Source organism: Erinaceus europaeus, chromosome 2, assembly GCF_950295315.1.
Source record: "Erinaceus europaeus chromosome 2, mEriEur2.1, whole genome shotgun sequence".
In the NCBI taxonomy this organism is placed as follows: Eukaryota; Metazoa; Chordata; class Mammalia; order Eulipotyphla; family Erinaceidae; genus Erinaceus; species Erinaceus europaeus.
This window is the reverse complement of record NC_080163.1, coordinates 181740964-181804398: the sequence shown is the minus strand read 5'-3', so window position 1 is coordinate 181804398 and position 63435 is coordinate 181740964. Positions and strand designations below refer to the sequence as shown.

Sequence of the window (63435 nt, the reverse complement as noted above, 5' to 3'; positions counted from 1 at the left end):
ATGCAGCTACTGTGAGCCTCAGCAATAAAGAAAAGGGTAGATAGCATAATGGTTATGCAAAAAGACTCTCATGCCTCAGGCTCCAAAGACTCAGGTTCAATCCCCCGCACTCCCATAAACCAGAGCTGAGCAGTGCTCTGGTAAAAATAAAATAAAATAAAATAAAATAAAATAAAATAAAATAAAATAAAATAAGGAGGAAAAAAAAAAAGATGAAGCTAAATGTGATAAGTCCTGAGCCCTATCCTCTCAGTCACCTGTTGGGTCTTGGGTTTTCCTGGCTCCCTCCCAGCCCCAATTCTCTCTGCTCCTCTGCCTGCTGATGGCCAGCTCATTTTAGGCCACTGTAGAGAAATGGCCAGTGTGGCACAAAACGGGCCCTGGATGAATTAATATGCAGCTGTGAGGGGCAGGGATGTACTATTCATAAATTCATTAGAGAAATAATCTGCCATAGTGCGGATAAAAGTATTGAGTTGTCACTTATAAGTGGAACTTGATAAATAGGGACGGGGAGTGAGAACACCAAATGAAACGTGGACTGGGTTAGGTGCATTGCATCAAAGCAAAGAACTTGGGGGAGGGAAGGGATGGAAGAGAACTGTGGAGTCCTGGCGCACAATGACATTGTACTTACATATCAATGATTGTGCTGGAAAGTATTAACCTCCTTAATATATAAATAAACATATATATATGTTACATATATATATAGTTGTTAGAAAAATCATGATGTGTTTTTGCATAGAAAAATACATCATGACTTTTCCGACTACCCATCAGAACATTCTGCCAGGAAGGTGGCTCAGCAGTGGAACACAGGACTTGGTCCGTGTGAGGTGTCAGGATTCATCCCCAGGACATGTGCCAGAGCGATAGTGATGCTCTGGGCTCTCATTGCTGGCTTCTATTAGATCATTTACTTACAGTTGAAGCATGCTGGGCCCATATATCACTTATTGATTGATTTTTGCTACCAGGGTTCTTATGTTTTTTCTTTCCCTTCTTTACTTCTTTCTTTTTCACAGAGAATGAGAGAAGGGGAGGTGGCGGTGGTGCACTCCTGCAAGGATCCAAGTTCAAGCCCTCCCCCCCACCTGCAGGGGAAGACACTTCATGAGTGCTGAAGCAAGTCTGCAGGTGTCTTTCTCTATCTCCCCCTCCCCTCTCAATTTCTCTGTCCTGTCAATTTTTCTAAATATCTTTATTTATTTATTTATTGGATAAAGACAGCCAGAAATCAAGAGAGAAGGGGGGATAGAGAGGAAGAGAGACAGAGAGATACCTGCAGCATTGCTTCACCACTCATAAAGCTTTCCCCCTGCAGGTGGGGATGGGGACTCAAACCTGGATCCTTGGGCATTGTAACTTATGCGCTCAACTAGGTGTGCCACCAACTGACCCCTCAAACAATGTCTTTAGAAAGAAAAAAAAAAATGGTCACCAGGAGCCAAGGATTTGTAGTGCCGGCATCGAGCCCTGGGTGACAATAAATTTAAAAAAGATAATGAGAGAAGGGGCCAGGTAATGGTGCACCTAGTTATGTGCACACATTACAGTGCACAAGGACCAAAGTTCAAGTCCCCACTCCCCATTTGTAGGGGGAAAATTCATAAGCAGTGAAGCAAGTCTGCAGGTAACTCTTTCTCCCTATCATCCCCTTCCCTCTTTTTTCTGCTTCTACCCAAAAATAAGTAATATAAAGATTAAAAAAAAAAGGGGGGGGGTCAGGCAGTAGCGCACCTAGTTGAATGCACATGTTACAATGCACAAGGGCCTGGGTTCAAGCTTCCAGTCCCCACCTGCAGGGGGAAAGCTTCACAAGTGGTGCAGCAGGGCTGCAGGTGTCTCTCTGTCTCTCTCTCCCTCTCTATGTCCTCCTTTCCTCTCAATTTTTGGCTGTCTCTACCCAATAAAGATAATTTTAAAAAATTTTTAAAAAAAAGAATGAGAGAAAAGGCAGGAGACAGAGAGAGGAGAGACACAACAGCACAGCACTGCTCTACTGCTCATGAAGCTTCCCCGTTGCATGGTGCTCCTGTGTGATGGACAGAGAACACAAACCCAGATCTTCGGGTGGGGTAAAATATGAGCGCTCAGCCCCTTTCATTACGTAAGTCTTTAAAATATATCATGGGTTAGTGTGTTGCACCAAAGTAAGGGACTCTGTGGTGGGGGGGTTAGAGTGTTATGTGGAAAACTGAGAAATGTTAGACATGCACAAACTACTCCGTTTTTTATTTTTAAAAAATGTGCCATGACTTTTCTAACAACCCAATATTTTTTTATATTTATTTTATTTATTTATTCCCTTTTGTTGCCCTTGATGCTTCGTCGTTGTAGTTATTGTTGTTGTTCATGTCGTCGTTGCTGGATAGGACAGAGAGAAATGGAGAGAGGGGGGGAAGACAGAGAGAGGGGGGAGAGAAAGATAGACACCTGCAGACCTGCTTCACTGCTTGTGAAGCGACTCCCCTGCAGGTGGGGAGCTGGGGGCTCGAATTGGATCCTTACGCTGGTCCTTGAGCTTTGTGCCACGTGTGCTTAACCCACTGCGCTACCGCCCAACTCCCAAACTACTCTGTTTTACAGTTGACTATAAATCATTAATCCCCCAAATAAAGGGAAAAAATGTATAATATATAATGGGCAGAGAGATAGCTCACAGGTAGTCTGTGTTCATTGCCATGTATGTATAAACTACCTTCGAACCCTGGGACCATGTGGAGTGTGGAGGGATGGGGGCAATTCCACTGCTGTGCTGTTTCTCCTTTCTCTGTCTCTCCCTATTTTTCTGAATAAAAAGTAGGCCTGTGAGCTTAAAAAAAAAAAAAAAAACACTCATGTAAGAGCCCTCATTTCTGCACAGATACACAAACATGTATTTATATCTCAGACAAGAAGTGGCATCTCGAGCTGGGGAGCAGTCCTAACCACTAGAGAAAGACTATAGGAAATTACTCTAAAATATTGGCTTTCTTTTTTTTTTTTTTTTTTTGAGATCATTCTCCATGGTTAAAATATTGGCTTTCTTTCCCTTTCTTTCTCTCCCTCTCCCTCTCCCTCTCCCTCTCCCCCCCCCCTCTCTCTTTCTTTTTCCCCACTGGCTGGTAGAGCTAGAAGTGATTTTTCTTCCTTTTCCCCTAATCCTGATACTTTTCTGATGTCGTGTTGGGAATGCAGACGCTTCTGCACTTTACTTTTTTCCAAAGGTCTTAGCAGTGCTGATGAGGAGGCGATCATCTCAAAGCACGGACCAGGAATCTGGGCCAAAGAGGGTGTGGGTGTGCATTCCCCGGCTCCTGGTTGAGGACATGTCTCACCTGAGTGACAACATCCTGAGGTGCCGAAGTTGCCTGCCAGGGTCCTGGCTGTCCACTGGGCTCCCCATTACCACTGCCACTCATGGGAAGGGGAAAGCAACCCTTTCTGACACCCCCTTAATACAACTGTCCACATCTGGACTCAACCATCTTACTAACAGACCCAGGAAAGCTTCACTTTTAATTTCTTTCTCCAAGTTTCAGGAAATGGAAAAAAAAAAATCAAGAAGCAAATAGAAAAATCCCATTTTAATTGAATTGTACAATCTGAATTTTTTTCCCCTCTGTGGCGCTAACTGAAGTTAAAAATAGAAATCAATTTCTGGAAGCTTCCAAGGCGGTCTTTGAAATGTCAAGACTTTACAAATTATTTTACAGCATGAATTTACATATAAATACAATCTGTACACTGCAGTGATGGAGCAATCAATGAGCTTCTATCACAGAAGAGATCTGGATATTGGGCTCAGCCAGGGCAGAATTCAATTACTGCCTCCTTAGTGGGAACCGTTTCAACCTGGGAAAAGAAACAGAGAGAAGGAAAAAAAAAAAAGTTAGATACACTGAGAACCCAGGCAACTCGGTGGGGGCTGAGAACAAGTCTTCTTACTGTGGAAAAGAATTCCCTCCCACTCCATGGCTCCTTTAAAAATAAGTTCACACACCAGCAAGAGAACTAGTGATAGGGACAGGTGGTGGGGCACCTGGTTGAGCGCACGTGTTACGATGTGCAAGGACCTGGGTTCAAGTCCCTGGTGCACACCTACAGGGGGAAAGCTTTCTGAGTGGTGAAGTAGTGTTGCAGGTCTCTCTCTCTCTCTCTATATATATATATATATATATATCTTTATCTCACCTTTCTCTCTCAATTTCAGGCTGTCTCTATACAATAAGTATAAATAATTATAAATAAGGGGGGAGTCGGGCGGTAGCGCAGCAGGTTAAATGCATGTGATACGAAGTGCAAGGGCCGGCTTAAGGATCCTGGCTTGAGCCCCCAGCTCCCCACCTGCAGGGGAGTCACTTCACAGGCAGTGAAGCAGATCTGCAGGTGTCTGTCTTTCTCCCTCTCTGTCTTCCTCTCCTCTCTCCATTTCTCTCTGTCCTATCCAACAACAACAACATCAACAATAACAATAATAACTACAATAAAACAAGGGCAGCAAAAAGGAATAGAATAAAATAAAATAAAATAAGAAAGGGAGGGTGGGTGGTGGTACACCTGGTTGAGTGCACATGTTACAATGCCCAAGGGTTCAGTTCAAGCCCCCGGTCCCCACCTGCAGAGGGAAAGCTTCACAAGTGGTAAAACAGGGCTGCCTGCAGGAGTCTCTCTGCCTCTCTCCCTCTCTATCACCCCCTTCCCTCTCAATTTCTGGCTGTCTATCCAATAAATAAACATAATAAGAAATTAAAAGAGACAACGAACCAATGGTGACAGAAGTGAGAAGAGTGGTCTCACCTGTGAGGGCATGGGGATGGGTGGGAGATGCAAGGAGAAAGCTTCACAAGTGAAGCAGGCCTCTTTCCCTCTCTATCTCCACCTCCATTCTCAATTCTAGCTGTCTCTATCCAATAAATAAAGATTAAAAAATTCATGGAAAGTAAAAGAAAATACATCACTTTTTTAAAGTATGTCAGTAGGGGTTGGGCAATGATACATCATGTTAAGCACACATGGTAAAGTATGTCAGTAGATACTGTAAATATTGATTGGAGGTTTGATTTTGCATAATTTAAAACAAAAGACATTTTAGGTGTAAAAAAAATCAATGACATAGAATAATATAAAGAACACAAGCAAGTCACTCACAAAAAAAGCACAAGGAAAGGGCTGAGACATGTAAGCAGATACTCAAGTCAGTAATACCCAGAAAAATGGAAATTAAAAATGAGATATCATCCTTCACCCATCACACTGACAAATATTTCTGTACTGTTTATACCAAAAAGTACTTTCATAATTCAAATGGGTACAGTTGGAGACAATGTGGCAATGTTTATTCACTCTAATTAATTGATTAATTAATTGATGTTTTTATAAACTATAGCCACCTCCTCTTTTTAAAAAATATTTACTTATTTATATTCCCTTTCGCTGCCCTTGTTGTTTATTGATATAGTTATTATTGTTGTTGTTGATGTCATCATTGTTAGATAGGACAGAGAGAAATGGAGACAGGAGGGGAAGACAGAGAGGGGGAGAGAAAGACAGACACCTGCAGACCTGCTTCACACTTGTGAAGCAACTCTCCTGTAGGTAGGGAGCCAGGGGCTGGAACCGGGATCCTTACACTGGTCCTTGCACTTTGTGCCACCTGCGCTTAACCCACTGTGCTAACTCCCAACTCCCTGTGGTTTTTTTTTTTTTTTTTTTTTTTTTGTTCGTTTGTTTTTTAACTAGAGCACTGCTCAGCTCTGGCTTATGGTGGTACCACAAAACCTGACACCTCTGAGTTTCAGATATTAAAGTCTTTTGCAGGGGCCAGGTGGTACCATACCTGGTAGAATGCACACATTGCATAGTGTGAGGACCCAGGTTCAAACCCCCAGCCTCTACCAGCAGTGGGGAAGCTTCACAAGTGGTGAAGCAGTACTGCATGTCTCTCTCTCTCTTTCTCTCTCTCTCTCTCTCTTTAAAGAAGCTTTTTTAAAAAATATTTTATTTATTTATTTAAATTTTATTTATTTTCCATTTTGTTGCCCTTGTTGTCTTTTTTTAATTGTTGTTGTTATTGATGTCATCGTTGTTAGACAAGACAGAGAGAAATGGAGAGAGGAGGGGAAGACAGAGAGGGGGAGAGAAAGATAGACACCTGCAGACCTGCTTCATCGCCTGTGAAGCGATTCCCCTGCAGGTTCCCCAGGGCTGGAATCCGGATGCTTACGCCGGTCCTTGCGCTTTGCATCATGTGAACTTCACCCGCTGCGCTACCGTCCAACTCCCTTTATTTATTTATTTATTTATTAATGAGAAAGATAGGAGGAGAGAGAAAGAACCAGCTATCACTCTGGTACACATGCTGCCGGGGGGATTGCTTTATTCACTGCACCACCTCCCAACTGGCTTGTGATGGTGCCGGAGATTAAACCTGGAACTTCTGGAGTCTCAGGCATGAGATTCTCTTTGCATAACCATACCTCCCTCCTCCTTTCTGTCTCCCCTTTCCCTCTCAATTTCTCTCTTCCTATGAAATAAAATAAATATGTATAAAACCTCTCTCTATCCTAAAGTAAATTTTAAAATATTTTTTTAAAAAAATAAAGTCTTTTACATAACCATTGTGCTATTATCTCTCAGCCCTACTTATTTATTCTAATTATTTGTACCCTATAGATTTACCCCACATACAATTATTTTTATTATAAATACATAATGAAGTGAACGTATGTATGCTGTACCATAAGAGAGTATGTGTGTATATGTGTGTGTGCGCGCACGCACATGCTTGAGTAAGAAAATTTTGAAAGTTACACATGAAACTGATGACAGACATTACTGCGGTGAGAGGAGAGGCTCTAGGAATTGGTGAAAGATCATTTTAAGTTATACCTATAAGGTGTCAAATGTCACAATATATTCATACATTGCTTTTGTAACTAAAATTTAACTTTAAAGGGGGTCTGGCGGTGGCGTGGCGGGTTAAGCACACGTGGCGCAAAACGCAAGGACCCGCATAAGGATCCCAGTTCAAGCCCCCAGCTCCCCACCTGCAGGGGAGTCGCTTCACAAGTGGTGAAGCAGGTCTGCAGGTGTCTATCTTTCTCTCCCCCTCTCTGTCTTCCCCTCCTCCCTCCATTTCTCTCTGTCCTATCCAACAATGGTGACAACAATAATAACTACAACGATGAAAATAATAAGGACAACAAAAGGGAATAAATAAATATATATATATAAAAAAAAGATTCTTATGCCTGAGGCTCTGAGATCCCAGGTTCAATCCCCAGCACCACCATAAGCCAGAGCTGAAGCAGGGTTTTGGTCTCTCTCTTTCTCTTTCTCCCTCTTTCTTATCACTTTCATTAAATAAATGAAATGAAATGAAAATGAAAAAGGCTAGTTTATATACAAATAAATGTATGGGGGGAGTCTGGAAATGGACTCCTGTGACAATAATAATTCTATAAATCTCCATTTCTTCAATAAAGTGAAAAGGATGTTGACAAAGAAAACATGAATGCATTACGTCTGAAATCTGCCTCTAACCAAGTGTCAGCACTTGACTTGCCCTTTGGACCTTTCCTGAAAGTCACTGTCCACCGTTACTCACCGTCTCAGCAGTTCCTCGGGTGACAGGGCTGTGGCCCCTTCTTCACCGCTCGGGCTCTCACTGCTGTCCGTACTTTCAGAGCTACTGCTTTTCTCAGACTTTTTATTCTTCTGCTTGCCTTTGTGTTTGTGCTTCCGGTGTTTCTTTTTCTGAAAATAAATGAGTGAGTAGAGCTGGGGAAAAGCAGCGGTGCTTCCTTGCTAAAATCTGTACAGGAACAGGCGAGTGAGGAATCTGATTGCTGAAGTCACTCAAGAACAAGATCAACCCCTTTGGGAGACTGGCTGGTAGCAGACCTGGTTAAGTGCAGGTGTTGACCCAAGTTCAAGTCCCCAGCTGGCCACCAGCAGGGGAAAAGCTTCATGAGTGGTGAAGCAGTGCTACCAATTTGTCTCTTTCTCTCTCTATTTCTCTTTCTCTTTCCCTCTCTGTCTCCCTTTTCCCTCTTAATTTCACTCTGTCCTCTGAAATAAAATATATATCAACTTTAGTCAAACAGCAAATAGGACACCCAGCTGGGCACACACTCTCCAGCGGGCACACATCACAGAATGAATCCTCCAGAGATAGACACAGCAGAAGAGCAGATGGGGTAGCACTCTAGATTGACATTTAGTTTCTCATCTTAGCCAAGGGACCCCTGATGCCCCATGAATCTGACAGGCTCATTTTATTAGGTTCCTGATAAACCACACATCAGGATGACAAGCACTCTGGAGAAGCACAAAGAAGCTAGCAGAAGGTCACAGCACGGCAGATACACTGATAGATAACAAATCACACCATGATGACTATGCAAAGAATAAGAGAAGAGAAAGAGAACCAGACATCACTCTGGTATGTGTGCTGCTGAGGCTCAAATAAGGAACATCATGCTTGACAGGCCTAATACTTTATTCACTGCATCACCTCCCAGACCGCTCTTTCATACTTTTCAATGTTCACAAACAGACAAGAAAAAAAAAAAAGTTAGATGACACTGAAAAAATTATCTTCTCTGAAAGAAAGTTCGGGGGGGTGGGGGGGGGCAGGGGCAGATGGTGGCACTCCAGAGTGAACACACACACCTGTGTTCAAGCCCGCGGGCCCCATCTGCACTGGGGAAGCTACACAAATGGGGAGGCAGGTCTACAAGTGTTTCTCTTTCTCTCTTCTCTTATCCCCTACTCCCTCTTAATTTCTCACTGTCCTATCAAATTAAAAAAATAATTTGTAAATAAATTAAAAAAAAATTTTTTTTGTTTATTTATTCGATAGAGACAGTCAGAAATCAAGGAGGAAGGGGTGGGAGAGGAAGAGAGAGAGAGACACCTGCAGCCCTGCTTCATCACTTGTAAAAGCTTTCCCCCTGCAGGTGGGGACCGGGGGCTCGAACCTGGGTCCTTGAACACTGTAGTGTGTGCGCTCAACCAGGTGTGCCACATATTTTTTTAAAAAAGAAAAAGCAGATGTTTCTGAAAACCAGTTTCCCACTGAATGTCAACACTTCAATCATGGGGCAGGGAGCCCTGTGCACTCCATCTTAACCCCAACACAGTCTCTTTAGCTGGTTTTGTATGTCATTCCTGGGAGCTTCTCCAGACCACTAAATACAGGCCCCTCTCCCCCTACTCCCCCTAAATTACCTTCTCTTTCTTTCGCCTATGTTCTTTCTTGGTCTTGTGTTTTTCTTTGTTCTTTTTATGTTTCTCTTTCTGAGGTGTCTCTAGTGTCTGACGAGCATCTGAAACACACAAGTAATAAACTCATGAGCTATAGGGGGAGAGACATAGCAAATTACTGACTCTGGAATCTAATTAAGATGGAATGCTTATGGTGTATGGCACCAAAGTAAAAGACTCTGGGGGGGGGGGGGAGTACAGGTCCTGGAAAAGGATGACAGAGGACCTAGTGGGGGTTTGTATTGTTGTGTGGAAAACTGAGAAATGTTATGCATGTACAAACTATTGTATTCACTGTCAAATGCAAAACATTAATCCCCCAATAAAGGGGAAAAAAGATGGAATGTTTAACATTAAGGCAGAACTCCTGCCCAGCCTTGCTGATAAGTAGAGGATTAGTACATGGAGCTCTATATTTAAACTGCCAGAATCCTTAAGGTGAGTCCTGTGTGAGCCAACCAGTTTCTGGCTACAGTCATATCCGCCAGATGACATCAGAGGAAGATAAAGTTAGACTAGCATGCCACAAGTTTCTTGTAATTTAACATCCTCAGGCAAGCTTGAGACAGATCAGAACCTCAGCTGATACCAGCTCTGAAATCTCTGGCATGTGACTTCACTTCTTTCTCCAAGCGTCAATTTCCCCATCTAGAAATAGGGGTAAAAACATCTCAATGCCCAGCCCCCACTGCACTGGAGGAAGCCTTGGTGCTGTGGTCTCTTTCCCTCCCTCCTATCCTCCCCCAAGTAAATAAATAGACTAAATAATTATTTTTTAAAGGAATCCCTGATGTTTAAGGGACACCTGGAATTAGATAGGGCCATTCATAGGAATCCCATTGTCCCAAAACCTATACATAGGGCTGGGGAGACAGCATAATGGCTACACAAAAAAGACTCTTCATGAGTCCCAAGTTCAATCCCCAGCACTATCATAAGCCAGGGCTGAACAGTGCTCTGGTGTTTCTCTCTGTGTATCTCTCTCTCTCTATCTCATTAAAATAAATTTAAAATATTAATTTAAAAAAAACCTGTATATAAATGTCAGCTTCTCTCATCAACTCCCATAGATTTTTCTTATAGGTAGAAACACTAAAAACTACGATCAAAATAACATAATGCATTTGATAATTATTCCAAATTGTGACCAAAGTAATTTGATAGGTTGCTAATTTCCAATAACCCAAACCACCATGAAATAGAGTACAACAACAAATTAATTTCTCCCACCTAAAGAGAAGTTCCAAGTGTTGGGGTCCAAGAGGTGGAGTAGTGGATGAAGCATTGGACTCTCAAGAATGAGGTCCAGTGTTAAACCCCTAGATATTGCATATGCCAGAAAGATGTGCTAGAGTCCTTTCTCTCTCTCTCTCTCTCTCTCTCTCTCTCTTTCTCTCCCTCTCTCTCTCTCAACAAATACATAAATGTAAAATTTAAAAAACATTCCAAGGTGTTTCCCTAGTGTGAATATTTTCCAAATCCGGTCAATAGGTCCCAATAATTTTCTAGTTATATGCTTTAGTCAGATATTCAATAATTTGACCAGCCTGAAATTTTTTTTTTTTTTAATTCTAGTGTTTGGGCTAGGGAGATAGCATAATGGTAACACAAAAAGCTTTTCATGCCTGAGATACCAAAGGCCCCAAGTTCAATCCCCAGTACTACCATAAGCTAAAGCTGAACAGTGCTCTGGTAAATAATAATAATAAATTCTAGTTTTTGGAAAGCCATTCCCCCCCCCCCCAGTAACCCATAGACCAACTTAAGGTATTAACTATTAAAGGGATATCAAGAACATCTGAGAAATTGCTATCAACACATTTGTTTTAAGCTAAAGATCTGAATTAAAAGCAAATTCACTACACTTTTGCAAAAGTCACACTCCTTTCTTTTAATAATCTACATGCCAGAAACTTAGGCTTTTACTATATAAGTACCTAGAAACTAAAGCCAAAAAGCAGTTTAAAGTTCCCTCAGACTGCAAGTTATTCTTATTCAGGTACTTGGTACAAGTAGCAGCAAAAAGTGACTAAGGACAAAGAAACCAAAACTAAGTATGTGTATCTGGTCGAACGTATGTCGGATAAGATGAGTGGAAGTTAGCACACGGTTAGCGCTGTCATGTCTCAGGGAGAAGCAGGTGCCAGTGCAAACAAGTGAAGCAAAGAGCTCTGGACTCACTGGGACAGAAGACTGGAGGCAGCCTCGGGCCGAACTCTTCTCTTTCATCGATCTGCATCTTTTGAATCAGGAAAGGAGGTGGAGGCTCCTGGAGGGCTGGCTCAATAGCTGAAAATCACAGGTGTGTTAGTTGCATGCAGTTGACAAATAACTGATGTGTTTGAGACCCGAATTCATAACTGTTGCTGCCAGACACAGCATGAAATTATCTTCACCGTCTTGCAGAACTAGCTGACGTACCTTGCACCACAGGTGCTGTTTCCACCAAGCCAGTTTCCTGGGAACTTTTCAAGTCAGCCTCCCTGGAGGTTTCCTGATCATCCTCACTGTCACCTTGCTCCTCCTCAGAGGAGGAGGACTTTTCATCAGAGGAGCTGGCAAAGATGGCCTTGAATAAGTCCATGGATGGGCGGGCACTGCTCTCCTCAGCCGGAGAATTCACATCTTGGTTTCTTTCCTATATTATCAGTTAAAATCAGAGTCAGGGATGAAGCGGTGAGGGAGTGTGTGTATTAGAGGGATCAAAGACTCTAATACATACACACACGCACACGCGCCTGCAAGCATATCTATGCCTACACTCGTACGTGGGTCTCCACACCCACTCACTGCCTCACTAGGAGACGGTCACCTACATGCACTTATTTTTGTGTTTCTGATCCAACACCTTCTGAATATGCTAACAGGAAAGCAGCTAAAGCCTCTGAACTGAAACTGAAAATGGTCCAGGCTGGGGAGATAGCATAATGGTTACGCAAAAAGTCTCTTATGCCTGAGACACCAAAGGCCCCAATTGAACCCCAAAGGTTCAATCCTCAGCAGTAAGTAAGCCAGAGGTAAGAAATATACTGGTTTAAAAAAAAAAAAAAAGGGAGTCAGGCGGTAGCGCAGCAGGTTAAGTGCAGATGGCGCAAAGCACAAGGACCAGTGTAAGGATCTGGGCTTAAGCCCCGGGTCCCCACCTGCAGGGGAGTCGCTTCACAGGTAGTGAAGCAGGTCTGCAGGTGTCTATCTTTCTCTCCCCCTCTCTGTCTTCCCTTCCTCTCTCCATTTCTCTCTGTCCTATCCAACAACGACGACATCAGTAACAACAACAATAACTACAACAACAATAAAAAAACAAGGGCAATAAAAAGGAAAGTAAATAAATAAATATAAAAAAATTGAGAAAAAAAAAAAAGGAAAGAAAGAAAGAAAAGACCCAAACCAGTCAAAAATGCAAATGCAGTAGAATGCAAGTTTTTCAAGACTCAGCCTGGCAAGAAAACTCACCTGGATAGTGTGCCTGATTCCTCATGCACCTGAGCCAAGTTCAAGTCCAGCTCCTACCACACCAGATGAATCTTTAGTGCTGTAGTATCTTTCCTTAATGTCTCCCTATTTCTGTCTCTATGTGAGGGGCTAAAGAAAAAGTTTATTGGGTGGGATATATGCCTTGCCATGTGTGTAGGCTGTGTTTGAACTCCGACACTGTATGGAAGGTGCTATTGTATCACTGAAGCATGGTGCTATGGGGTGTGTGTGTGTGTGTGTGTCTACCTTTCATGCCTGAGACTCTAAAGTCCCAGGTTCAATACCTAGCTAGCGCCACCATAAACCAAAGCTGAAGCAATGCTCTGGTCTCTCTCTCTCTCTCATAAAAATAAATAATTTTTAAAAAATATTTATTTTACTTATTTATTCCCTTTTGTTGCCCTTATTGTTTTATTGTTGTAGTTATTATTGTTGTTGTCGTTGTTGGACAGGACAGAGAGAAATGGAGAGAGGAGGGGAAGACAGAGAGGAGGAGAAAGACAGACACCTGCAGACCTGCTTCACCACCTGTGAAGCGACTCCCCTGCAGGTGGGGAGCCGGGGTTCGAACCGGGATCCTTATGCCGGTCCTTGCGCTTTGCGCCACCTGCGCTTAACCCGCTGCGCTATAGCCCGACTCCCAAAAATGAATAATTTTTAATATATATATATATATATATATATTTGGCATATTTCTTAAAAAGACAAAGCACACATACATACATAAAGTTCTGGACATACACACACACACACACACACACACACATATGCCGCATGTGGTGCCAGGGACTGAATTGAGGGTCTCATGCTTACAAGTTCTGTGTTCTTTTGCTATGTGTGCCACCCCCTAGGATAGAGTTTAATGAGAACACAGATAGAGCTGATCATTTTCATATTGCCGGTGATTTCTTCCATATTCAAGAGCAGAAATGGCTAGTTGCAACCTCATCGGCTGTAAGGGCCCCAAAGTCCATAATACTGACTACCTGGCCCTTCACAGAAAGCTTGTTGATGGCTGCTACTGAGTGATGAGAAAACACCGCCGTAGAGAAAGGCAAAGCACACAGCAAGAATGACCAAGAGAGCCTATTAAGTCCCAAATACCTTATCTGGGAGTGATTCTGTCACGGGTTTTTCTTCTTTCTTTACTAATGGACTGGACTCTTGTTTAGATGGACCAACTTTTGATCTAGCCAAACTTAAAAATTCGCTAATGGAATTCTCTTTCTTTTCTTGTTTTGATGTATCCCATCTGGATGATTTTCTTGATTCTGAAAAGGCAAAAAAATTTAAAAAAAAAATCTAACATCAGACTTGGCAAGCTGAAGGCAAATTCTTCAGTATGTCTCTTTATTTCTCTTAAGAGCACCATCAAACCTACCAGGGGCCAGGTACTGTGCAAGGAGCTGGGACATGGTAAATGCTAAGGCAAAGCCTCAGACCTACTACACGTCTGGACCAATAATACAGGAGCTAATGTTCAAGTGTTTGGACCAGCAATTCTTTTAGTGAAGGGAAAGAGCTTGCACTGTGTGGATCCTTAGGAAGAGAAGGTCTTCACTTTTGTTTCTTTACCAGTTAGGGGATGAGACCATGGTCACTACATGAACCTGAGGAAGCAAGCGTTACTCACTGTCAGAACTTCGATGCTGGGCAACTTTCTCACTTGATGCTTGAGTTGTAGGTGAGGAAGTTGTCTCGGGCAATGTCAGAAAGTTGAAGACAGAATATTTGTCACGTTTCACTCTTGGTAAGCCAACTAATGTGGAGCTGGGAGTTACAAAGAAAAAAGAATATCAATTTTAATAACACATCAAAGGATAAGATGCATCCCTATAAAGTTTTCTACCTGGTATTTTTTCCAGGAGTTCTTCTATTGACTACAATGTCTTGTGCTGAGGGCCGGGGCACATAGCTCACTTGGATAGCGTGCTGGTTTGCTGTGTGCATATTGATAGCACGGCCCCCACCTCACTGAAGGAAGGTTAGGAGCTATGTCTTCTTTCCCTTTCTCTGCCTTTCTGTCTCTACCTTAGGGGGAAAAAAAAGTCTTTTGCTAACCATTGAACAATTTCCCAAAACCCAAACCCTGAACAAAGCAGTTCAAGAGTTCCTAACAGGGCCCAAGGCCCAGAGCTGAGGAGATAGGCAAAACAACTTTCATGCCTGAAGTTCCAAAGTCCCAGGTTCAACTTCCAGAACCACCATAAGCCAGGACTTAGGAAAAAAATTTTTTTTAATTCCTAACATCAAACGTTAGTATCCATGAGTTTTTCCTTATAATAGGAGATAGAATTAACTTTGATTTCTTCTGCTTCTTCTTCTTTGTTTTTTTTTTTTTTTTTGTGGACTCAAGGTCTCACATATGACATCACCACTCTTGGGCTGACTTTTTTTTTTTATTTAGATAGAAATGGAATCAGAAAAAAAAAAAAAAAAGAAAGAAAGAAAAGAAAACAGAGGGAGTCAGAGAGAGAGAGAAGAGGGAGAGATGCCACGTTACCAGAGCTTCCCCCAATGCTAGAGTACCTCCTGTATGGTACTAGGACTTGAACCTGGGTCATGTGCAAGGTACACACCCTATCTGGTAGATGACCACTCTAGCCCCTAAAATTTAACTTTGAAAATGGGTTTCACTAAGAAGTTCCACAACAGGGAGTCGGGCAGTAGTGCAGTGGGTTAAGCGCACATGGTGCAAAGTGCAACGACTGGCGTAAGGATACAGGTCCAAGCCCCTGGCTCCCTACCTATATGGGAGTTGCTTCACAAGTGGTGAAGTAGGTCTGCAGGTGTCTCTCTGTCTCTCTCCCTCTCGATCTTCCCCTCCCCTCCCAACTTCTCTCTATCCTATCCAATAAAAATGGCTGTTTTAAAAAATATATTTATTCATATATTTATTTTATTTATGATTGAATAGAGACAGAAATTTAGAGAGGGGGGAAGATAGGGAGAGAGAGAGATACCTGAAACCCTGCTTCACCACTGGTGAAGCTTCCCCCCTACAGGTGGGGATCAGAAGCTTGAAACTAAGCCCTTGCTCACTGTAATGTGAACACTTAACCAGGTGTGCTACCTCCTGACTGCTCCTATCCAATTAAAATGAAAATAAAAACAATAAAAAAAAAGAAGAGAGAAATTAACAGATGTTAAAGAAAAGTCTACAAAATTTGGAGACCTAAGTATTTACAAATGTGCATCTAGAAAAAAAATTTGCAGAAGACTTTCCTGCATGAGGCTCTGAGGCCCCAGGTTTAATCCGCTGCACCACCATAAACTAGAGCTGAGCAATGCTCAGGTTTTGTTTTTTTTTTTTTTTTTTTTTTGCCTCCTAGGGCATAGCACAGTGGATAAAGCACTGGACCTCAGGCACTTTGTACCAAGTTTGATCCCCAGACAGAGAAGGTATCCCCACAATACCAAAGCTCCCCCCAGTGAGGCAGAAGTCCCATGGAGTATACCAGGAACCCAAATCTGGGGTGCACTTCCAGCAAGGCAGGCACTCTACCAGGTGAGCTATCTTGCCAGCGGTGAAAGTTGGCTGTAGTATGGGGGCATGAGGAGGACTGTAAGAGCTTATTTCCTCCAACTTACTCTGGATATGGGTCAGGAACATTAAACCTCTTACAGAGAAGCTTGTCAGGGTGCCATTCAAAAGTGTCTCGAGTGAGCTTCCCGAACATCTTCATCTTCACCGCGGACTGCTTGTCGTTGACATCATTCTGAGAAGATATTCGTTATTTTTTCACCAAGTGTTCCCACAGTCAGCCTGCCTGCCATTACACTTCAAAGTTTTCAAGGAGCAATCTGGGAGGTGGAGCTGTACTAATAAAGCGCTGGACTCTAAAGCATGAGGTCCCAGGTTTGATCCCTGGGAGAGCCTGGTTCTCTCTCTTTCTCTCTCTCCTTAATAAATAAATAAAATCTTTTATTTTTACTATTTTTCATATTTATTTATTTATTTATTTAACCTTTTATTGCCCTTGTTGTTTAATGGCTGTTGTAGTTATTATTGCTGTTATTATTGATGTCGTCGTTGTTAGCACAGAGAGAAATGGAGAGAGGAAGGGAAGACAGAGATGGGAAGAGAAAGACAGACACCCGCAGACCTGCTTCACCACCTGTGAAGCGACTCCCCTGCAGGTGGGGAGCCGGGGGCTCGAACCGTGATCATTACGCCGGTCCTTGCGCTTTGTATAAATAAATAAAATCTTTTAATAAATGTTTCAAATCCATTTTTTTTTCCAAAAGCTTTGAGGGGTGGGTGGTAGCACATCTGACTGAGCACACACATTACAAAAGTTTTCGAGTCATCTTCCAAGCAGTTTCTGCTATGGCATCTCTGCTAATACCCACTGAGAGGGGAGCTGGGGAGGGGCACACACATCACCGTGCACAAGTACCCTGGTTCAAGCCCTAAGTCCCTGTCTGCAAGAGGAAGCTTCACAAGTGCTAAAGCCGGCTCTATTTTAATTGTGGCTGGCCAATTTAAAAAAAAATTTTGTGTATTATCAAACAGAAACAGAGAGAAATCGAGAGGGGGAAGGGAAGAGAGACACCTGCAGACCTGCTTCACTTCTTGTGAAGCTTTCCCCCTGCAAATAGGGACCAGGGACTTGAGCCTGGGTCCCTGTGCACTATAGTGTGTGTGCTTAACCAGGTGTGCCTGCATCTGCCCCGTCCCTCTCTACCTCCTCTCCCCTCTCAATTTCTCTCTGTCCTATCAAGTAAAAAGGAAAATAAAGGAATAAAGGAATAAATACATCTTTAGAAGATAATAATAATAATAGTAAGGGCCTGGCCGTGGCATGCCTGGTTGACAGCACATTAGAATGCTCAAGGATTCAGGTTTAGTCCCCAGGCCCCACTTGCAGGGAGGAAGCTTCATGAGTGGTGGAGCAGTGCTGCAGATGTCTCTCCCTCTCTGTTTCCTTGGTCACTCAGCTTCTCTCTGTCTCCATCCAATAAGTAAAAAATTTTTTAATTTTTTAAATTTATTTTCCCTTTTGTTGCCCTTGTTGTTTAACGTTGTGGTTATTGATGTCATTGTCGTTGGATAAGACAGAGAGAAATGGAGAGAAGAGGGGAAGACAGAGGGGGAGAGAAAGACAGACACCTGTAGACCTGCTTCACTGCTTGTGAAGCGACTCCGCTGCAGGTGGGGAGCTGGGGGCTCAAACCGGGATCCTTACTTTGGTCCTTGCACTTTGCACCACCTGCGCTTAACCCACTGCACCACCGCCCGACTCCCAAGTAACATATTCTTTAAATATACAAATAAAATAAAATACAGAGAGAGCCAAGAGTATGCAATCACTTCTTATTTTACAAAGCCCTAGACATTTTTGCCTTTTCCCTAAGAGATTTGAAACATTTAGGGATACGGTGTTTTAATTTTCAAATTCGCCAGGCAGGAATTTGAGGGTGGCGTACCTCTTGGTCTCGAGGGACTTCAACTTGATCTGAGTCGTCTTCCTCCTTGGCATGAGTGAAGCGGGAGGACAAGGTTGAGTGGGAAGACGAGTACAGCCGCGCCGCCCTAGAGAACTCATCACGCTCGCGGCCTCGCTCCCACTCTGTCATACTGGGGTCTAGACACCTTTCGAGAGCATCTGTGGTATAGAGAACAAGAAAAACTCCTTCACACACAAGGAAAACCTGGAGCTTAAAGCAGCCTCTCTGTGTGGTACCTCTGGCTATCTGTACAAATCTTTATCTTGGCTTTTAGAATGTTTCCTTATTGGTAGTATTGCTCTCTTCCTCCAAAGGCTACTTTTAGTAACTCTATTTACTGAGTGTAACAGAGAAAAACACGTCTGGGGGATTTTTTTTTTTTTTAATGCTTAGTTAAATCTTTGAAGTAAAAAAATATATTTTTCTGTTTCATTTGATTTGATTTGACTTGACAAAGAGAAATTGAGAGGGGAAGGGGAGGTAGAGAGGGAGAGAAAGAGAGAGATACCTGCAGCACAGCTTCACAGCTCATGAAGCTTCTCCCCCTACAGGTGGAGACTGGGGGCTTAAACCTGGGTCCTCATACATGACAATATGTGCGCTCAACCAGGTATGCCATCACACCTAGCTCATCCCGGTGACATTCCTCAGTTTGAACAGAAAAACACTCCCTTCTCTTTCCCTGTTTTACTTAATGAACAAGCATTCGGGGTATAGAATTAAAGCATAGTAGGCAAAAAATCTGCTTTGCACCAAAGTAAAGAACTTGGGAGGGTGTCGGGGATGGGGGGAGGCCTTCAGGTCCTGGTGCAGGATGGTGGAAGAGGGCCCAGGCTGAAGGTGGGAGTATTCTGCAGAAAGTTGAGAAATTTTATACATGTATCAACAACTGTACTTAGTATAAACCATTAATCCTCCAAATAAAAATATTTTAAAAATTCAGTTGCTGGTTTGCCAACAGTTACCCTCTCACAAAAACTACATACCCATGCTATTTTTAAAAAATATTTATTTATCGGCATAAGGATCCCGGTTTGAACCCCGGCTCCCCACCTGCAGGGGAGTCGCTTCACAGGCGGTGAAGCAGGTCTGCAGGTGTCTATCTTTCTCTCCCCCTCTGTCTTCCCCTCCTCTCTCCGTTTCTCTCTGTCCTATCCAACAACAACGACAACAACAATAACTACAACAATAAAACAACAAGGGCAACAAAAGGGAATAAATAAATAAAATAAAATATTTTAAAAAATTTATTTATTCCCTTTTGTTGCCCTTGTTGTTTTATTGTGGTAGTTATTATTGTTGTTGTTGGATAGGACAGAGAGAAATGGAGAGAGGAGGGGAAGACAGAGAGGGGGAGAGAAAGACAGATACCTGCAGACCTGCTTCACTGCCTGTGAAGCGACTCCCCTGCAGGTGAGGAGTCGGGGGCTTCAACAGGGATCCTTACGCCAGTCCTTGTGCTTTGTGCCACCTGCACTTAACCCGCTGTGCTTCCGCCCGACTCCCACCCATGCTATTTTTAACATCCCAAACTTACATAGCTGGCATATATAACAGTAGCCCTCAGCCTGGCCATGTTTACTTCATCAATGCAGAGTTATTTTTTTTTCCCCCATGTAAGGTTCCACAACCATCTCTCACTCCAAGACTCCAAGCTGACTGTTTCAGACAGATAGAGACAGATAGAGATACTACAGCTTCGTGTTTCCTTCAGTATGGTGGGGGTGGGGGTGGAATCGAACCTGGGTTGGGCCCATGGCCAGGCAAGTGCACTATCCAAGTGAGCTATCTCACCAGCCCGGCCAACTATCCTGAAGAGTCAAATTTGAGACTATAATTCAGGACCGAAGAGTTAGGATCTTGAAATGCAGAGGGAGATGACCTTGTCCTCGGGATTTGAAATGCAACACCGAGTGAAGTTAAACATTGGCAAACAGTAAATACTCTGACACTGAACATTAGCCACTGCCAAATATGCTCTCCACTCAGTTATCTTTAGGAACTGAGATAGAGAGAAAAACACAAGCTAATTGTTCTTGATTCCTACAGCCGAGGGCCAGGGCCTGATATCTCTATACTGCTTGCAGCAAGACAGAGCAAGATACTGGCAGAGTAGGATACTTGAACTCCAGATCTGAGACTCAGGCCAGAACAGCAAGAATGGTACCCCTAGCTAAGTCATAGGAGACCCAGGCCTAGCACCCACCTTTCTGGCCCTGTTTCGCATTTACTAAAAACTCTTCATATCGTTTTTGCTTTTCCGGATCTTTTGCAAAAGGCTTGAAGTTGCTGGCTCTTGGGGTAGCTGCCTGACCAGCCAGTGCTGTGAGCCATGAGGAGTGTGCAACATCTGGAGAGGAGGGCTGGAGCCTGCTGTGAGAGGCACTCTGGGCCAGACTCCTGGCCTTAAGCTGTGCGGCTTTCAGATCAGTTGCGTGCTTCACTTCTCTGATTCTCTCTTTGTCTTTCTGGGAGAGGAATTCTAACACGGAAGTAGCTGAACCTAAACAGCAACAACAAGGGAAAATGAAAACTATCATTAGACATATATATATATATATATATATATATATATATATATATATATATATATATATATATATTCCTCCTTGATCATTTCTTTTCCCCCTGCCCCCTTTTTTTCCCTGAAGGTTTATTACATGTGAGAGAGGTGGGTTTTGCATGAGGTAGATTGTGTGTGCGTGTGCCTGTGCCTGTGCGTGTGCGTGTGCCTGTGCGTGTGCGTGTGCATGTGTGTGTGTGTGTGTTGGGGGGGATTAGAACACCGCTTTGGCACATACAAAATTGGGGATCACATATGCAAGGCCAATTCTCTACCAGTTAAGCAATTTCCTCTGCAGCCTCTATGCTATTTTCTTTCTCGCCTTGTCTTCTTTAAAAGATTGATTTATTTATTGCCACCAGGGTTATCACTGGGGCTTGGTGCTGGCACTACGAATTCACTGGTCCTGGTGGCCACGTTATCCTTTTCGTTCTATTTGTTATTATCTGGTAGGACAGAGAGAAAATGAAGAGGGTAGAGGAGACAGGAAGAAAGAGAGCTATCTACCCCTGTGCAGACCTACATCATTAAATTGGGACTTAATACCTAACCTAATTACAATTGCAGTTCCTCCCAGGAATGGAATCTTAAACCAGTCAATCCGGAATCACCTCATCAGCACAAGTGCCTCCCCATGCCCTAAAGAAGGTGACTTTGACACAAATTATCTGCTCTTTCTTGTCCTGTCTGCCCCTTTTCCTGTCTATAACAGCCTTTCAGCTTCTGCAGCTCTTCAGACCTTCCTACTTATTAGATGGAGTGAAGTCCATCTCACAAATCCCTGAAGAAGAAAAAAAAAAAAAGTCAGGAAGCTCTTACACATGTCCTCTGTTAAATTTTGGGTTTTTTGACATATTTGAGATACCTAATAGGCTCCCAGATGCTAAGTTCAAGTCTTTTTGCTCTAATTTACAGGAAATTCTTAATATTTGCCCAGACTTTCTGATGTGCTCGTGCCTTGCAGGCTGTCAGAGAAAGAGCTACCATAAACTTGCCCCTAAGAAAAAACTCTTACATGCCCAGGCCGTACACAGAAAGTGAAGATACACATGTTCCTGGTTTTCACCACATTCTGGGCAATTATTAAAAGTCTGGGACTGGGAGTCGGGCGGTAGCGCAGCGGGTTAAGCGCAGGTGGCGCTAAGCACAAGGACCAGCGGAAGGATCCCGGTTCGAGCCCCCGGCTCCCCACCTGCAGGGGAGTCACTTCACAGGCGGTGAAGCAGGTTTGCAGGTGTCTGTCTTTCTCTCCCCCTCTCTGTCTTCCCCTCCTCTCTCCATTTCTCTCTGTCCTATCCAACAACAATGACATCAATAATAACTACAACAATAAAAAAAAAAAGGGGCAACAAAAAGAATAAATAAAAATAATTTTAAAAAAATTTAAAAAAATAAAAGTCTGGGACCAAAGGGCCAGGTAGATAGCATAGTGGTTATGCAAAAGACTTTCATGCCTGAAACTCAGAGGCCCAAGTTTCAATCCCCAGCAATACAATAAGCCAGAGCTGAGCAGTGCTCTGGCAGAAAAACAAAAGTCTGGGACCAGGCAGTGATGCATCTGGTTAAGCGCACATGTAACAGTGTGCAAGGACCCAGGTTCAAGCCCCTGGTCCCCACCTGCAGGGAGAAAGCCTCATGAATGATGAAGCAGGGCTGCAGGTGTCTCTCTGCCTCTCTCCCTCTCTGTCTTCTCCTCTCCTCTAAATTTCTCTCTGTCTCTATACAATAATAAATTAAAATATATTTAAAAATAAAAAAGAGAGAAAAGCAGAAGTCTGACAAGGAACCTATCCCATCCTCTTTATTTTTTCTACTCTTGGAACTTCTAGGATGTTGCTTGTATTTCTTGATGTTTCTTCTCTCTGACCCCTTACCCTGCTATACTGCCTCTGTTGACCTCAACTAAATCAACACTACCAGTGCCACCATGCCACACTATGCTGCTACTGACCTGTTACCACAGACTGTCTCCAGAGATGCCAAGCCTAAAATGTCAACCTCCCAACACCTCTAATCTGGTGAGATCTTTCCAAACACATGGGACTACCTTGTTCCATTTCAGAGGGCAAGATACAGGGTAGGGTCTAGGGTACTGGGTAAATGTATACATGTATCCATGTGTAAGGGGCAATCATATGCCTCAAAATAGAAGTACTTAATAGCCCTCCATGATTAGACTTAGACCTAATAAGCCTGGCATTCTAGTAGAATAGCCTAAAGAAGGCATCCTAAATTTTCTTATCATAAATTTATTACTTAAGCCTAGACACCCTCCTCTCCTACCCTTTACTTCACTTCCCTCAATCGTTCTGTCTACTCAATGAACTATAGGAAAGAAGGTAAAATACATTCTTCTATCTTTTTTAATCTCTTCTGACAGAGCACCAGCATTACTGCTACCCCTTTGATAAGCTTTAGAAGAAAAACTACACAACTGACCAAGAGATATGCTGGCAAAGACTATATGTCAAGTAAAGAACAATTATTCTCGTGGTCTGGGAGGTGGCACAGTGGATAAAGCATTGGCTTCTCTACCATGAGGTCCTGAGTTCGATCCCCGGCAGCACATGTACCAGAGTGATGTCTGGTTCTTTCTCTCCTCCTATCTTTCTCATGAATAAATAAATTCTTTAAAAAAAAAATTATTGTCCCTATGACAACCCGTATTGGAATCATCAGACAAGTAAATGCAGAAAAAACTTGAGGTTTAATAAGGCACTGCTGAAATCCTACATCTATTTTCTCCCTAACTTGAGGCCAAATTCCATAACCCTAATAACAGTTTGGATATAACAATGACACTCAATGCTTTAACAAATGGGAGAAAGTCTAAGATCCTCAGATATAAAAGTGACTACAGGGCAAGGGAGATAGCATAACGGCTATGCAAACAGACTCTCATGCCTGAGGCTCCAAAGTTCCAGGTTCAATCCCCCACAACACCATAAGCCAGAGCTGAGCAATGAGTGCTCTGGTAAGAAAAAAAAGAACTGACTACAAAAGCTGAATAAGATCAAAAGACTGTCTCACTTAATGATGGCCTTTTTAGCCACTATCTGGCCACCCCATCACCCAGGGCCCTAGAAAGGGAATCCTTGGATTCCTCCATAGATAACATGGACCTAGACCTTCTGGTAGACCCATCTCTCTACCATCCATCACTGATCACATCTATTATTGTGGGCTTCTTCAGGACTACACCCTCACTATGAACTAGCAGTGGTAAGACTGCCCCCATGTCCAAAGGGAGGCTGGTCAACCTACTCTGCCACTTCAAGAAGGCTGGTTCTGAAGTGAGTGAAGCCTAGAATGTTCCCAGTTGTGACCATGGACTGTGAGCACAGTCTGACAGGGACTCACAGGTTGTACAGACTGCTTTGTTAAGTATGAATAGGTATAGGCCCCATGTTAGATGCATTTATTTATTTTCTTCAAATGTGCAAGCATCTCTGTGCCCTAATCCATTCTTTGGTTCTGCTCTCAACTCTGATACCATCTTCCCAGACAAAATTTCTAGCCCATTCCCATGTTAGCTATTAAGCTCAAGCAAAGATTAGTAAGACATAGGCTGCTAGGGACATTCCTAAAATAGACTTTCTAGATTCCTTCCACCCAAAGGTCTCCGTACTTTCATGTGCTCTGTTCCTACTTTATAGTGCCTGTTTATTAAACATTTTGTCCTGCTTTCCATCTTACTGCATTTCAGCCACCAAGTTCCAGATGCTACTATGATTCCATCCTGACTCCCGTGAGCAGATGACCTGGCCAATATGTCCTGGAACCCCACCTCTCCAGAGCCCTCGCCAACTAGGGGAAGACAGAAATAGGCTGGGAGTATGGATCGACCTGCCAACACTCACGTCCAATGGAGAAGCAATTACAGAAGCCAGACCTTCCGCCTCCTACACCCTCCCAAAAATTTTGACCCATATGCCTAGAGGGATTAACAACCAGAGAAGTAAACCAGAGAATTCTGTACTCCCATTCCACCAAGACCCAAAGCATTTGCCAAGAATCCTACTTGAGACCACCAATGAAAGGGAAGTGAATCTAGAAAACACCAGAGAAAACCAGGCATGGTTTCACTTATCTGAGAGAGAAGGGGAAAAGAGGAAAGACATTTGGAAGTAGTAATAGGTATAGGGGTGAACTAGAAACAGGTTAATGGCAAGACTATTGAAAAATATGGGGGAAATATATATACATAGATATAGATAGAAACAGCCCATATCAATGACCTTGGGAGAACTACTACAGTTTCCAGTGGGTGGGGATGGAAGAAAGAAAAAAAGGAAGGGAGGAAGGAAGGAAAGGAGATGTATACTGTCGTGTATGCCATTCACATTAAATAGTTTTGTTTGAACAACGAGATACCACTTCACTCCTGTGAGAATGTCAGACATCAGTAAAGGTAACAGCAGCAAATGCTGGAGAGGGTGTGGGGTCAAAGGAACCCTCCTACACTATTGGTGGGAATGTCAATCGGTTCAACCTCTGTAGAGAACAGTCTGGAGAACTCTCAGAAGGCTACCCTATGACCCTGCAATTCCCCTCCTGGGGATATATCCTAAGGAACCCAACACATCCATCCAAAAAGATCTGTGTACACATATGTTCTTGGCAGCACAATTTGTAATAGCCAAAACCTGGAAGCAACCCAGGTGTCCAACAACAGATGAGTGGCTGAGCAAGTTGTGGTCTATATACACAATGGAATACTACTCAGCTGTAAAAAATGGTGACTTCACCGTTTTCAGCCGATCTTGGATGAACCTTGAAAAATTCATGTTAAGTGAAATAAGTCAGAAACAGAAGGATGAATATGGGATGATCTCACTCTCAGGCAGAAGTTGAAAAACAACATCAGAAAAGAAAACACAAGTAGAACCTGAACTGGAATTGGCATATTGCACCAAAGTAAAAGACTCTGGGGTAGGTGCGTGGGTGGGGAGAATACAGATCCAAGAAGGATTCAGAGGACCTAGTGGGGTTTGTATTGTTATATGGGAAACTGGGGAATATTATGCATGTACGAACTATAGTACTTACTGTTGAATGTAAAACATTAATTCCCCAATAAAAAAAAAATCCGAAAAAAAAAAGTTTTGTTTGTTTGTTTGTCTTGTTTTGTTTTTTTAAGGTAGAGGCAGAAAGTATGAAAGAAACCACAGCACTGAATGGGATCCCTCAGTATGGTGGGGATCTGGCCTCTAGCCTGGATCACGCACCTGGCAGAGCAGCACACTATTCGAGTGAGCTATTTTGCCAGCCCCTCAATCAACAGTTTCATTCCCATGGTTTGGGAGTACAAAATTTATGGAAAAAGAATTTCCTTGGGAAGATCGTAATCTTTTCTTTTTGATTTCGATTAACTCAGGGTCTTACAGATGCTCTGACAGGAATCTTTACTGTGGCACATACCTGGTATAGGCGTTTCTCCCAGCAATTCCCCTCTCTTGGAGGCATTCAGTTGGTGCCTACTCTGTGTCCCTGAGTCCTGCGTTGACTTTCCAGTTGACTCTGACAACACTTGAAGTAAATGGGAATTCTCTGAAGTGGCAGCTACCACGGGTCTAAAATAATGCACTGGCCGGTAATCTTTTGGCAGTTGAGGTGGTGGATAATTCTTCAAAAAAAAAGGTGGGATAAATAAATATAACCAGTATTCAGAAAGCAAAGATGATGGTCATGTCTCATTTAACCATGAAAATACAGTGACTCTGCACAGTGCCAACCCTATCCTTTAAAAGGAAAGTTAAGTGGAAATATCATTGTCAGGGCTTTTTGTTTTTTTTTTAAATCCTGTTAACCTGCCAAGCTTCTCTAAAAACATGGACTCCCAAACCAACCAGCAAACATGGTCATGTCATCACGAGATGAAAACTCCAGCCAATCAAGACAGGAAGAAGGTTGTATATACACAACTCCTTTTCTTATTCTTTTTCAACTTTAAATGTAATTCATCAAACATTTACTGAGCACTTAAAATTTGGGATTGTCTTTTTTTTTTTTTGTCCAGGTGCAGTGACCAGGACAGTTTCTTTGGTATCTTCTGTCCAGTGGACAACACAGGTAAGTCTGCAGACATCCAAGTGCAAGGTTCCTTAGGCATACAAAGGAAGAGCATGTAACTCAGACATGACTGCCCACAAGGCTTCTAGGAGAGTCAAGAGGTAACTAGATCAGGGGAGTGAAGCTGGTAGAAGTGTAGCCTGGGAGGTGGTACAGTGGAGGAGACCCCCTTTTCTTTCTTTTCTTTCTTTTATTTTTCTTTTTAAAGATTTTATTTATTTATGAGAAAGATAGGAGGAGAGAGAAAGAACCAGACATCACTCTGGCACATGTGCTGCCGGGGATCAAACTCGGGATCTCGTGCTTGAGAGTCCAAAACTTTACCACTGCGCCACCTCCCAGACCACGAGACCCTCTTTTCATACAAGTAAAAAAACTCATGTTTGGGAGGCATGAGAAGTAAGGCAGTGAATAAAAGCATGGGGTCCAAAGATTGATTCTCTGCATTGCATGTAGCAGGGTGATGTACTGGTGTGCTCTTTTTATTCCTCTCCTCTCCTCTCCTCTCCTCTCCTCTCCTCTCCTCTCCTCTCCTCTCCTCTCTATTATTAGTAACTGAATCTTAAAATAAAACAACAAAGTCATATTCAGGCTAGGGAGATAGCACCAGCAGTAGTGCAACAACTTTCATGACAGAAGTCCCTGATTCAATGCCCAACACTACCAGAAGCCAGAGCTAAGAGGTGCTGATTATTAAAAAAAAAAAAAAAAAACCCTGCAGAGGAGTCGCTTCACAGGCAGTGAAGCAGGTCTGCAGGTGTCTACCTTTCTTTCCTCCTCTGTCTTCCCATCCTCTCTCGATTTCTCTCTGTCCTACCCAACAATGACAGCAATAACAACAACAAGAACGATAAACAACAAGGGCAACAAAAGGGAGGGAAATTACATAATAAATAAAAAAAAAATTTTTTAAACTCTTATTCTCCTCTGACATTAAGTAGCATTTCTGATAACAATCTGATAATAACAGCCTATTAAGTGTCCCACACGGTGCTAAATATATTATGTTATAATACAATGTCTATCATGATTAAACAAATCAAGCTACTATAATGCCAAATGCAAAATTCCACAGAAGCACAAAGGTACTCACCAAGTGTTTGCTAAGTAAAAAACCAAAAAGCAGATTAGAGTGTGGAAAAGCCTAGAAAAGGATGCCAACAAGGCAAAAGGGCAGATGCCCCTCCTGAGCTACCAGTACCAATTGCCATGTGCCGCCCGCCTGAACTAACATGTCACACGTGGCTCTGACAGGGCTGAGGAAGCACAGCTTGGCCTGCCCTGTAATGAAAATTCACAAGCTCAAGACCATCTGGAAAGGCCCATGGGGGGTTTTCATGGGTCTGAACCTGCATGCAGACAGTTTTTACCCTTCTATCCACCTGCAACAGCTAGTCAGTTGACCACATCAGCCTATATACTTTACAATGTCAGGAAGAATCAAGACTAGGGGGGTTTTGTGGCTTTCTGGAAGCTTTCTACTTTTCCTTTAAGTTAACTTGACTCTAGAATTATATCCAGAGCAGGAGGTAGATAGCATAATGGTTATGCAAAGAGACAACAAAATTCCATGTTCAATCCCCTGCAGCACCATAAACCAGAGCTGAGTAGTGCTCTGGTAAAAAAACAAAGAAGGAAATAAAATTAATTTGAAAAATAAAATTATATCTATTTTATAATTCCACCAACCTCCAATATAGTTTCACTTTTTTTTTTTTTTTTTTTTTTTGTCGAGAACACTGCTCAGTTCTGGCTTATGGTGGTGGTGTAGGTGACTGAACCTGAGATCTTTGTGCCTCAGGCATGAAAGTTATCTTGCAGAGTGGTGGTGGCACATCTGGTTAAGCACACTGGTTATAATACTCAAGGACCCAGATTCAAGCCCCCAGTCCCTGCCTACAGGGGCAAAACTTCAAAAGAGGTGAAGCAGGGCTGCAAGTGTCTCTCTGTCTCTCTCCCTCTCTATATCCCTCTTCCTCTTGATTTCTGACTGCCTCTATAAAATAAAGATATTTAAGACGAAACAAAACAAAAAAACTTATCTTGCATGACTCAAGCATGATAGTTCAGAGTTCAATCCCCAGCATTCCATGTGCCAGAGTGATTGGTTCTCTCTCTCTTCTTGTCCTCTCATTCATAAATAAGTCTTAGAAAGAAAGAAAAAATAAAAGAAAGAAAAAGAAAAGAAGGGAGGGAGGGAGAGAGGGAAGGAAGAAGGAAAAAGGGAAGGAATGATGAGTGAATGAATGGAAGGAAGGAAAAATGGATTAGCAGTTAGATGTTTTGGATAAACAAAGTGGCTACAAACTGACTTTTTTTTTGTAATTTTACCAGAGCACTGCTCAGCTCTGGTTTATGGTGGTGCAAGGGGGGACTAAACCTGGGACTCTGGAGCCTCAGACTGAAAGTCACGTTGCAAAACCATTATGCTTATCTACCCTGGCCCACAATCTTTTCTCCCCTTTTTTGCCTCCAGGGTTATCACTGGGGCTCGGTGCCTGCACTAAGAATCCACTGCTCCTGGAGGCTGTTTTTTTTTTTTTTTTCCATTTGTTGCCCTTGTTGTTTATCATTGTTGTTGTTGCTGTTATTGCTGTCCTTGCTGCTGGATAGGACAGAGAGAAATTGAGAGAGGAGAGGAAGACAGAGAAGGGGAAAGACAACCTCAGACCTGCTTCACCACTTGGGAGGCAACCCTCCTGCAGGTGGGGAGACAGGGGCTTGAACCGAGATCCTGACATGGCTCCATGGACTTTGTGCCATGTGCACTTAACCCACTGCACTACCGCCCAGCCCCTGACTGACAGTTCTAATAAAGAACAGGTTCCACTGAATAATTACTAGGAGGTCATTACCTTTAGAAAACAGAATGATTTATTTTTTAATTACAAATATAACTCAGATCTTATAGCAACAAGTATTTTGAGTAGTAGAACAATTAAAAAGAAGGAGGAGGAGGAGGAGAAAGAGGAGAAGGAGAAGGAGAAGGAGAAGGAGAAGGAGAAGGAGAAGGAGAAGGAGAAGGAGAAGGAGAAGGAGAAGGAGAAGGAGAAGGAGAAGGAGAAGGAGAAGGAGAAGGAGAAGAAACTTACTTTCTTAGAAGATAAAGGTTTAGAAGCCAAGGAAAATCCATCCAAAATTTTGCCGACATATCGAAGATTTTTCTCTGATTCTACAAAATAAGGCTATTGATTAGTTCCAGAAGTAAAACCAAATGGCATCAGTGTTGTATCTTTAAGAACATAAACACTTATTGGGAGTTGGGTGGTAGCGCAGCGGGTTAAGCGCAGGTGGTGTAAAGCACAAGGCCTGGCGTGAGGATCCCGGTTCAAGCCCCCAGCTCCCCACCTGCAGGGGCGTTGCTTCAGAGGCGACTGACTCTCTTTCTCTCCCCCTCTCTGTCTTCCCCTCCTCTCTCCATTTCTCTCTGTCCTATCCAACAACAACATCAATAAAAATAATAACTACAACAATAAAACAAGGGCAACAAAAAAGAATAAACAAAAAAATTTTTAAAGATATTAAAAAAAAAAAAAAGAGCATAAACACTGCATGTGATGTGTGACAGCACACCAAGATAGCAGCAAAGGGAATGAAAGAAAGGAATTTAGAGCCCTCACACCTCTGTTGACTCAATGACTGTGGCTGCCTTGCACCACCCTTGGCGGACTCGGCTCTAGCCCAAGAAAAGCACCGCAATGCTATTTTGAGAACTAGTACCTAAAGGAGACCAAAGAACACAAAGATCTCAAGTCATCAAGAGGATGAATATGTGTAAAGAGGAAGATGTGTAACTCTGAGGCATTTCTATTGATAAAACCGGCTGAAGAGCTATGGGAGGAGGCTTGGAAGGTGGTGCAGTGAATAGGGTACTGAGCTTGGAAGTATGAGTCCCTGAGTTTGAGTCCCGGCATCCCATGTGCCAATGTTATGCTCTGGTTCTCTCTCTCTAGACCTTGATTTTTTTTTCCTCTTTTTTAAAATTATTTTATTGGGAAAATAATGCTCCACTGGACAGTTGTTGATACATGGGTAAGTTTTCCTTTTAGCTTTTTAAATTAGTGGTTTAACAGTGATTTACAGAATTATAAGATAATGGGGGTATAATTCCACACCATTCCCACCACCAGAGTTCTGTGCCCTCACCTCCCTCCATTAGAAGCTGTAAGTAATAGATATGGGTTGACTATATTTATTTTCCTTTTTTGTCCTTTTTTCTGCTTTCTTTTTTTTAATATCTTATTTATTTAAGGGGCCAGGTGGTGACACACTTGGTTAAGCGTGCACATTACAGTGTGCAAGGATCCAGGTTCAAGCCCCTGGCACCGACCTGCGGGGGAAGCTTCACGAGTGGTGAAGCAGGGCTGCAGGTGTCTGTCTGTCTCTCTCCCTATCTTCCCCTCTCAACTTCTCTCTGTCTCTCTACAATAATAAATAAATAAATAAATAAAACATTAAAAAAACTTTAAAAAATATTTTTTTATTTTCCTTTTTGTTGCCTTTGTTGTTTTTATTGCTGTTGTGGTTATTATTGTTGTTATTGATGTCGCTGTTGCCGGATAGGACAGAAAGAAACAGAGAGAGGATGGGAAGACAGAGAGGGGAAGAGACAGACACCTGCAGACCGGGGGTTCGAACCAGGATCCTTGTGCTTTGCACCATGTAAGTTTAACCCGCTAAGCTACTGCCCAACTCCCTTTTGTCCATTTTTATGTATGTCTATGGCCCTGCCTTCACTTCCTAAATCACACCTACAACTACTACTACTTCTAAGTGTCTAAACCTAGATCTTGTGTTAATAAATGAATCAAATCTTAAAATGAAAAACCACTATGGGGAGACTACCCCCTCAATTTTCTTAGCAACTGGCCAAAGAAGGCACTAAAAGGAATACAATCAGGACAATCTATAATCTAAACTCAGTACAAGACAGCAGACCACACATATATCATGCCCAAGGACCCGGGTTCAAGCCACCGGTTCTCACCTGCAAGGGGGAAGCTTCGTGACTAGTGGTGCAGTGCTGTAGGTGTCTCTCTTCCTCTCTCCCTCTACACTTCCCCCTTCCCTCTCAATTTCTCTCTGTCCTACCAAATAAAAGGAAAAAAACAAATGGAAAAATGGATTCATTGTGCAGATATCAAGCCCTGGCAAAAAGCCTGGGGACAATACAAATTTATTTAAAAATTAATAATAATGTAGCGTGAACTAAGAAATACTTTTGGGGACAATACAAATTCATTTAAAAATTAATAATAATGTTAGCATGAACTAAGAAATACTTTTGGGGACTGATAAGATAGATCACCCAGGAGGGTACTTTGCCATGGCTGTGACCCAGGTGCGAGCTCCCTTGTACACTGAGGGAAGTTTTCTCTGCCTCACTGCCTCTTACTATTTGTTTCTATTTTTTTCTTTACCTACTTACCAGAGCACTGCTTAGCTCCTCTGCCTTACAGTGATGCTGGGGATTGATTCTCTGAAAAAGTCACCCGGAGCAATGAAGCCCCCGCAGCAAAAACATCCTGGGTTGGGGTGGGGTGGGGGGGAGGACAGGTGGTGGCACATCTGGTTGAGCGCGCACTTTACAATGCACAAAGACCCTGGTTCAAGCCCCCTTACCCCCACTGCAGGGGGAAAGCTTTGTAAGCAGTGAAGCATTGCTGCAACTATCTCTCTCCCTCTCTATTCCCCCCTTCCCTCTTGATTTCTGTCTCTATCCAATAAATAAATAAACACTTGGGTTCTTTTTGTGAGGAGGATAGACTGCTTACTGTGAGTCAAGCACACTTTAAATCCTGTACTCCACAGCTCTGTACGTGCAAGCCTGAGGTCCCAAGTTTGACTGTCAGCACCACATAAGCCAGAGTGCTGCTTTGGTCTCCCTTTCCCTCTTACCCTCTCTGTCACTTGTGAACTAAAAGAAACCTTTTTTTTTTTTTTATGTTTTACTGATTTACTTATGAGAGGATTGGAGGAGAGAAAAAGAACCAGATATCACTCTGGTATATATGCTCTCAGGAACTGAGTTTGAGACCTCATGCTTGAGAGTCTAACACCTTACCCACTGTGCCACCTCCTGGACCACCTAAAATAAATCCTTAAAAAAAAGGGGCCAGCCGGTGGTGCACCTGGTTGAGCACACATTACAAAGCACAAGGACCCAGGTTCAAGTCCCTGGTCCCTACCTGTAGGGAGAAAGCTTTACAAGTATTTAAGCAGGGCTGCAAGTGTCTGTCTCTCTCCCTATCTATCTTCCTCCAACCCTCTCAATTTATGGCTGTCTCTATTTAGTAAATAAAGATAATAATAAAAAAAAGAATTTATAAAAATAAATAAATAAATAATACCTAAAAAATAAATAAATCTCCATCGAGCAGGGTTGCCATTGCCAATGCTCCTTGTCGTGACAAGGTCACTAACGTACAGACAGGTTAAGCAACCAGCTAGCCCAAGGTGACAACAGATAAACGGGGACAACCAGACTGACTCCCAGACAACCTGTCTCCAGAATCTGTGTGCACGACCATCAAGCAAACTTCCTCTAGAAATTGCTGTGTGCCTGCTCTACCTCTCCCAGAAAGTGGGCAACATTTTAGGAAACACTGCTTAGACTGGTTTTTGTTTCTTTTGTTTTTGCATCCAGGGTTATCACTGCACTAAGAATCCACTGCTCCTGGAAGCCATTTTTCCCATTTTGTTGCCCTGTTGTTATTGTTATTGTTGCCACTGCTGCTGTTGTTATTGGACAGGACAGAAAGAAATCGAGAGAGGAGGGGAAGACAGAGATGGGGAGAGAAAGAGAGACAGACACTTGCAGACCTGCTTCATCACTTGGGAGGCAACTCCCTTACAGATGGGGAGCCGGGGGCTTGAGCCAGGATCCTTATACTGGTCCTTGCGCTTCACACCATCTGCACTCAACCCGCTGCACTACCACCCAGCTCCCTATTTAGATTGATTTTGATTAACATGTACGTTTTGATGTATTTGAAAAGTATTAGATCAAACATTATCTGATGGTAGCTATAAAAATATCTGAACAAGCCCTGGGAGGTAGCAGAGTAGACAAAGTGTCGGACTCTCAAGCATGAGGCCCCAGTTTGATCCTCAATATCCTATGTCCCAGAGTGATGCTGTTTCTGTTTCTCTCTCTCTCTCTCTCTCTCTCTGTCTCATGAATAAATAAATAAAATCAGGATTCGGGTGGTAGAGCAGCATAAGCGCACATGGCACAAAGCACAAGGACCAGCATAAGGATCCCGGTTTCAGTCCCCGGCTCCCCACCTGCAGGGGAGTCGCTTCACAAGCGGTGAAGCAGGTCTGCAGGTGTCTGTCTTTCTCTCCCCCTCTGTATTGCTCTCTCCCTCTCTATCTCTCCTTCCCTCTTGATTTCCCTTTCTCATTTTATTTTATTTTATTTTTATTGTATACCTCCAGGGTTATCACTGGGGCTCAGTGCTGGCACTATGAATCCACTACTCATGTGGCCACCTCCCCCTACCCCGCTTTTTTTTTTTTTTTTCGGGTAGGACAGAGAGAAATTGAGAGGAGAGGGGAAGACAGAGAGGGAGAGAGAAAGATAAACACCTGCAGACCTGCTTGTGAAGCGGCTCCCTCTACCCCGCCGCCGCCCCGGGTGAGGATCTGGCAGATAGAATCAGGATCCTTGTGTGGGTCCTTGCGCTTCACACTATGTGTGTATCACTCAGTGCACCATAGCCCAGTCCTCCCTCTTAACTTCTATCTAAACACATGTAACTAAAGAAAATATTACAAATGAGAAAAAGGTTATGATTTATATGCAAGCAAATAAATAAACGGAGGTGCCATGTGATAGCTCACCCCAGTAGACTCACCCACTGGCCACTCCTTGGGAGCACTAAACACTAGGGAACCTTGGGGCCGGGAGGTGACGTACCTGGCTGAGCACATGAGTTACACTAGGAAACCTTCACAAGTGGTGTGGTGGTGCTTTGGTCTCATGCCCTCTTTAGCTCTCTCTTTCTTTCTCTCTCACTATCTAGGGGGGAAAAAAAGAAAAAAGAAAAAAAAAAAAGGCCTGCCAGGAACAATGTAATTTTGCAGATAAAGCGACTCCCATGCAGGTGGGGAGCCGAGGCTCAAACCGGGATCTTTATGCTGGTCCTTGTGCTTTGCGCCATGTGAGCTTAACCTGCTGCGCTATCACCCGACTCCCTATTTTTTAATTTTTTTAAATATTTATTTATTTATTCCCTTTCGTTGCCCTTGTTGTTTTATTGTTGTAGTTATTATTGCTGTTATTGATGTTGCCGTTGTTGGATAGGAAAGAGAAATGGAGAGAGGAGGGGAAGACAGAGAGGGAGAGAGAAAGATAGACACCTGCAGACCTGCTTCACCGCCTATGAAGCGACTCCCCTGCACGTGGAGAGCGAGGGGCCTGAACCAGGATCCTTACGCCGGTCCTTGCGCTTTGCGCCACCTGCGCTTAACCCTCCACACTACCGCCCAACTCCCCTCTGAGCCTCTCTTCTGCCCATTTTGTTCCTCACCCTGAGTCTCTGAGCAACAATTCCCTATTCCACAGACACTGACTTCAGTATCAGTCCTGTAAGCGAGTCCTTCCTCCTGATGTCCCAGTAGTTGGTCTTACATCAGCTAAGGGTATGCAGTTACCTGTCTGATGTTTATATTGTTTGGGTGCTGTCCAGCCATAAAGTCCGTCTCCAGGCTCCTCATCCTTCAAAACAGTGTCATACTTTGAGAGTGTTTCCGTAGCATAGATGTCATCATCTTCTTCTTCCAAGGCACCTACTCCAAAAGCCTTCAAAAACAAGGGTGTTTTGTCATGAAGCAGTATCGGGCCCCAGGGTATGTCTGCCTTGAAGAATGCAGCCGACCACAAAAGCACCTCAAGATCACTAAGAGAACAGCCCGGGAGGTGGCACATCGGGCAGAGCATTGGCCCCATAATTGATCGCTGGCATTGCACGTGCTAGAGAGATGTTTCGGTTCTCTCTGTCTCTCGGATTAATAAATATATCATTTGTTTTTAATCAGTAAGAGAAGCAATAGGAGTTCCACGTTAACACACAGATTGAGGTCTTTTGGAAAATAATAACCATAAGTAAATGCCACAGTCCCAGTGCTGGGGCAGGTGGGGAGCAGGGGAGTGTCCTCCATAGGTCAGGGTCAAACCACAGGAAGAGAAATGGGGCCTCCAAAGAGAGAAAAACTAATCTTATCTGTAGATCATGTGACTTGGAGCCTGTGCAACTGACCAAGGTCTACAGACTGCCAGTCTTCTGGCCCAGGTGCCTTAATAATGCCTAGGCTGGGCTGGAGAGACAGCATAATGGTTATGCAAAAAGACACTCAGGCCTCAGGCTCTGAGTTCTCAGGTCCAGCACCACCGTAAGCCAGAGCTGATCAGTGCTCTGGTCTTGATCTCTTGTTTCTTTCTCTTAGAATCTCTGTCGTTAAAATAAATAAATAAAATATTAAATAGAGAGTGAGAGGAAAAGAAAAAGAAAAAAAAAAAAAAAAGAATGCCTAATCTATGTGGGAAATAGCTTCCAAGAAGTATTACTCATGGTGACTGGATTGGGAAGAAAAACATAGAGAGAGAGAGAGAAAAGGTAGAACTGAAATTTTCTAAATGGACTTGAAGAACTAAATTGACCTTGGAGTCCATTTGAGAGGACAGGCAAATCAGTCAGTCAGTAAGAGCTGGCTCTCGGGCAGGGTGGTGGCACATAATGGTGGAGCACACCTCTTACCATGTGCAAAGATCCACATTCAGGCCCCTGGTCCCCATCCACAGGGGAGAAGCTTCACACGCGGTAAAACAGTGTTGCGGGTGTCTCTCTGTCTCTCTCCCTCTCTTAACTCCCTCCCCCATTTCAATTTCTCTTGTTCCTGTCAAATAAAATGGGAAGAAAAGAGGAAAACGATAGCCACCGGGAGTGGTGGATTCATTGTGCAGACACCAAGCCTCAGTGATAACCCTGGTAGAAATAAGAAAGAAAGAAAGAGGGGGTCGAGTGGTAGCGCAGTGGATTAAGTGCATGTGGCGCAAAGCTCAAGGACCGGCGTAAGGATCCTGGTTTGAGCCCCCAGCTCCCCACCTGCAGGGGAGTCGCTTCACAGACGGTGAAGCAGGTCTGCAGGTGTCTATCTTTCTCTCCCCCTCTCTGCCTTCCCCTCCTCTCTCCATTTCTCTCTGTCCTATCCAACAACGAACGACATCAACAATGGCAATAATGGCCACAACAACGGCAACAAAAGGGGGGAAAAAAATGGCCTCCAGGAGCAGTGAATTCATGGTGCAGGCACTGAGCCCCAGCAATAACCCTGGAGGCAAAAAAAAAAAAAAAAAGAAAGAAAGAAAGAAAGAAAGAAAGGAAGAGAGAGGAAAGAAAGAAAGAAAGAAAGAGGAGAGGAAGGAAGGAAGGAAGGTAGGAAGAAAGGGGAAAGAAGAAAAGAAAAGAAAAGAAAAGAAAAGAAAAGAAAAGAAAAGAAAAGAAAAGAAAAGAAAAGAAAAGAAAAATCTTACTCTCTCCTCAAAGATAAATAAGCAAGCCTCCCAAGTAAAACTCTTATCTCTGCTACTGACTTAGGGCTTGCAGCACTAGAAGACAAAGAGCCAGTAACTTGGAACATTTGGAGAAGCTGATTGCAATCCCAGTAGCATCTGAATCGAATGTGTGTGGGGACAGGGGGCTGGGGGGAAGGGGAGTCTAGTTTTCTGTTCCAACCCAACAAGGGACAGAAAGTTGTTCTCAGTCTTGGAGATACACAAATTCCACCTAGAACATGAGGTTACAGGTTCTTAGGAGCACATATTCAAATCAGGAAAGCACATTTCCATGTCTTCAGAAAAATGAAAAAAAAAAAAAAATGCATGGCCAGGTAGTAGCAGTAGCACAGCCAGTTGAGTGCACACATTACCATACGCAAGGTTCAAGCCCCCAGTCCCCACCTGCAGGGGGGCTGGAGAGGGTGGGGACTGGGGTAAGCTTTATGAGTACTGAAGCACTGCTGCAGGTGTCTCTCTTTCTCCCTCTTTATCTTCCCTTCCCCTTTCAATTTCATTCTGTCCTATCAAATAAAAGGAAAGAAAAAAAAACCTTTAATATACAAATAAATAAATCTAAAAAAAAAAAAGAGGAATAATATAGCCATATAAAAGTCTTCCTAGTATCAATAAAACAATGAGAATAATAAGCCCCTACTATGTGGCAAAGATTTAAAAAAAAAAAAAAAGTAGTCCCCATGTGTCATTGATTCCAGTTCATTAAATAGAAAAACTTTTACCTGGCCTGAAATTCCCAATTTTCTTCCTTTATTGACTCCAACATCACCAAGAAGATTGCTGGTTCCCTCTGATCCATCACTGAAGAGATTAAAATGTCCCCTTGAAGTTCCAAACAGGGCTTGGTGGGGATCCAGGCCCTTGTAAGCCAGTCCGTGTACATTATCTTTAGGTGTGAAATCCACGGGCGTGACATCTTTGGGTGCGAAGGTCACATTCTCTGGAAGGTAGTCATCATCTTCATCCTAGCTCCAAGTTTCAAAAAAGAAGGATCAAAGTAAGTCACTGTCCAAGTCCCAAAGGAAGCCAGTAAAATACTACTTTCAAAGACAGTGATTAATTCCAAACAGAACAATTACAAAACTTTCATCTACAAATGACTAAGTAAGTGAATACACATCAATGGTGCTGACACCTGGCTTCAGACAGGACTGGAATCATTTTAGGCTGTGGGTATTTCACTCTAATGGAGGCAGGTGCTGGTGCACCCGGTGGAGTGTTCATGTTACCAAGCGCAGGGACCCAGGAGCAAGCCTCCAATCCCACCTACAGGGAGGAAGCTTCACAAGCAGTGAAGCAGAGCTGCAGGTGTCTCTCTCTGTCTCCCCCCACACACTTCTCAATTTATCTCTATCTTATCAAATATAAATACTATTTAAGAAAAAAGAAAGAAAGAAAGAAAGAAAGAAAGAAAGAAAGAAAGAAAGAAAGAAAGGAAAGGAAAGGAAAGGAAAGGAAAGGAAAGGAAAGGAAAGGAAAGGAAAGGAAAGGAAAGGAAAGGAAAGGAAAGGAAAGGAAAGGAAAGGAAAGGAAAGGAAAGGAAAGGAAAGGGAAGGAAAGGAAAGGAAAGGAAAGGGAAGGAAAGGAAACTTCTCAGGGCCGGGTGATGGCGCACCTGGTTGAGCACACATGCTACAATGTGCAGGGATCTAGGTTCGAGCCCCCAGTTCCCACCTACAAGGGGAAAGCTTTGTAAGTGGTGAAGCAGGGCTGCAGGTATCTGTGTCTCTCTCCCTCTCTATCATCCTCTTCTCCATTTCTGTCTCTATCCAATAAATAAATAAAGGTAATTAAAAAAATTTTTAAAAAAGAAAGAAAACTCCTCAACTGAAAGTGTCACATTCATAAGGTATTGGAAGTGACTGTCCCGAACAGAAGGTTGGCCACTCCATACACTACCTCAGATCCTTCCGATCCTCCGGGTGGTAATGCACAGCCATAGATTTTCACTCCAGGATCTGAGTGAAAAAAGACAACCCAGCTGTATTAGGAATGAATGACTAGAGATACAGAAACCTGACTCATTGACGCTCGTCAGTGGTACATGGCTAAGCTTATGACAAGTTACATAGATTATGAGCGTGAGCTCTTTGCCACTGACAACTGCCCCACTCACACTTTGGGAACCATGTGTTCAGTTAAGTAGCCCAGAACTATTAAGAACTGAAAGAAACAACTGCTGAAGTCCCAGGTTCAATCCCTAGTGCCACCATAAACCAGAGCTGAGTAGTGCAGTAGTAGTAAGGCGGGGAAAAAAAAAAAATTACAGTCTGGTGGGAGAGACCAAAGGCAAGGAATTTATTTTTACTTTATTTTTATTTTATTTTTTTAAATGTATTTATTCCCTTTTGTTGCCCTTGTTGTTTTATTGCTGTAGTTATTATTGTTGTTATTATTGATGTCATTGTTGTTGGATAGGACAGAGAGAAATGAAGAGAAGAGGGGAAGACAGATGGAGAAAGAAAGACAGACATCTGCAGACCTGCTTCACTGCTTGTGAAGCGACTCCCCTGCAGGTGGGGACCCGGAGGTCTCAAACTGGGATCCTTATGCTGGTCCTTGAGCTTTGCACCACCTGCTCTTATCCCACTGCGCTACCACCCGACTCCCATTATTTTACTTTTTACCAGAGCACTACTCAGCTCTGGCTTATACTGGTGCTAGAGTTTGAATCTAGCACCTCTGGTACCTCTGGCATGAAAGTGATATTTTCCCCAGTCCCAAAAGCAAGAAAATAACAGAAAATAATTGTGTTAGGGTTGAGAGACAGCCAACCAGTAAAGTGTGCAGTGACCTGGGTTCAAGGCCCTGGCACCATATGGGAGCACCATGCGCACGTAGTACCAGGGAAAGCTTCGTGAATAATGGAGTAGTGTGTGTGGTGTCTCTCCTTCCCTCTGCCTTTTTCTTTTTCCTTCTACTTCTCCCTCTCTGTCTCTATCTGAAATTAAAAGGGGGGAGGAGGAGAAGTGCAGTGGAGTCATGCAGGTGTGAAACCTTGGCACCATAAAAAGAAAAAAAAAAAGTGTCATGTTAAGCTGTAAAATAGTCCTCTTAAACTATGACACAATTTCTTCAAGGAAAGAAAACAAGAATTTTCACCATCAGCACCAGGAAAGTAAGTAGGTACAATCCTTGTGGAGAGCCACTGCACACTGTATATAAAAAGTCTGAGAGTACATGGTTATCACTTGGCCCTGCAATTTTATTTTTAGACTCATATAGCCACTAAAAAGGGTTATGCAAAAAAAGACTTTCATATCCAAGACTCCAAAGTTTCAGGTTCAGGTTTAGTCCCCAATACCACCATAAACCAGAGTTGAGCAGCACTCTGGGGGAAAAAAAGAAGGGAAGGGAAGGGAAGGGAAGGGAAGGGAAGGGAAGGGAAGGGAAGGGAAGGGAAGGGAAGGGAAGGGAAGGGAAGGGAAGGGAAGGGAAGGGAAGGGAAGGGAAGGGAAGGGAAGGGAAGGGAAGGGAAGGGAAGGGAAGGGAAGGGAAAAGAGAAAATGAAAGAGGTACAGAATTAATGACAACCAATCTACACACCAGGTTTCTGTCGGCGGGGTCTTCTCTTTACTCGAGGACCAATTCCTTGTCCTTCCTTCCAACCCATTTTTCTCAGCAATTCAAAACCAATAGATAACCTAGGATATCAAGGCATGGGAAATGAACTTCTTAAAACATTAAAGAACAATAGAAACAAGCAGCCTTTGAGTCCCTGCCAGCTCCTACACTTGCCGGACCTAACCCTTTCTCCTATCCATGTTAGATAGCTATGTGGCCCCGGTATCTCCAGCCTCAGCCGACTGAAGTTGGGGTGCGTGCCTGAACTGAGCAAGCTGCTAAGATGCCCTCTCCTCTGGGCCTTTGGAATGGGCAGGGTGGAACTCAGGATGGTCCCTGGGCAAGCAAGTGGCCAGGAAAACCACAACAATCTGAGGCGACCACAGCAGCCCATGTGCCCAGTAGTAGAACAAGGACAAGTGCAGAAAGAGAAGGCAGAACCAAGAGCCAAGCGGTAGCGCAGCAGGTTAAGCGCACATGGCGCCAAGCGCAAGGCCCGGCGTTAAGGATCCCGGTCTGAGCCCCTGGCTCCCCACCTGCAGGGGAGTCGCTTCACAGGTGGTGAAGCAGGTCTGCAGGTGTCTGTTTTTCTCTCCCCCTCTCTGTCTTCCCCTCCTCTCTCCATTTCTCTCTGTCTATCCAACAACAGCAGCAATGACAACAATAATAACCACAACAACAATGAAAAACAACAAGGGCAACAAAAGGGAAAATAAATAAATAAATAAATAAATAAATGTTAAAAGTATTTTAAAGAGAGAGAGAAGGCAGAACCAAGGCAGATAAAAGAGAGCACTTCCGGGTTGGTGAGAGAGGGGAGGGAGGGAAACCAGCTTGGCTCCTAACAGCTCTCCTGCCTCCAGGACCACAGTGTCTAGAGTTCTGAGCACTACATGGAATAACAGACCCTTTGATTCAGCTTCTTATTGCTCTCAAGCTAGTCTAGAGAAGCTTCTCCTACTTGCAAACACATTGTCCCTAAGTACAAAACAGTGATGGCGAGATCAGAAAGGTCAGAATGAAAAATCTCCTTACTTAGCTGGTGTGATGAAGTCATCAAGCAGAGTGGCTCCGGGAATAGGGGCGGTAGCGGCTGCTAACTGCCTGGCTTTTTCCCGTATCCTGTCTTTGGTTTTGGATGCAAAGTCATCTGTGGTAACAATTGCTTTAGGCGCTATTCCAAATTCACTAAGATCCTAAAAATAAAGAAAAAGAAAAAAAAAAAAGAAAGAAAGAAAAAGAAAAAACAAACAAAATTAGTTGCATTATTTGGAAAATGATTAACCATATATAACAAAGTGTATAGTTTTAATTCTTTTACAAAAATAACAGCAGTGGCTAAAGTGTTGGGTACAAGAGCATAAACTCAATCCCTGGCATTACATGCACCAGAGTGATGCTCTGGTTCTCCCTCCCTTGCTCTCACTAATAAATAAATAAATAAATCTGGATTAGGGAGACAGCAAAATGGTTATATAAGACTTTCATGCCTGAGGCTCTAAAGGCCCAGATTCAATACCCAGTACCACCATATGCCAGAGCTGAGCAGTGCTCTGATCTCTTTTTTCTCTGCATCTCTCTGTATCATTAAAATAATTTACATATAATAAATAAATACATCTTTTTTTAAAAAAATAATGACAGTGAGGAATCATTGCAGTAGCTGACTTTAGAACATAACACAAGCTAAGATCAGTGGCCAAGGTCAGGGGATGATTGTGGCTCCTCACTGAGATCACAACTAGGAAGACAGGGAGTTTTCATTGTGACATTCACTGTCCATGTTGAGGGAGGGAGGGAGCAGGGAGTAAGGGTCTGCATCTCATAGTTCCAATGCCATCCCAATCCCTTTTTTATTTATTTATTTATTTATTTTCCCTTTTATTGGCCTTGTTGTCTTTTTGTTGTTGTTGTTGTTGTAGTTATTGTTGTTGTTATTGATGTCATTGTTGTTAGATAGGACACAGAGAAATGGAGCGAGAGGAGGGGAAGACAGAGAGGGGGAGAGAAAGATAGACACCTGCAGACCTGCTTCCCCACTTGTGAAGCAACTCCCCTGCAGTTGGAGAGCCGGGGCTTGAACCGGGGTCCTTGCACTTTGTGCCACGTGTGCTTAACCCGCTGCACCACCGCCCGACTCCCCCGATCCCTTTGCAGGCATAGCTTTAGGAGCGGGCATGTGAAAACGATTCACAAACCCAGCAGCTGTGAGGGGAAACTCACTGTAGGCTTCTTTGCTCTCAAGAAAGGACACCAAGAGAAGGCCTTCCTGCCACTGGATATGCCACCTAGAATGACTGTAGTCACTTTATACTAGCACCAGGAAGAGAGCTAAAGCAAAGACGAGCTGACATGCAGGTGGTTAAGAGTGCCTGGGGCCTGGCCAGTATCTACACTTCTTCTTGCATGAGCTGTGCTTGCTTATGTATTATGCACGTCATACAGGAAGGGCCCTCCCATTGCCACATACCTGTAGCCTAAAACAAACTGATAGGAATAGTCTATCTAACCTTTTGATACGAATGAATCCATGACTGGGTTTTTTAAGGTAATACAGGTCTAAAAAAATTTTTTCTCCTGGCACCAGAATCACATATGCTTGAGTCCATCCAGGTCAACTTTTTTATTCTTTGTATTAGAATATGGAGAGGGAGAGAATGAGAGAGAGAGAGAGAGAGAGAGATTCCACACAGTACCACTCCGCCATCCATGGAGCTTCATCAGTACCAAGGTGGTCTCCGCTGGTGCCAGGGGCTCAAACCCAGGCCTTGCACAAAGTAAAGTGTGTGCTCTACTTGGTAAGCTATTTACTAGCTCCGGTACAGGCTCAGTTGTTTTTTGTTTTGTTTTGTTTTAATTTTATTTTATTTATTTATTCCCTTTTGTTGCCCTTGTTTTACTGTTGTAATTATTATTGTTGTTGCTATTGATGTTGTCATTGTTGGATAGGACAGAGAAAAATGGAGAGAGGAGGGGAAGACAGAGAGGGGGAGAGAAAGACAGACACCTGCAGACCTGCTTCACCACCTGTGAAGTGACTCCCCTGCAGGTGGAAAGCCGGGGGCTTGAACCGGGACCCTTATGCTGGTCCTTGCGCTTTGCGCCACGTGCACTTAACCCGCTATGCTACCGCCTGACTCCCCAGGCTCAGTTTTTAAATTAAGTAAAGAATATCCTACAGGCTGGTAAGATGCCTTTATAACTGCCACCCTTCTCAACTTGTACCTAAGATGTTAGTCACCATCATCACTTGACAATATACCTGATGCATGCACGTGGATTTCTTTCACTTCTTTCTCTGTTTATGAGTGTGTGCTTGCGTGTGTGTGTGTGTGTGTGTGTGTGTGTGTGTGTGTGTGTCTGTGTGTGTGTCTGTGTGTGAATGAGTGCGTGAGTGATTTGCACAAGAAAGAACCAGAGTGGTCCAGGAGGTGGCACAGTGGATAAAGCATTGGATTCTCAACCATGAGGTCCTGAGTTCAATCCCCAGCAGCACATGTGCCAGAGTGATGTCTGGTTCTTTCTCTCTCTCTCTCTCTCTCTCTCTTTCTCATGACTAAATAAATAAATTCATTTAAAAAAAAAAAAGAAGAAGAAGAAGAAGAAGAAGAATGTCACCATGGCACATGAGAAGCTGGGGGTCAAACTCAGAACCTATAAACCAGAGCTGAGCAGTGTTCTAGTTAAAAAAAAAAAAAAAAAAAAAAAATCCACCATTTTCTGCCAATCTTGGATGGACCTTGAAAAATTCATGTTAAGTGAAATAAGTCAGAAACAGAAGGATGAATATGGGATGATCTCACTCTCAGGCAGAAGTTGAAAAGCAACATCAGAAAAGAAAACACAAGTAGAACCTGAACTGGAATTGGCATATTGCACCAAAGTAAAAGACTCTGGGGTGGGTGCGTGGGTGGGGAGAATACAGATCCAAGAAGGATGACAGAGGACCTAGTGGGGGTTGTATTGTTATATGGAAAACTGGGAAATGTTATGCATGTACAAACTATTGTATTTACTGTTGAGTATAAAACATTAATTCCCAATAAAGAAATTTTTTAAAAATTAACTGTATCAGTGCAACCAGTGCCATTATGCCATGTTACGCTGCCACTGCCTTATTGCTTTGGATGGTATCCAGAGATGCCAAGCCAGAGGTATCAACCTTCCAACTCCAATAACCTGGTGAGACCCCTCCTAACACACTAGCACTTGGGACTACCTCATTCCACCTCAGATGGCACTTTCTCTAGCAGACTTACAGATCCTAAATATAGGCTAGGACCTAGGGGACTGAGTATATGTAAGCACATACCCATAAGTTAGGGGCCACTATATGCCTCAAAGTAAAAGCAGTAAAACTCAAGGTTATGTTAGACCCCCACTAATATCCTAGGTGTATTTCCTCCCTAACTTGAGGTCAGACCCCATAAACCTAATACTGGTTTGGATACAACAAATGACAGTCAACATTTTAACAACTGGGAGAAAGCCAAAGCTTGTCAGGTAAAGAAGGGATTACCAGAGCTGAAAAAGGGCAAGAGACTGGCTTACTTAATAATGGCCTTTTTGGTCACTACCAGGACACCCCATCACCTGGGGCCCTGGTCAGGAATCCTTGGAAGAGAAAGACAGGACCAGGTGGGGGTATAGCATAATGGTTATGCAAAAAGACTTTCATGCCTGAGGCTCTCAAGTCCCAGGTTCAATCCCCCACACCGCCATAAGACAGAGCTGAGCAGTGCTCTGGTAAAAAAAAAAAAAAAAAGACAGGGCCATAGGGAGACCATGGGCCTAGACCTCTAATAGGTCCCTTTCTCCACCATCATTGGTCACTTCCATCAGGAACATCATTACAAACCCTCTTGTGGGCTTCTTAAGGACTATACCCTTACTATGGGTCATTCTACTCTGCCACTCAAGGAAAACCAGTCCTGAAATAAGTACAGTCTATTTGTTCCCGTCTGTGACCATGGACTGTGAACACAGACTGATGGGAACTCAGAAGTTACACAGGCTAGGGCGGTAGCGCAGCGGGTAAGCACACCTTACACAGGCTCCTGTGCTAACATTGGGTCCTATATCAGACTGAGGTGGTAAACAGTTAATTATATTTATATATTTTCTTCAAGTTTGGAAGCTACTTTCTGCACTGATTTGGCTTTCTAGTCCTATTCTTAACTTTGGCACCATCTTCGCAGACAATATTTCTAGACCACCTCCATGTCAGTTATCAAGCTCCACGAGAAATTATCAAAATCATGGGCCCCTCGGAACATACCTAAAATAGACTTCCTAGCTTCTTTTCACCCTAAACTCCCTATCCCTATCTGCTCTACTCTTACTTTCTGGTTCCTGTTTATTAAACAAGTGGTAAGCCTTTTAGTCACCAAATTGCAGATGTTACTATGATTTCATCCTAAACTCTGTAGACGGACAACCTCACTGGAATTTCTCCTGGAATCTCACCTCTCCAGAGCCCTACCCCACTAAGGAAAAACAGAAACAGGCTGGGGGGATAGATTAACCTGCCAATGCCCATGTCCAGCAGAGAACCAATTACAGAAGCCAGACCTTCCACCTTCTGCACCCCAAAGGGATTTTTGATCCATACTCCTAGAGGGATAAATGTTAGAAGATGACCATCAAGATCCAGAAACAAAGGGAAGGGGGGAGTAAGGACAACTTGAAAGTATTAATGGGTGTAGGTGTGACTTAGAAAGGAAGAGGAGGAGGCCAGGTGGTGGCGCACTTGGTTAAAAACATACATTATAGTGCACAAGAACACAGGTTCAAGCCCCTGGTCACCGCCTGCAAGGGAAAAGCTTCACAAGTGGTAAAGCAGGGCTACAGGAGATTCTCTGTCTCTCTCCCTCTCTATCTCCCCTCCCCTCTCAATTTCTCTCTGCCTCTATCCAATAATAAATAAATAAATAAATTTTATAAAAGAAAGGAAGAGAAGACAGGACCATAGGAAAAAATGGATATAGATAGATATCCAATAGATATAGATAGATATATATAGATAGATAGATATATCTATATATCCAATATATATATATAGATAGATAGTGGGGGTAGATAGAATAATGGTTATGCAGAGACTCTTGTGCCTGAGGCTCCAAAGTCCCAGGTTCAAACCCCCTTACCACCATAAGCCAGAGCTGAGCAGTGCTCTGGAAGAAAAAAAAAAAAAGAGAGAGAGAAAGAAAAATCAGATAGAAATAATAGTTATAGAAATAATACAGTTATAGAATAGTTATAGAAATAATAGTCAACCCTCCACCTGCAGGGGGGTCACTTACAGGTGGTGAAGCAGGTCTGCCAGTGTCTTTCTCTCTCCCTCTCTGTCTTCAACTCCTCTCTCCATTCCTCTCTGCCCTATCTAACAATGACAACATCAATAACAACAATAATAATAACTGCAACAATAAAACAACAAGGACAACAAAAGGTTAAAATAAATAAATATAAAAAAGAAAAAATATTTAAAAAAAAAGAAAGCAGTAACAGTCAACCCATATCTGTAATGCTGGGAGATCTAATGCAGATTCCAATGAAGGGAACAGAGACACAGAACTCTGATAATGGGAAAGGTATGGGATTATATCCCTATTATCTTATAATTTTGTAAATCGATATTAAATCACTAGGGGAAAAAAAAGGACTTATAAAGTTTTGCATACCTACCTCTTCATCCATAAAATCCTCAGGACCAAGAACAGATCTGTCTGCTCTATTCTGTCGTGAAGACACAAAGGCAGATGGTGTCCATCCTTGAAAGCAGAGAGTTTAGAATGTTAGACTCCTATACAGGACTTGGTTAAATAATATGTATGAACTAGAAGCTCCCACTGCTTCCCACATCACCACATATATAGATGTAATTATTCCATGGCAACGGCTTGCCATGCTCCGTGTCCTCTGCTGTCAGAGCTTAGTGGATACAGAGAGGTTGCCCCTGTAAGACTTTGGAACCAAGAGAAATTGAACTCCTTACTGCAAGTTAAACTTTGACAGGAGCACAAGAACTAGATCTAAACAAAGGTACATGGTCACCTGGGACAAGCAGAACGGAACCTGTACTAACACAGTAATGTATTTAAAAAAAAAAAAAAACAGTATGGGTGCAAAAGATAACACAGTGGATAAAACATCAGACTTAGGGGTCAGGTAGTAGCACAGCAGGTTAAGCTCATATGGCATGAAGCACCAAGGATCAGCGTAAGGATCCTGATTCGAGCCCCTGGTTCCCTGCCTGCAGAGGGGTCACTTCACTGGAGGTGACGTAGGTCTGCAGGTGTCTATCTTTCTCTCCCCCATCTCTGTCTTCCCCTCCTCTCCATTTTTCTCTGTCCTACGCAACAACTACAACAGCAATAATAGTAAGCACAACAATGATAAAACAACAAGGGCAACAAAAGAGAAAAAAATAGCCTCCAGGAGCAGTGGATTCATGGTGCGGGAACCGAGCCCTAGCAATAACCCTGGAGGCAAAAAAAACAAACAAAAAAAAAACACATCAGACTCACTTGCAGACTGGGGAGATAGCACAGTAGTTATGATCTCTGGGGGCCAGGTGGTGGCGCACCTGGTTGAGAGCACATGCTACAATGCGCAAGGACCCGGGGTTTGAGTGCCTGGTTCTCACCTGCAAGGGGAAAGCTCTAAAAGTGATGAAGCAGGGCTGCAAGTGTGTCTCTGTCTCTCTCCTTGTCTATTACTCCCTTCCCCTCGACTTCTACCTGTCTCTAGCCAATAAATAAATAAAGATAATACAAAAAAACAACTCAAAAAAAAAAAGAGTGGTCCAGGATGTGGCACAGTGGATAAAGCATTGGATTCTCAGGCATGAGGTTCTGAGTTCAATTTCCAGCAGCACATGTACCAGAGTAATGTCTGGTTCTTTCTCTCTCTCCTCGTATCTTTCTCATAAACAAATAAATAATATATTTAAAAAGAGAGAGAGAAGTCAACAATTTGTTTGGCTTTATATATTAACTCTCTTTTCAGCCACCAGGTTCCAGATGCTAGCATGATGCCGACCAGACTTTCCTAGACAGACAACACCACCAATGAGTCCTGGAGCTCTGCTTCTCCAGAATCCTGCCCCACTAGGGAAAGAAAAAGACAGGCTGGGAGTATGGATCAACCTGCCAACACCCATGTCTAGCAGGGAAGCAATTACAGAAGCCAGACCTTCCACCTTCTGCACTCCATAATGTCCCTTGGTCCATGCTCCCAGAGTGATAAAGAATAAGAAAACTATCAAGGGAGGGGATGGGATATGGAGTTCTGGTGGTGGGAATTGTGTGGAGTTGTACCCCTCTTATCCTATGGTTTTTGTCAGTGTCTCCTTTTTAAAAAAAAAAAAAAAAAAAAAAAAAGATTTTATTCATTTATGAGAAAGATAGGAGGAGAGAGAAAGAACCAGACATCACTCTGGCACATGTGCTGCCGGGGATCAAACTCAGGACCTCATGTTTGAGAGTCCAAAGCTTTATCACTGCGCCACCTCCCAGACCACCAGTCTCTTTTTTTGTAAATAAAAATATAAAAAAAAGGGGGGGGGCGGAGAGTAGATATCATAATGGTTATGCAAAGAAATTCTTGTGCCTGAAGCTCCAAAGTCCCAGGTTCAACCCCCCACACCACCATAAGTAGTGCTCTGTTTTAAAAAAAGAGAGACAGAGAGAGAAAAGGAAAAACCTTTGTGCCAGAGGCACCAAAGGCTCCATGTTCAATTCCCAATATCACCAGAAGCCAGAGTTTAGCTATGCTTTGGTAAAAAAAAAAAAAAAAAAAAACACAAGGAGGGGGGGGCCAGGTGGTGGTACATAAACCAAGTTGAGTGCACATTACAATGTGCAAGGACCCAGGTTCAAGCCCCCAGGCCCTACCTATAGGGATAAAGCTTTGTGAGTGTTAAGCAGCGTAGCAGGGACATTCGGAGCTTCAGGTATGAGCATCTCTTTGTATAACCATTATGCTATCTACCCCCCCCTCCTCCATCACATCCTTCCTTCTGGACTTCTGGCTGTTTCTATCCAGTAAAAAATAAATTAAAACTCACACATACACACAAGGAGAGCTGGGAAACAGCATAATAGTTATGCAAGACTTTCATGAGCCTGAGGATCCAAAGTCCCAGCACCACCATAAGCCAGAGCTGAGCACTACTCTAGTCCTTCTCTCCATATTTCTCCCTCGTGAAAATAAAAAATAAAATAAAGTAAGAACAATATAGGACTTTCAAGCACGAGGTCCTGAGTTCAATTCCCGGCAGCACATGTACCAGAGTGATGTCTGATTCTTTCTCTCTCTCCTCCTATCTTTCTCATTAGTAAATAAAATAAACAAATAATAAATACCAAAGCTAATAATTAAAATATTTCTACAAATACTAAAAAAAAAAAAAAGAAGAGAAAGAAAGGAAGAAAGTTCTTACCTTTAGGTTGTTATCAATGTAAATAACATACAAATTGACACTGGAAACATTCCAAGCATTCACAGAGCACAAAAGACTGCATTGTATGTACTACAAAATTGAAAGAGGACTTTTCTATTCACATGGGTAAAATTTTATGATATTTGATCATTTGCTCAGGCAACGTTAATAGCTATAAATAGGAAGAAAAAACATACCTTCTTTTGAGCCAACAGTATTGAAGTATCCTGCAGAGAAACCCCCACTAAAGGCTCCATGAAATCGCTTATATCTTCCTTTTTCATCTCTGACAGTCTGATCCTGAAGAGGAACTGGTTTCTTTGGTCTTTCACCTGGAGGGGGGGAAAAAAAAAACTTTCTGTTTTGAATGAGAAAGAGCAAAGAAGATGGTGGATTAGAGAAGTTTTAAGAAAATTGCCTTTTTAAAAATGTTTTATTTATTTTATTTGACAGAGACAGAAATCAAGAAGAAAAGGGGAGATGAATAGGGAAACAGAGAGAGAGAGAGAGAGAGAGAAACCTGCAACACTATTTCACTCTTTGCAAAGCTTTTCCCTTGCAGGTAGAGAGTGGGGGCTTGAATCCAGCTCCTTGCGCTTTGTAATATGTGTGCTCAACCAGATGCGCCATCACCCGGCCCCAAAGTGTCTTTTATTATTTTTTTTTATTGGCTTTATTGGAGAATTAATAGTTTACAGTCTACAGTAAAATACAATAGTTTGTACATATATAACATTTGCACATAGCAATAAAGCCCCATACAGGTCCTCCTCTGCCATCATGTTTCAGGACCTGAACCCTCCCCTCTGTTCCAATCTTTTACTGTGATGCAATACATCTTTTTTTCTTTTTTAACAGAATGCACTATTTATATCTTCTGTGTTCAAGAATGATTTTTTTATTTACCAGAGCACTGCTCAGCTCTGACTTATGATGGTGCAGGGGACTGAACCTGGGACTTTGGAGCAAGAATGATTTTTTTAATGAAAATGCCATTCCCAAGACTTACTAGCTTTTTTGGTTTGTGAATTAAATAAACAAGATGTTTTTTACCATGTCTAATATAACTACAGGTAATGTCTTTATGTCTTTAGCAAAAATGGCCTGATTTTCCCACTAAATTCCATTCTGAATACTTTCATTTATTTATTTATTTATTTATTCATTTTAGTCACCACTGTTGTTTTTTATTATTGTAGTCAACCCGGCTTTGACCTAGCACGTTATGATTGGGCCCTCCTCAATCGCTATCGAACAGGCCATGGCCGGTGCGCCGCTAAGTTCCATCGCTGGGGAGCCAGAGACGACCCGAACTGCCCCTGCGGCTCCAGACAGACTATGACCCACATAGTCAACGACTGCCACCTCTCCAGATTCAAAGGAGGTCTCGAAACTTTACATCAGGCTCAACCTGATGCTGTTGACTGGCTACGGAAGAAGGGCAAATGCTAGAAGAAGAATTATTGTAGTTATTACTAATGTCATTGTTGTTGAATACGACAGAGAGAAATAGAGAGGAGAGGAAGACAGAGAGGGGGAGAGAAAGATAGACACCTGCAGACGTGCTTCACCGCTTGTGAAGCGACTCCCCTGCAGGTGGGAAGCCGGGGGCTCAAACTGGGATCCTTAACATCCTTGCGCTTTGCGCCACCTGCACTTAACCCTCCACCTGCACTTAACCCACTGCGCTATCGCCCGACTCCCTCCATTCTGAATACTGATTGGGCCAGGAAGTGGTGCAGTGGGTAGAACACCAGCCTTGGAAGCATGTGGTCTTAAGTATCCCCTGTGTCAGAGCACCACTCTGGTTCTCTCCTCTCTCACTCTCTGTCTCTCATTAATAAGTAAATAAATCTGGTTCAAGCCCCCCGCTCCCCACCTGCAAGGGGGATCGCTTCACAAGCCGTGAAGCAGGTCTGCAGGTGTCTTTCTCTCCCCTCTCTGTCTTCCCCTCTTCTCTCCATTTCTCTGTGTCCTATCCAACAACAACAACATCAGTAACAACAATAACTACAATAAAAAAGAACAACAGCAACAAAAGGGAATAAATAAATAAAAACTTAAAAAATAATAAGTAAACAGGCAGTCGGGCGGTAGTGCAGCTGGTTAAGCGCAAGTGGTGCAAAGTGCAAGGACCACCTACAGGGGTCACTTCACAGGCGGTGAAGCAGGTCTGCAGGTGTCTATCTTTCTCTCCCCCTCTCTGTCTTCCCCTCCTCTCTCCATTTCTCTCTGTCCTATCTGACAACGACGGCATCAATAACAACAACAATAACTACAACAATAAAAAGACAACAAGGGCAACAAAAGGGAAAATAAATAAATAAAATTTTAAAAATAAATAAATAAAAACAATAAGTAAACAAATCTTTTAAAAACAACTTAGAGGGGACCAAGTCGTGGTGCACCTGGTTGAGTGCGCATGTTACAGTGTACAAGGACCCAGGTTCAAGCCCCTAGTCCCCACCTGCAAGGGGAAAGCTTCACAAGTGGTGAAGCAGTGCTGCAGTTGTCTCTCTCTCTTCCTATCACCCCCTTCCCTCTCAATTTCTGACTGTCTCTATCCATCAAATAAAGATTTAAAAAAAAATTTTTTTAATCAAAAAAAAAAACTTAGAGGTCCAGAGGTGGCTCAGTAGAGAGAAGGAATGCCTTCTATGCATGAGGCCTGGGTTCAATTCCTTTTTTTTTTTTCTGGGTTCAATTACTAACACCACACAAGAGCACCTAAAGGAAAAAGCAGGTAGTTGGGGGGTGGGGAGGAATACAGGTCCAAGAAGGATGACAGAGGACCTAGTGGGGGCTGTATTGTTATATGGAAAACTGAGAAATGTTATGCATGTACAAACTATTGTACTTACTGTCGAATGTAAAACATTCCCCAATAAAGAAATTTAAGGAAAAAAGCAGATAGAAATCCATGTCTAGGGGAGTGGTACTTCTATGTCTGCCTCTCTCTCTCTCTCTCTCTCTCTCCTTCACTTTTCTCTTTCTAAAATTAAATTAAGTTAAATCAAATTAAATTAAAATGGGGCCAAACCATACCATATGTGCACTTTATCTAGGTTCCATCCCTGGCACCACTTTAAGAAAAAAAAAAAAAAAAGAATGGTGGTCCAAGAGGTGGTGCAGTAGATGAAGGGTGGAAACTCTCAGACACAGGGTATGAAATTCAGTGTCCAGCATCACAAATGCCATGCTCTGGTTTCATTCTCATTCTCTCTCTCTCTTTCCTAAAATAACAGGGCAGGAAGATGACATAATGGTAAAAATGACTCTCATGCCTAAGGCTGTGAAGTCCCAACCCAACCACCAGCACTACCATAAACCAGAGCAGAGCAATGCTTTGGGGGGAGACAAAAAGGCTTACAGCTGGGTAGTGGCACATCTGGTAGTGTGACAGATTAGAGTGCACAAGGACCTGGGTTCAAGTCCCCAGTCCCCACCTGCAGGGAGTAAGCTTCACAAGTAGTGAAACAGTACCACATGTCCCTCCCCTCCCTTCCCTTCCCCTCCCCTCCTCTCTCCTTTTTTTTTTTTTTTTAATTTCTTTATTGGGGAATTAATGTTTTACATTCAACAATAAATACAACAGTTTGTACATGCATAACATTTCCCAGTTTTCCATATAGCAATGCAACCCCCACTAGGTCCTCTGTCATCCTTTTTTGGACCTGTACTCTCTCCTCTCTCCTTTCTATCTCTCCCTCTCAGTATCTGTCCCCAAGCAAAATAATAAAATAATTATGGGGGAGGAGAGCAGTGGCTCACTGGGTAAAGTGCACACAGTACTAAATACAAGCACCAGCAGGGTGGCCACCTCACAAGCGGTGAAGCAGGTCTGCAGGTGTCTAACCTTCTCTTTCCCTCTCCATCTCCCCCCTTCTCTCTCAATTTCTGTCCTATCCAATAACATGGAAAAAAAAAAAAACAGGATCAGTGGATTCATAGTGGCAGCACTGAACCCCAGGGATAGCCATGGAGGAGAAAGAAGAGAGACAGAGAGAGAGATGGAAATTAGTAGAGGGCTTAAGGCTGGCACCTGAAGTGGAGGGTGGCCTTTGAAGACTGAGCCCTTAACCTCATGAATCTGATGCTGTCACTCTGATGGTAGTGATAGAACTCTGTTGATTCTCAAGTGTCTCCAGATATCACCAAATGTTGGGAGAGGAAGAACAGTCCTATTCGAGAACCTTTGGGCTAAGTTAAGCGAGGGCAGGTTCTTGCTCCATTCTCAAAGTACGACTGATCAGGAAGAAGATAGATCTGCAGACAGCTAAGTGGAATCCTTGGCGACAGATAATAAGGGCCAACAAGTATGACTGACTAGGCGGCACGTAGCCTCTAAGACAGAGGCGCCAGCTTCAACTACAACAGAGGAAAACTTCTGGGAGTGGGGAGCATTTTAGCCAGGCCCTGTTATAATTACTGTTACTAATAACACTAATCCCTTCCTTCCCTAAGCTTATACCATTTATCATTCCCTGATAAGGATGTTCTGATTAAGTAATTGCCCTAAGGATCACAGCTGAGGCACAAAGCTGAAATGAGATCTCAACTTGCCTCAAAGCTAGTAAAGAATACTGTCTTGAATTCACTGCCCCAAATAAAAGTTGACTGATAGTTTACCAAAGAAGCATTGTGGTCTAGATCAAGAGTGTGGAAAACAAGACACAAGGCCATCCCTGTTCCTAGGGGGCTCAGAGACCAGTAGAGGACATCTCTTCAGAAACTGTGCAAAGACCACAGCAGCACAGTCACCCTCAGAATAAGCAGGATTTGAGAGCTGTGGATAGGAACACAATTCCCAGCAGAGGGATTAGTTCCATTCAGCAAAATGGAGGTCTAACAGGGTAATATGAGATGTTCTGAGAATGTAGCCTCGTCTGACAGGAAGAGAGGGAAGTGGTGGAGGATTGAGCCATAAGGGCAGCTAGTGCGTAAGGGCTTGAACCTGGTACTTCAGGGCCTGTGTTATGCCCTGCAGGGGAGGAAAGCCACAGATAGTGATTTTAAAGGAGGAGAATCACCTTCAAGGAAGGCGTAGTTCTAAAATTAATCTGAGTAAAGATGAGAATTCTAGAGCTAAATGAAAATGACTGAAAGAGAAATAGAAAGATAGCCTCTCTGGTGGTGCTCTCTGGTTGAGCAGACGTGTTACAGTGCGCAAGGACCCAGGATCAACCCCCACCCCACCCCTTCCCCACCTGCAGGGGGAAAGCTTTGCAAGTGGTGAAGCAGCATTACAGGTGTCTCTCTCTCTTACTCTCTATCGCCCCTACCCTCTCAATTTCTTCTGACTGTCTCTAGCCAATAAATAATTTTTTAAGAAAAATTTTTAAAGGAAGGAGGGAGTCGGGCTGTAGCACAGCAGATTAAGCGCATGTGGCAAAGTGCAAGGACCGGCGGAAGGATCCCGGTTCAAGCCCCAGCTCCCCATCTGCAAGGGAGTCGCTTCAAAGGAGGTGAAGCAGGTCTGCAGCTGTCTTATCTTTCTCTCCTCCTCTCTGTCTTCCCCTCCTCTCTCCATTTCTCTCTGTCCTATCCAACAACTACAGCATCAACAACAATAAAAAAAAAAGGGCAACAAAAAGGAAATAATTTTTTTTTTAAAAAAGGAAGGAATAAATAAAGAGGCCCCCTTTCCTTAGAGATCAGAAAACTTATATGCCACTGAGTCTTTGTGTGACATTTCAGATGCTAGTACCTCTCTATCTCTATCTTCCTTGCTCACTTATTTAAGTGAGGGAAAGGACCAGAGCATCACTCTGGTATATGCAATGCAGAGATGCACCTCATGCTGAAGAATCCAATGCCAGAACCAGGTGGTGGTGCACCTGGCTGAGCACACATGTTACAGTACACAAGGACTCAGGTTCCAGCCCCCAGTCCCCACCTGCAGAGAGAAAGCTGCAAGTGTCTCTCTCTCTCCCTATCTCCCCCTTCCCTCTTGATTTCTGGCTGTCTCTAGGCAATAAATAAAGATAATTAAAAAAAAATTTTTTTAAAGAATCCAATGCCTTATTTACTGCACCACTTTCCAGGCCACTGTCACCATCTCTTAACCAATACACCTTTCTGTCAGGACCAACAACTTTAATTATGGTGTGTAATCTCTCCTCTACCAATGTTAGTCTATCTAACCTGTCATTAAAACTTCAAAATTAGGAGTCGGGCTGTAGCACAGCGGGTTAAGCGCAGGTGGCGCTAAGCACAAGGACCCGCATAAGGATCCTGGTTCAAGCCCTGGCTCCCCACCTGCAGGGGTGTCACTTCAGGTGTCTATCTTTCTCTCCCTCTCTCTGTCTTCCCCCTCCCCTCTCCATTTCTCTCTGTCCTATCCAACAACAATGACAACAATGATAACTACAACAATAAAACAACAAGGGCAACAAAAGGGAATAAATAAATAAAAATAAATATAAAAAAATATTAAAAAAAAAAAACTTCAAAATTAAAACTAACTGATTGCTGGCCTAGTGTGTTATATTGTCACTTTGAGACTACCTTTTTTTTTTTTTTTTAATTCATTTGACCAGAGCACTGCTCAGCTTTGGCTTATGATGTCAGGGGCCGTAAATGAAGGGGAGATGAATATACAACAGTTTCAGGAAGGAAAGTCTGTTGCACAAACTGCTGTACTAGTCCTGGACCCTAGTATGTTATATTGTAAAATGTATGATATTTACATATCATTTACATGTGGATTTAAACTTCAAAGTGTTCAGGAAGCAATGAATCAATCCTGAAAAAAAAAAAAAAAAACCTTCCAGTGCTGAGAAGTCAAAGGATGACTTTAGATGAGAGTAAAAAGGATGTCTACAAATCAAATGTCCTTTCTTTCCACTTCAGAATCATGGTTAGACCATTAGGCTTAATTTCAGAATTTGTACACCAACGTAACAGGAAGAAACAGTAAGTATATAGGTCAAAGAGTTGGTGACTTACAATATATCACTTCACAAGAAAACTGGGACCAGAAATGTAAATAATATTAAAAGCTAACTAGTGGGCTAGGGAGATAGCATAATGGTTATGCAACCAACTTTCATACTTGATGGTTTGAGATCCCAAGTTCAATTCCCCAGACCACCATAAGCAGTGCTCTGGTCTCTCTGTGTCTTTTTCTCTGTGTGTGTCTCTCTCTCTCTGAAAAATAAAATAAATTATTTTTTTAAGTTAACTTGCATAGTTGCAATAATCTCTAGCTTTTTCCTCTTCCTGCCTGTCTAAATTCTAACCAGACCAACCTGGAAAGTGATACAATGCATCAATGCAGAAAGCACTGGACACTCAAATATGAGGTCCCAAGTTTGATCCCTGGGATCACTTATACTAGAATGATGCTCTGGTTCTCTCTCCCATAATTAAATAAATATTAAAATGGGGGCCGGGGTGTGGCACACACAGATAAACACATATTATAATAATAATTATTATAATAGGATGCTCCCTACCTGCAAGGGGGATGCTTTACAATGGCAAAGCAAGTCTGCAAGTGTCTTTCTGTCTCACCCCACCCTCTCAATTTCTCTCTGTCCTATCCAATAAAATGGAAAAGAGGGGGGAAAATGGCTGCTGGCAGTGGTGGATCTGTAGTGTCAGCACTAAGCCCCAATAATAACCCTGGAGGCAAAAGTAATAATAATAATTAATAAATTCTAAGCAAGTTTTCAAGGAAATCTATCCTATCTGTTCATCATGTCTTGTTACACCTGTAGATTATTTCCCACACTCTTTAGCACGTGTAAACCTTATAGTCTGATAGATTTGAAACTCCCTCAAACAAAGGATCCTAGTCAATAAATTATTTGAGATCATGGGGTGATGCATTTGCAAATAATAATAATAAATAGTGTGATATTAGGTTAAACTAAGAAACTCAATCCTAGTGATAGCCTATATTACCTACCCTGGTCCCACACTTGAGCAAAGTAGGTTACTTAAAGCTGACTGTATTGAAGAACAGATGATGTTAAGTATGGTACAGAGATGTCTCAGAGGAAATTCAAGGGCTGTCTTCAGACAAACATATAAAATACTTTCAGGGACTGGGGAGATAGTTCAATGTTAAATCACTGAATTCCCATATCTGAGGATTTTAGAAGTCCTGTGTTCAATCCCTGGTATCACCATCAGTCAGAGGTGAACAGTGCTCTTGGGTCTCTTTCTCTCTCATATTAATAATTTAATCTTTAAAAAGAAGAGGGAGTTCACCTGGCAGGACACCTGTCTTGCCATGCTTGCATCCCAGGTTGAATCCCTCGCACACCACATGACTGCCAGGGCCCGAGGAAGGTATTGGAATGTCTCTCCCTCTCTATGCTGTTTATCTTAAAATGTTGGCGTAGCATGAAACTGCATGTTCAAGACTGCAACACCAAAAAAAAAGCTCCTAGAAAGGTTTCAATGGTGGTGAACTAGATAGAGCACACACACAGATTACAATGTAATGACCAGGAGATTGTCATGCAAGCGCCAAGCCCTATCGATAAACCTGGTGACAATATAAAAACACAGTGGTGGTCCAGGAGGGGGAGCAGTGGCTAAGGCACTAGACTCTTTCAAGCATGAGGTCTTGAGTTTGATCCCTGGCAGCACATGTACCAGAGTGACGGCTGGTTCTTTCTCTCCTCCTATCTTTCTCATGAATAAATAAATAAATTATTTTTTAAAAAAAAGAGAGACCAGATGATGGCACATACCATTGAGTGTATAAGTTATCATGCTCAAGGACATAGATTCAAGCCCCTGGTCTTCACCTGTGGGGAAGGGCAGTGCTTCATAAGCAGTGAAGCAGTCTCTCTCTTTATTTCCTCTCACTCTTCTCTCCCTATTTGTCTCTGTCTAAAAAAAAAAACTACCATGAGTAGTGGAGTGATGGTGTGTAGGCATTCTAACCCCAGCAATAACCCTGGTAGCAATAAATAAATACTTCCAAGAGATTACTGTTTCTGTCTTTTGTAAGTAGTCAGCACAAGCAGGGCTGGTATCTTGCAGAAGTTTTAAATAACTACATCAGGGCTGTCATTGGAAATGCCCCAGAAATACAATCAACCTGCCAGGATGTGAACAGGGCAGGCAAAAAAGGTCCTATCAACAGATCTATAAGTAACTACTACCCCATCATGCTTCCTCTGCATTTCCCACTGGGCTAGCACTACAATCACACCTTAGGGGCATTTAAATACACCCTTTACTAAGCAACTCAAGGCTTTATGTGGCTCAGGCCAGAAATATGGGAGAGAATCTTACTTCATCTTGCCTTTGGCCCATACATTCCACCAGCAAGTCTGGCCAATTCTGCTTTCAAAATATCAATACATCTCCACAGAAATTATCACCACTATTCACACTCCTCAATAAGCCTTCACCGCCAGATCTCTCTTACTAATCTTCCTGCTTCTCTTTTGTCCACCCTACACCTTCTTAGTCTCAGAATTGAGGCTAAAATAATCTTTAAAACATACAGGTGGGGGTCGGGCGGTAGCGCAGCGAGTTAAGCACACATGGCTCGAAGCGCAAGGACCGGCCTAAGAATCCCGGTTTGAGCCCCCGGCTCCCCACCTGCAGAGGAGTTGCTTCACATGCAGTGAGGCAGGTCTGCAGGTGTCTATCCTTCTCGCCCCCTCTCTGTCTTCCCCTCCTGTCTCCATTTCTTTCTGTCCATCAACAATAACATCAATAACAACAATAATAACCACAACAATGATTTTTTAAAAAGGGGGGGGCAGTGAAAGGGGAAAAAAATAGCCTCCAGGAGCAGTGGATTCGTGGCACCGAGCAAAAACCCTGGAGAAAAAAAAAAAAATACAGGTGTCTCTCTACCTCTCTATCTCCCTTTCAATTTCTGGCTGTTTCTGTCCAGTAAACAAAGATAACTAAAATTTAAATACACACACACACATATTCCTCTCTTGTGTAGCCCGTCCCACTCTCAGTATAAAGTCCACATTTTCTTACCATACCAAGAAAGATGCAACTCCTGCCTACCCTTCTGACATCATCCTTATCAGTCTCCCCAGTGCTGTGTGCTCCACCCACACCAGCTCTGGATACCCCTCAATTTGCCCAACCAGTGTGACTTCAGAGTCTCTGCACCTCCTGATCCCTTCTACCTGCCTGCTCTTCCCCCCAGACCTTCTTCCTACATGTTGGGCTGGTTCTTTCCTCCGTTTCTAGTCTGAGCTCAAGCGTCCTTTTCTAGGGAAGATACTGCCTGATCACACCGGAGCCTGATTCACCATTTTCCCATTTCCCATCTGTCTCGGTGTCCGGCCCGTAGCTACCGAGCACCAGCACCCCCAAAGTCTGGTCTCCGGGATTCCCAGCACCCAGGGCGAGCATGAGCGCTTTCCCCACGGGTGAGCAGTGTCCCGACACAGGGTTGTGCATTTCCGTCCGATTCCTAGACCCCAGGCCTATTTCCCACAGACGCCGGCCACTAAGATGACCCGCACCTTCTTCCAGTGGCTCCAGGCCTTTCCCATAGCTGACCAAGTCCTCCTCGCTGTCACTGCCCCGCGCCGCCATGCTGCCACCTTCCGAGCCCCGCCCCCTCGCTACGGCGGCGCCGACGGGCCAAATATCTTCCGCTCTTGCGCCTCCGCGAGTCCAGATGATTGTTTTAACAGAGGTGCAGATCCAGGAATGCATCCAACCTGTCCCGCCACACTCTCTCCTCTAATCTATGCTTCGTAGCTGTCGTGTGAGGGGAGGAGTTGTCCTCGCATACTTGGCATCACTCCGAGGTGTGTCAATCACGAGGGACGAGCTGTAAACCACACAGCTATTTCCATGGAATGAGTTCTCCTGGAAGAGACACTCAGGTCTCTCCACTAACCCCTGGGTCTTCATCCTGTTCCCCTTCCCCTGATGGCAAACCCTGCATGCCTCTGCCCCCATCAACGCTCCCCTACAATGCCACCTGCCTGGCAAGGACCTTAACTCTCAGAAACACATCACCTTTAGTTTGCAAAAGTGGAGTCGATCCCCTATCCTTACACATGAACTTTCTTACGCGTGCTGAAGGCAGCGGAGGACACAGATCAAAGAAAGAAAAAAAGGGAGAGGTGCGGAAAGAGATGAAAAGAATAAAATAGATGGCTACGGAGATTTCTTTTTTTAAATTTATTAGTGGGCGGAGGGTAGATAGCATAATGGTTATGCAAGCAGACTCTCATGCCTGAGGCTTCAAAGTCCCAGGTTCAATCCCCCACACCACCATAAGCCAGAGCTGAACAGTGCTCTGAACAGTGCTCTGGTTAATATATATATATATATGTATGTATGTATATTAGTGATTTAATAATGACTGACCTAAGGAGATTTTAAAGAGAGGAAATCAAGGGCTAGGGAGAGCTCATAATGGTAAGGCAAAAGATTTGCATGAATCCTTAGCATAAGCCAGAGCTGAGCAGTTCTTGGACAGAAGGAAAGAAAGGAAGAAAGAAAGATATGGCAGTGGCTCACCTGGTAGAGAGCACATGCCCAAGGACCTGGATTTAACCTCCAGTCCCCACCTCCACAGGGGAAGCTTCAGGAGTAATGACCAGGACATCAGGTGTCTATCTCCCCCTCCACACTCAATTTCTCACTGTCTCTATATAAAATAAATAAATATTAAAGACAGAGAGAGGGTGGGGAAGAAAGGCAGGTGAGGAAATGGTGCAGTGGATAAAGATTGAAGTGTCCTGTATGAGGTACCCAAATTTGAGATCTGATATATGTGTCAGATACTCTGGTGTTCTTTCTCTCCCTCTCTCTCTCTCTGTTTTCTCCTCCTATCTCTCTCATTAATTAATTAATGTTTTAAAGAATATTTGGTCAGGAAGCTGGTCCAGTGGATAAAGCACTGGATTTTCTCAAGTAGAAGGTCCCAAGTTCAATATCCAAGAGTATATATGCCAGAATGATGCTCTGATTTTCTCAGTCTCCTCTTATTTCTCCCAATAAATAAATAAATCAAATATTTTAAAAAGAAGTTTTAAAAAAGAACCAGAAAAGACCTAGAATTTCCAAAACAATCTTGAGAAAAAATAACAGAATCTCAAATTGTATTATAGGGCCATTGTCATCAAAACTGCTTGGTACTGGAACATGAATAGACACACTGACCAGTGGAATAGAATTGAGAGCGCAGAAGTAAGCCCCCACACCGACGGACATCTAATCTTTGACAAAGGTGCCCAGACTATTCAATGGGGAAAGCAGAGTCTCTTCAACAAATGGTGTTGGAAAAAAATGGGTTGAAACATTCAGAAGAATGAAACTGAACCACTATATTTCACCAAATACAAAAGTAAATTCCAAGTGGATCAAGGACTTGGATGTTAGACCACAAAATATTAGATACTTAGAGGAAAACATTGGCAGAACTCTTTTCCGCATACATTTTAAAGACATCTTCAATGAAACAAATCCAATTACAAAGAAGGCTAAGACAAGCATAAACCTATGGGACTACATCAAATTAAAAAGCTTCTTCACAGCAAAAGAAACCACTACCCAAACCAAGAGACCCCTCACAGAATGGGAGCTCTTTACATGTCATACATCAGACAAGAGGCTAATAACCAGAATATATAAAGAGCTTGCCAAACTCAACAACAAGAAAACAAATAACCCTATCCAAAAATGGGGGGAGGACATGGGCAGAATATTCACCACAGAAGAGATCCAAAAGGCTGAGAAACACATGAAAAAATGCTCCAAGTCTCTGATTGTCAGAGAAATGCAAATAAAGACAACAACAAGATACCACTTCACTCCTGTGAGAATGTCATACATCAGAAAAGGTAACAGCAGCAAATGCTGGAGAGGGTGTGGGGTCAAAGGAACCCTCCTACACTGCTGGTGGGAATGTCAGTTGGTCCAACGTCTGTGGAGAACAGTCTGGAGAACTCTCAGAAGGCTAGAAATGGACCTACCCTATGATCCTGCAATTCCTCTCCTGGGGATAGATCCTAAGGAACCCAATATATCCATCCAAAAAGATCTGTGTACACATATGTTCTTGGCTGAACAATTTGTGAT

The 63435-nt window shown here is 43.1% G+C and overlaps 1 protein-coding gene across 1 annotated transcript; it reads right to left on the bottom strand.

Moving 5' to 3' along the window:
• Positions 1–3557: 3557 nt before the first annotated feature.
• On the bottom strand, positions 3558–60943 carry GPATCH1 (G-patch domain containing 1). Its single transcript, XM_007539469.3, has 20 exons — positions 60861–60943; positions 50598–50732; positions 47643–47728; positions 41991–42151; positions 40938–41035; positions 39291–39349; positions 38114–38356; positions 35474–35621; positions 29908–29987; positions 26165–26369; positions 20387–20683; positions 18160–18338; positions 16321–16448; positions 14363–14499; positions 13834–14000; positions 11677–11893; positions 11437–11544; positions 9220–9317; positions 7595–7743; positions 3558–3840 (listed from the first exon to the last, which is right to left on the bottom strand). Exons 1-20 carry the CDS (start codon positions 60931–60933, stop codon positions 3810–3812), a joined length of 2799 nt encoding a protein of 932 aa, XP_007539531.1. The 5' UTR covers positions 60934–60943; the 3' UTR covers positions 3558–3809.
• Positions 60944–63435: the final 2492 nt, after the last annotated feature.

Excerpts from the sequence above, each read along its gene's own strand:
- GPATCH1 (XM_007539469.3), bottom strand. The coding sequence starts at position 60,933 with ATGGCGGCGCGGGGCAGTGACAGCGAGGAGGACTTGGTCAGCTATGGG. Across the intron at positions 47,729-50,597 it reads TACTGTTGGCTCAAAAGAAG|GATGGACACCATCTGCCTTT; the intron begins GTATGTTTTTTC and ends TCTGCTTTCAAG. Across the intron at positions 14,500-16,320 it reads GTTCCTGACCCATATCCAGA|CTCCACATTAGTTGGCTTAC; the intron begins GTAAGTTGGAGG and ends TGTAACTCCCAG.